The 63,221-nt window shown below is 40.7% G+C and overlaps 1 protein-coding gene and 1 pseudogene across 2 annotated transcripts; both read right to left on the reverse strand.

Annotated features, from left to right (window-relative positions):
- Positions 1 to 35,313: 35,313 nt before the first annotated feature.
- LOC118009812 lies at positions 35,314 to 37,139 on the reverse strand (annotated as a pseudogene).
- Positions 37,140 to 46,410: 9,271 nt separating this feature from the next.
- Positions 46,411 to 50,316, reverse strand: CDKN2AIP (CDKN2A interacting protein). 2 transcript variants are annotated; one of them, XM_035004280.1, is made up of 3 exons: positions 49,952 to 50,316; positions 49,382 to 49,512; positions 46,411 to 48,947 (listed from the first exon to the last, which is right to left on the reverse strand). In XM_035004280.1, the coding sequence occupies exons 1-3, from the start codon at positions 50,221 to 50,223 to the stop codon at positions 47,602 to 47,604; spliced, it is 1,749 nt and encodes a 582-aa protein (XP_034860171.1). In that variant the 5' UTR covers positions 50,224 to 50,316; the 3' UTR covers positions 46,411 to 47,601. The 2 variants fall into 2 exon arrangements, with proteins under 2 accessions (XP_034860171.1, XP_034860172.1); XM_035004281.1 differs by having other exon boundaries at positions 48,786 to 48,947; positions 49,413 to 49,512.
- Positions 50,317 to 63,221: the final 12,905 nt, after the last annotated feature.

The following is a 63,221-nucleotide window of genomic DNA, read 5'->3' on the forward strand; positions in this document are numbered from 1 at the left end:
CCGCCGCCTCGGCACAGTCCGCGGGCCCCGGCCCTGCTGCGGCGGCTTTCGGGCTCACGGAGCGCCGGGGGGGGGGGGGGGGGGGGGCTGGTCGCCGAGGTAGGCGGTGCTTCCGCGGGCCCCCTGCATTTTCTTTCTCTTTAGTCGGCTCGCCTTTTAAATCTCCCTCCTGGCTTTTAGCATGTTTCCGCCCTTCCTCATATGCGGGAGGTCTCCCGCCTCCGAAGTACCTGGCAGGTTTTGTCCACCTTCCGGCTCTTCAGGAATCCTCCGTTTGGTTTAGTCTGCCTCTGCGCCAGAAACGTGTTTGTCCAACACACAACCTTGAAAAAGAATTTTATCCCCTCCGGGTGTCAGAACGTTTAAGCATTAAACGCCGGCGCGGGCTTAGAGGCAGGAGGGGCACACCACCCGCTTTTCATCTCTTTTTACCCTAAGACTGCAAACGGCTGGGGGGCGGGGGGCGGGAAGAAGGGAAATGAGGATAAAAGCCTAATCAGTAAACAGGCCCAGGTCCTTATCGATGTGATCGACTTTCAGGGCTTAATTTTTGTGTAGTGTTAAATGAAACGCTCAGCAGAGATGCTAATTTTAATGCCCGACCGACTCTCGGGATGTAATAACATTTGTTTTTGAAAGAAATGGCTGTAAATAGAACGAGTACGCGGGGAATTTTGGTGGAATGCCCATGAAAACAAGTCCTCTTCTGAGTAGTACCTTTGAGTTAAAAAGGAAACGTGAGTGGATTTCTCCTTCTATCCGGTTCGTTCGCAGGGGTGCTGCCCCTGTATGGTGACCTCTTTAGAGCACCTTTGAAAACAGTAGTAGAAGTAACCATTGACGTCCAGCGAGAAGTCTAGACTTTGATCTACGGGAAATTTTAAATTGCAAGCCGAAACAAAGCCCTCCAGAAAATTCGACATCTTGGTAACAACAAAAATAGTGCACGGGACTCGGAGATTGTGTGGTGTTGTTATCCTGTGACACTTAACGTGGTTTTGACTGCTTGAATATTAAATCAACCCGGGCAGTACGGTGTGGTGTGTTTCGGAGAACCGTCTAGGGATTTCATTGTCATTCTTTAAATCCTTCAGATTAAACAGCCAGGTTTTGTCAAAAACCAGTCACTGTTAAAAATGCAATTTTATTGCTTTTTACCTGAACCCTACTGTTCTTGTTTACTAATGGGTTTGATTCAGGTAGTCTTTATTGGAGGCCCAAAATAATGTAAGATGCCTTTTTTACTGATTTAGGTTAGGCCCTGAATGTACCTATGGATTTTATTCCACCCGAGAAGTAACCTGCAGGCACATAGGACACGTGGTTAGAACCTAGCAGTAAGAAGGCAGAGAGATGGGGCGCCTGAGTGGCTCAGTCGGTTAAGGGGCTGCCTTCAGCTCGGGTCATGATCCCAGGGTCCTGGGATCGAGCCCCGCATCGGGCTCCCTGCTCGGCGGAGAGCCTGCTTCTCCTTCTCCCTCTGTCTGCCGCTCTGCCTACTTGTGCTCTCTCTCTATCTCTGTTAAATAAATAAATAAATAAAAATCTTTAAAAAAAAAAAAAAGAAGGCAGAGAGATGCAGAATACTTAAGACTACCGCCTCAAGGAACCTAGAGCAAGAAGAGAGGAAAGGAGGCTGAGTATGAAAATGGAGATCTTTTATACATTATTTTCTCCTTTTTGCTATATTTATAAAAATTAAAGGCTTATTCCTGCCATATTTATGAAAGCACGTTGTGGAGGTGGGAAGAGTACTTACATGGAAAAAAAAAATCACCATATTCCTTAAACTCAACTCGACCGTTGGTTATTTATCATGTTCTTTTCTTCTCAGGAACCACCTAACTGGACATTTGGGGGCTTTTCAAGACTTTTTTGCCGTGCTGAGCCAAATGCGAAATTTTAAAGCCCCCAATTCTCTGCAATGTAGAAATTTATTGGTGATTTACTCTGATAAAGCAAAAAGGCATCTTACCTACTTTTTAAAATATTTTCTACCATAAAGTAATCCTAAAAAAGATAGGTAACCCCAAAATTAGTAGGAGTGTCTGGAATTACCTGTAATTTCAAAATCCGTTTCTTTTAAGAGGTCCCTGGTGGGAAGTGTTTATGCCTCTAAACCTGTGTCTTGTAGCCCTTATTTATATTGTGAGAGGGGAGGGCAAAGCTTCAAACTTTCATTGAAAACAAACTAACAGATAGTTCTGAAGGATTTCTAAAGATACTCCTGAGAAAATTCAGCTATTGCTTAAGTCAGGCCAATTAAATTTGAAATGCTTTTTTTCTTCTTAATGTTTTGTAAAACTTTTTAATTACAGAAAATTTCAAACATGCACAAGAGTAGAGGTAATAGGGACGCCTGGGTGGCTCGGTCGGTTAAGTGTCTGCCTTTGGCTCAGGTCATGATCCCAGAGTCCTGGGATTGAGTCCCGCATCGGGCTCCCTGCTAAGCGGGGAGCCTGCTTCTCCCTCTACCTGCTTCTCCCCCTGCTTGTGTGCTCTCTCTCTCTCTGGCAAATAAATAAAATCTTAAAAAAAAAAAAAAAGAGTAGAGGTAATAATACAGTAATCCTAATGCACTATTCACCCAGCTTGAACATATATCAATATATGTCCAACATTATTTCATCTGTGGCCTTCCACACTTCTCTTCCCTTGCTGGATTGTTATATTTTATCTGTAAATACTTTAAATATGGAGGGATAAGAGATAATTAAAAAAAAAACATACCCACAATTCCATTATCCCATCAAAAAGATTATCTATCATTTAATATTCAGACAATTAAAATTTCCAAATTTCCTTATTGTCTCATTAATATCATTTTACACTTGGTTTAACAGAATCCAAACAAGTTCCACACCTTGCATTTAGTTCGTTAAATCTTTTCTAAACCAGTAAGAGGCAGTTAATTCCCTATTTAATTCAGTGGAGCAAATAACGATGTTTTTTAAGGAGGATATTTGGATAGTTAAAAAGCATTGTTAAAAGTATAAGGAAATTCTAGGAAGGCACTTTAAACAAAAATCCTCATATTAAAATGTCACCAATTGATAGCCCACAGTAGAAATGTAATTGTACCTAATGCAAATAAGTAAATCATTACTGAGAGTTCATATTAGTTTAGAGTATAATTTGTTCTGGAAGATCCAGTGAAGCATTTTATTTTATTCTTTTTTTTAATTTTAAGATTTATTTATTTATTTATTTGACAGAGAGAGACACAGCGAGAGAGGGAACACAAGCAGGGGGAGTGGGAGAGGGAGAAGCAGGCTTCCCGCCAAACAGGGAGCCCAATGCGGGACTCGATCCCAGGATCCTGGGATCATGACCTGAGCCGAAGGCAGACGCTTAATGACTGAGCCACCCAGGCATTTTAAATTGTAGTGAAAAAAACCTAAAACTTTAAGTCCGTTCATTAGTACGATAGGCAACTAAAGCAAGCAGTCCGTCTCCACTGAGGTCAGTTTTCAAGTATTTTTAATTGCTTTATTGCATAGGTAGTATACACTAATTGTATTTAAAAAACAGAAAATAGAGCAAAAAAGAGGATACATAAAAATCACTACAAACTGGAGATAGCTCTTCTCAGTATCTAAGTATACCCTCAAGATACAATTCCACTTTTTTGCTTTGAGGAAATACTTTGGCTAGAACTAAAGGATAAAGTTAAGAAAATACTAGATTCTTGAGGTGGAACATTAGAAATATGAGCAGTGTTGGTCTGTACATTTAGTTCATGAGGTAGCACAGATTTAAAATTGGGTGTATACAGTCAGTCCCACTATGGGTTATAGTATTGTTCAGCATTTAGAATGACTACTGTCAGCAAGATGATCACAGCAAAAAATGAAGGGATTGTGAATGACTGGGACTGTAGTAAAGAGAAAATTCAGTATCATGAACTATCATTCCCACAGCCAAGAAGAAAAAGCAAACACATATTATCTACTTCGGTTATCTCAGAAAAAATAACACATATGGTATGCTTTGCATATTGCTGACCAGAAAAACATTCAGTTTTCCCTAGGTGGTTACCATAGTTACATGAGCTGTTTATAGCATCAAGAGGAGGAACTAGGTCACAGTATTGAAGGAGTTTGAATTATGCAATTATGTTTCCTAAAAACAGGAAGGGGTTTCAATTTTAGGGAAGATTTATACTTTATGTCCAAAATTGAAATTCTGGTCTAATTTTGCCAGTGAAATTTAAAATTTTGTCCAAAATTAAATAGCTGATACTGTAGGTATAAATTGTTCAGTCTATACAAATGCTGTAATAGTGTGTGCTGTAATCCGTAAGTGTGATAAGAGATGCCAATGTATTCCTTGAAGATACCCATTTATCTTAGTGAGCTACCTTATCTTAAAATGTTTTTGCAGGTAATCCGTAAACCCAACAGTAGCCTAGAATCTCTGAGTAGCCAAATCATATGTAAACTGAAGCTTTGACTTCTTACCTTTGAAATCTTGAGAATAAAGCTTGGTGGAATGCCTGTCAGATGCTACTCTTAATTTGTCATAGAGATTTTCCTATTAATTTCATCAAATGGATAGAGAAAAGTGGTAGGGAGGGGATGTTTTGAAAGTTGTTAGGGGAGAACCTGGCTGGCTCAGTCGGTAGAGCAAGCAACTCTTGATCTCAATCCCCATGTTGGGCTTGGAGCCTACTTTAAAGAAAAAAAGAAAGAAAGAAAAAACTTGACAGCTGTGGTAGCATAGATTAATCCTACATATGTGTATGTATATAAATATGTGTTTACATACATGGACGTATATACATCTTATATACATATATGTATATATGTGTATATATATATACACACACATATATTTTACATATATATATATATTTGTTTTGTTTTAAACTAAGAACCTCACAAAATGATGATTTTATTCAGGAGCCATGTCTGTTGTATCAGAGCCCTGCACAGTGCTCAATAAATAAAAGTTGGATGCAGGAAAAGAAAATGAAAAATTGCATTTCAAGGTTGCAGGAATTGCAGGTGGTTATTTTTAATCTCATGATCATCAGTCTAAACTCACAGACCTTTTTAGCTAAAAGTAATCACAGATCAATGATTTCCCCAAAGGAAGAGAGAATAGGCAACAGGCAGCGTCACAGGTAAGGAGAAACTGGGTAAGCCTCTGCCACCGATAGTAATTTATCATAACTATCACGGCTGTAGGGTGGGGAAGGGGTTGGGAGTCCCTATTAATAGAGCACCCCTAGGCCAACATGTTTTTACAGATGATGATTTGGAGACCCAGAGAAGTTAATTAATTTGCCCAGGGTCACATAGTAACTTATGAAATAAGTGTACACCTAGAAATTTAAGAGTAAAACAATTATTTGTGAGTTTTATTATCGAGCTGATAATCATTAGAAAGGACATAGGGAGAAAAGTAAAGAACTTGTGATATTATAAAATTACTTTTTCCGAGAAGCCTTGCAGCAAATTTAACAAAATTATCTCTAAAAGAAAATTAGAATTTCCTGAACAATAATATTCAAAATAATCATAAAATCAAAAGTGCTAGAAACCCTCTCTTCTTTAGACTGTTATTGTCAATGCAAATGACTTATGCCTTTAGTTCTGGGTGAAGTTAAGTATGATCTTTTATAAATAATACTAATACTACTGGCCAGGAGCCTTTTGCTAAATCTTTTGTTCCTTTTAAATTATTCTAACTCGTTTTTTTTTTAGGAGGATGGGATATATTTTACTTAACAGGTTTTGAGTTTTATTAATTTAAATATTTTTTTATTGTTATTTCTGTGTGTCTCTTCCTTTTTTTTTTTTTTTAAAGATTTTATTTATTTATTTGACAGAGACACAGAGAGAGAGGGAACACAAGCAGGGGGAGTGGGAGAGGGAGAAGCAGGCTCCCCGCAGAGCAGGGTGCCCAATGCGGGACTCAATCCCAGGACTCTGGGATCATGACCTGAGCTGAAGGCAGTCGCTTAACCGACTGAGCCACCCAGGCGCCCCTGTGTGTCTCTTTCTTAACTGAAGTATGCATACAATGTTATATTAGCTTCAGGTGTGCAACAGAGTCTTTCCACAGTAGTATTAGGCACAATAGGCAAACCTTACCATAAGTGTAGTCCCCATCTGTCACCATACAAAGTGATTACATTATTATTGACTATATTCCCTATGTTGTACTTTTCATCCCTGTGATTTATTTCTAATTGATTATTTAATGAGGCTTTATTGGAGCTATTATTACATTAATCACTCTTGTCATGGTTAATTTAATCCACCATTTTGGTAAATATTGATTTCTCTTCTGAGGGTGACAGATTTTTAAAAATTACTTAGCCAGTTTTATTTCCATAAACTGAGGTTCTCTGACTTTTTTTTTTTTTTTAGTGTTTTTTGGGGGTAAGCACTTTGTTTTATTTTTTACTGAAGTGTAATATTATATTAGTTTCAGATGTACAACACTGATTCAACAATCCTATATGTTACTCAGTGCTCACCATGATAGTCAGAATCTGTCACCCAACAATGTTATTACAATATTTTTTACTATATTCTCTATGCTGTACTTTTCACTTCTGTGAGTTATTTATTTTATAACTGGCAGTTTGTATCTCTTAATCCCCTTTATCTATTTTCCTGATCACCCCACTCCCTGACTCTTTTACATATAAAAGAGTATATAAACCGGTGTATCTTGCTTTATACAATTTATGTGTTTCTGAAAAATTGTGCTTAAACCTTACTTTGCTGTAAGTAATTTTAAGCATGCCATTCTATAAAATAAGAGATCCAAGTTTTGAAAATATTTAAGATAAATAATTCATCTGATTTTCTTTCATTTACTAGAATGCCCTCAAGTGCTTTGTTCTCCTTGAGAAAACATTGGTTGTGTTCTTCATTATCTAATTGCAGCCTAAGTGTAGTTTCTTTTGCTTTTTCAACTGTGGTGAACATTCCAGATACCTTAGCATGATATCCTTTGGTCACAGAAATGTCATCTTCAGGGAGAAGACTTTGAAGAAAGTGATAGTAGAAATGTTTTCTTCTGGTATCTGGCAAAAGTAAGTACTAAAATTAGAGGGCTAAAAAGTCAAAGATATAAAAGGGGGAAACATTTGTATGGAAAATATTAGAGGCTGAATAGCTTTTTATTACGGGAAAGTGGAAGAATCAGAGAAAGGAATGATTATTTAAGCCATTAATGGTAGTTGTACAACATTAGAATTAAAATTTAGGGACCGTGACATATAAGTTATATCTATGGAAACTAGTTGTGATACTTTTATGCATAACAAAAAGACAGTTGTAATACAGGGTTGGGCTGATAGTATCTCTAACTTAATCTTTGAAAATTGGTATGTTGATTCAAAAATAATTTCAAAAGAGCCAAGTGACTTCCTTATATGATATTATCTTAGAATATCCCTGACTTTTTGTATTCAGGTAAAATATCTCTGGAAGAATAATCCAGCAATATTTACTGATAGTAGTTACCTCTAATTTAGGGCCTAGAGATCTAGATGTGGAAGGACACTTAGTTTTCACAAATACCATTTTGTACATTTAATTGACATTTTTTTATTTGAGTATAATTGACACAATGTTACATTAGTTTTAGGTGTACAACATAGTGATTCAGACAAGTTTATGCATTATGCTGTGTATTTAATTTTTTGATACATGTATTACTTTAATAAAATCTAAACTTTATTTTAAATATAAAAGAAAAAAAACTTCTGTACATTCTGGAATAACAAAATGCATATGTACAATACCTACTAGGAAAGGAGCATATAATCTAAAAGTTCACTTTTGTGGGGGAAGGGGCAGAGGGAGAGGGAAAGAGAGAATCTTAAGCAGGCTCCACGCTGGGACTGTCTTGCAACTCTGATATCATGACCTGAGCCAAAATCAAGAGTTGGATGCTTCACCGATTGAGCCACCCAGGTAGCCCCAAGATTTAGTTCACTTTTATGAGAATGTTTCTACTACTGCTCTTAATACTGTCTGTACTTGGCATACCAGCCTTGTAATTGCATATATATTATTATATAAATTAAAACCAAAATGCCATTGGTAAATTTGAAGCTTTTGAAGACTTCCCACTTGAGGAACTAATCTGGGCAATTTTGCATCAGAAACACATTTTTTGTGAAGGTTTTTTAGCAGTTTAAGAGAAGTTCCATGTAACCTTTTTTTCATTCAGTATAGCCCTCAACTTGTTAAAAGAGCTTTTTAAATTTTTGTACAATCTCATTTGAGTACTTATGTTAAGATGGAATAAATTTTTTTATCATTTTTATGAATTGAATGTTTGAAAATTCATATTCAGATCAATGTTATATATTAATGCCATCTATAACTTCTGCCTACAATCTCAGATGGGACCTATGAAATATATCTACCCAAGAAGGAGTTCTTCCCTGAAGACTTTTATTTAGCTATGGTCTTCTCTACAGGATTGAAATTTAACAGAAGTATCTAATGAAGAGGAATCTGAACATAGCAGATGAGAAAGGAAAGGATTGGGAGAAGAGTCCAGATGTCATAGAGCAAAGGGAGGATGATGTATAGGAAGTAGCTTTTATTTGCTCTGTTGCATAACTCAAAGAACTCCAAGAAATTGATTCCATCCCACTGGACATATCTTTGAATTTGGGATAGAAATTAATTTTTTTCTAATAAAATAGATATTAGTAGATATATAACACACAGGAAAACATTGAGCGTAGTGACCTGAGTGGTTAAAATACCTTATATAAGAGATCTTCTTCAGAAAGTTGTTCTTCAGTGTATGGCATGTTGCTGTCTAGAAAAGAATTGGAATGATGGCACTGCTGTAATGAGTAATGGCCTATGGGGAGAGGGAAAGGGAAGCAAGAAAGGAGCAATTAACAGGGAAGTGTGGTCATATGGAAAGAATGAGATAGATTCAGGAAATTTCTAGGAGGTAATATCACCTGATTTTAGTGACTGTATTTAGGGGATGGGAGAGAAGAGAAGTCATCTAGAATGTTGGCTTGGGCCATTAGTGGGTCATGGCAATGCTGTATGAAATAGAAACTGCAGGAGGCAAACCAGGTGTGTGGAGGAAAGATTTAAATCACACAAGGTTATAACTGTAGTTTTTACATCTTTGGGCTATATTGATCTTAGGCCTCCTCTGTCAAACCACATAAACTATTGCTTCCTGTAAGTAGCTTGCTTGTTTGTAAAGAACAGCCAGCTATAGAAATTGGAGGCTGGGAATGTGTTGGGAAGAGTAGAAAAACTAGAGGAAATGAATTAGAGATACAGTGGTCTTAAAAATGTCTTCCCACATGCCAGGACTTAGCTTTGTATTATTTCTGTTAGTAAGCCAGGAATTGAAATAGATGATAGCAAGGACATATACAGACCCCTGTGAGGAAAAAGTTAATGCTGCAGGTATTTGCTTATTCCTTGCATGTCTCCAAGGGAACTATGATTGACCCTTGGCCAACCCTGGGAATTTGGCCCTTGGAGTGTTTTTATGTTAATGATGATGACTTTGTTACATACACCTGAAGAAATTGCTTTGCACAAACATGTGCACCTGGTTTCATTGTTGGGGTCCTGAGTTTCAGTTGCCATGAATGATTGCATAGCAGAATATATATATATTAACAGACCTCCATAAAAGCCTTGGACCCTGAAACTCAGATGGGTTTCCATGGGCAGAGGCATTCCACAGATGCCTATATTTTGCTGCTAGAGAGAGAAAGAAGTCTGCCTCTCTGGACTTCCCCAATGGACCTTTTTCCCATTGCTTTCGCTCCCTACCATTTGCTGTAATAAATTTTAGTCATGTGTTGTGTATAACATGCTCTTGAGTCTTGTAAGTCCTGGGAGCACCAAATATACAAAATGCTGAAGAAATTTAAAACCCAATTTGTCCATCCAAGTCTTGGTAGGATTTACTGGAAAAAAAAAAATTAACAGATGTAAGTATGTATCTGCGTGTGTAGATTTAAACTAAATCAAGTCTTTGGCTCATGCCCAGGAGACATTTATAGTCTCTATAGGGATATAGGACAGAGATAGAGTGTTGGGAAAATGCTTACAGGCATATGTATAAATAAAAGCAAATTAGAAATAAATAGAAGCAAGGCAAATTAAAAGATTAAAATTGGTTAGAGTCAGTCAAAATTTAAATATGGTGCATATTTCAGAAGAAATATATGACTGGCTTGTCAAATAACTTTTGTCTTTTCGCCCGTAAAAGAAAAACTTTTTTTTCTGGGTTTTATCTGTTAAGGACTGAGTCCAACTCAAGTTTGACTGAATTATTTGTGTGGAATCAAAATTTGTAGTAAATTACAATGTAATTATATTATGTAGTGATTGTTTGAGTTCTGCAGTTATTTCAGCGATGAGTTAATATTCTTATGTAGTATCATTCCAAAGACTCACACCAATTCCCGTTTTAATGAATAAGCAATATCTGGTAGTTTCTTCAACTATTTAAAGTGCTTACATCCAGGGCGCCTGGGTGGCTCAGTTGGTTAAAGTGCTTACATCCAAAAATTAAGAATGAACTTTGAGAGCTCTGCTTCTGGTAATGGCCAAATAGCTCCTATCAGATCACATATATTTAAAACAAAACAAAAAAAAAAAAAGGCACTGGGGAGCAAGCAAAAGAAGGCAAATTCTTAAGGGAAGTCAACACTTGGAAGAATGAGGTGGCACTTCAGGAGTTTCCTATTTTTATGGCTTTTAGCCTGCAGCATCCAGTCATGGAGGATGACCTAAACTTAGAAACTTGCAGGCATATTGGCTTGATGAACCAGAGAATGGAGTCCAGGGCAGCCACAGTGTGGTATAAGGCCTAAAATTGACATACTGCCTTGACATCTGGTAAAATTAGGAGTGTCTTGACTAACCTGAGTCCAAGTTCCCTTCCCCACCCTGCTCCTGTGGATAGGGTCCCCTAGCCAAATAGCCCTCCTTGTCTTGGGGACCACATATATTTCCTCCTTGTCCCTGCAAACTTATGGAATTATTCAAACAAACCAATCACATCCTCCCATGGGAAACAGGGGCTACCACATCCCCTTTATATTACAAAACCTGCCTCCCAAAGTGCCTGGTTATTTACTCCTAAGCTTAACTTCCACATGGCCCTACGTGGGGTTTGGTATCCTCCACTCAGACTGTGAGTATATGTGACTGGTAAACTGCTGTTGATCTTATCTGTCCAGTGCTGGGTGCCATGTGCTAGGTCATTCCCATACACATAGGGTGGGAATTCTTCCTTTCCCTTACCAATGAGATGAAGAGGCGATTAAACAATATTGGAAAATGGGGGAGAGAGATCCCAGAAAGGAGAGAACAAGAGAGAGGAGGCTTAAAGTCTACAGAAACTCCCCAAATCTCTAGCTAACTCTTAGACTACACACGTGCAGGGTAGACTCCAAGCAGCCCAGATAAGGTTAAAAGAACTGCACTGAGTTAGAGTTTGAATTTAGCCAAGGTAACTGCCTGCTGAAACAACAATTTAGAGAAACGTAACAGAACCAAACATCCCTAAAGTTCATCATTCACTATGTCATCATTCACTTAGATACAGGATAGTATCTAAGATTACTAGACATGTGGAGAAATAAGAAAATGTGATCCAAAAGTCAGCCCATGGATATCAGCTTCAAAATGAACCAGAAGAATTGGAAATATTTTAAAGCAGCTGTTAGAGGACTATGTTTCAAGGACTTAAGAGAAAATACACTCAAAATGAATGAAAATATAGGAAATCTCAGAAGAGGAAAGAAATTCAAGAAGAACCAAAAGGTAATTCTATAACTGAAAAAGTATATCTGAAATAAAATTTTCACTCAATAACCTTAAGATCATAGTATTTACAATCTAACTCACAGTTAAGTACTTTTAAAATTGTTTTGTTTATCCTTCCAGTTTCTTTCATCCGTGTACTTTTATTTTTACATAATTGAGCTAATAAGGTATATACTCCTTTGCACTGTTTATAATGGCTAAGTAATATTTCATCATATAAAAATAATTACTTTATTATTTTTGCTTATTCAGGTTGTTTTTAGTTTTTCTCTCAAGATTGAGATGATCATCTGTGTGCTTAATTATTTTTATGTATTTTGAATTATTTTCTTAATAGAGGCCCCTTTAAGCAGAATTAGTGCATAAAAGCTCTTGCTGCATATTGATAATCAAGCAGATACTGTCTTTCCCTTCCTTTCTTCCTTCCTTCTTCTGAATCATTCAGCAATATCCACAGTGGTAGGTGCTTTCCTTCTGTGCTTTGGAATCTTGGATTTTTCTCAAATCCCTCTTTCAGCTACAAAGTCCTTTGCACAAGACTGCCAGCTAACACAATGGGACATCTAGGTATTTTAATGGCAGCCCCACCTAGAGAAAGAGAGAAGCTCGAGATTCACATTCTATCCATCCTGCTTCCTAAACTCTTATCTCTTCCCAAGGATCTTTACTTTAACAGCAGAGATACGCATCAAAATTTAGAGGAACTAAATGTTACCAAGGCTCTACTTTGTGCAAATTATTTTGCATATTTCACCTTATTTAACCCTTACAGCAATTACATTAAGTTGGCCTTATCATCTTTGTTATATAGATGTAGAAATCGACGTACAGCATTTAAAGATTTTTTTTTTTTATTTGACAGAGAGTACAAGCAGGGGGAGCAGCAGAGGGAGAGGGAGAAGCAGGCTCTCCGCCAAACAGGGAGCCTGAAAGCAGGGAGCCCAATGCAGGGATGGATCCCAGGACCCCGGGGATCATGACCTGAGTCTAAGGCAGATGCTTAAACGACTGAGCCACCCAGACGCCTGAGGTACAGCACTTAAATAACTTGCCCAAGTTCATACATCAAATAGTAGACCCAAGATTTCAATCCAAGCTAGTCTAACTTCAGAGTTCTTTCTACTATACCACTCACTATTCCTTCCTATTTAAAGGAAAACTGTGAGCAAATGCCTAGTGGATTAAGTTCTTAAATAATTTTGTAGGGGAGTAAAAACTTTCCTCTATACTCTTAGGTTCATGTCTGGAGCCTGAGAATTAGATTTAAAAAGATTCACAGGAAAAAAGGCATAGAAATTTTATTTGATGTTAATATTTCAATTTTTTTATGTGCATGGTGGCCTTCATATAAAGTGAAGATCCAAAGAAATAGTTAAACTCAGGGGGCTTATATACCACCTTAATCAAGGTAATGAATTGTGGAGAAGTGACAAAACAAAGTAAAAGGGGTTTGGTGAATTGTGGGAAAGTAAATATATAGGGGAAACTACTGGAAGATAGGATTATTTAGTATGGTTTTGTTTATGCAGACTCATCTCAGTGCTATTTCCCTCTCCTGTGATAAAGGTTTTTCCCTTTCTGGTACAAGAGAAGGAGACACTTTCACAAAGGAAAATGTATGCCTTGCTTTTGGGCAGAACGGGGGAGAGTAAAGGGTTTTTCTTGTGTCTGCTGTTTCTCCATTGCCATCAGTTCAAAATAATCCTTATGCCAAAGTGGCATATTTGGGGGTGGCATATTCTGATCCTCCTCAATTTACCACTGCGATTTAACATGATTATATAAATAACTGAATCCAGCCTCCCTTTATTCTTTATTTTCCTCTATTACATTTTTTCTTATGTTTAAGCCACTTATTCTTTCAGTTTTTCCTTTAGCCTTGGCTCCATCCCTGTGAAATTGAAATTTTAATTAGGTAGCATGAAATGATTTTCTAAGAAGATCGCTGTTATTTAATAAAAAGCATTGCTGATTTAGGTACAGTTTTTAAATTAAGAAAATTGAGCCAAATTGCATTCATTTCTGCCATAACAATAACCATAGTCTGCTACAAAAGAACTTTTGAATATTACCAAAACACGTAATATGTTCTTATTCGTGTAGTAAATTGCTCAGGCGAATGTCATCCTGAGTCACCAAGATCATTGTTCAGGAAAGCAAGAGAGTAATCAAATTTCCAAAGCCCATGAAAACGAATCATGCTCACAAGTGAGACAATAGACTCATATATGATTATGTATAAACTTGTGGAGAAAATGTTTATCATTCAAGTGGAGAATCAAAAGGGGGAGGAATGCTGGATTATGGTACATTTATTTGGTCAGGACCTAGAAATTTTCACTGAACAGAATACTAAAAGGCACAAATGTTAAACGACAAAGCCATAGAGCAAATGAGTCCTAAAGTTAGAAAGAGGGTTTTGAGGCCGTCTTGGATGCCCTCCATCAGAATTATCTCCAGCAATTATTAGAAATGCATGCCTCCAGATCTCAGCCCAGTCCTACTAAATCAGAAATCTACAGACATGAGGCCCTGGAATCTGCTTTTTAAACAAGCTCCTCATGATTCTTTTACTCACTAAAGTACAGAACCATAGACTTAGTGTCTGGTTCCCTGCCCAGGTGCCAGTCACTTGAAGAAGTATAGTCATCTTGTAGCCCAACATTTTTTATTTTTGTTTGTGGCTAAATGTTGGCAAATATTTTCCTTCGGGGTTTGCATTCTTGAAATGATCAGACATTTATAAATCCTTCTAAAAGATACAATTTAAAATGTTTTATTAAGGAGGGCTTTCCATCAAATTATATGACAAAGTTACAGACATGTATCTGATACCACCATAAACAAATTCAGCAAAAAATATCTTCTTGGGGCGCCTGGTGGCTCAGTCGGTTGGGCGTCTGCCTTTGGCTCAGGTCATGATCCCAGGGTCCTAGGATCAAGCCCCACATCAGGCTCCCTGCTCATTGGGGAGACTGCTTCTCCCACTCCCTCTGCTGCTCGCCCCCTGCTAGTGCTCTCTCTCTGTCAAATGAATAAATAAAACCTTAAAATATATATCTTCCTAATAAAATGATAAGAAATCAAAGCCCTTTACTTATCTCTTAGGGAAACATTTGAAATATTTGTAGACAAAATGAGTTACCTCACAATAATATAAAAAGTAGGGTAATAGATGAAGTTATAGACAAAATATGATTGGCAATGAGCTGGTAGTTATTAAGCTGAGTGATGATTATACGGGAGTTCACTGTATTATTTTGTTTACTTCTATATATGTGTGATATATTCCATAATAAAAAACTGAGAGAAAAAAAGCTGCTTGCCCTAATGCTTTCGAATGGCTGCCTTACTATAAAATCTCTGGGGTTTGTTGCTGATTATTCTCTTGATTTTGCTAGTGGGAATTTTAGATATAACATTAAGCATATACCAACTGTACATTAATTATAATTGTAAAGCTCAGTTAAACTTAATTTAAGAGACCCAGGGAATGTTTCCTATTGATTAAGATTTTTTTTAATTAAAAATTTCCACAGTGTTCATTAATGGATGAATGGATAAAGAAAATGTGGTATGTACATACGAAGGAATATTATTTGGTCTTAAAAAGGAAGGAAAGTCTGACACATGCTACAACATGGGTAAACCTTGAAGACATTAGGCGAAGTGAAATAAGCCAGTTATAAAAGGACACATATTGTATGATTCCACTTATATGGGCTGCCTAGAGTAGTCAAATTCATAGAGACAGAAAATAGAGACATAGCATGCTGGGGACTGGTGGTAGAAGGGATGAGGAGAACAAAATTCTGCAGATAAATGGTAGTGATAGGTGCCCAACAATCTGAATACACTTAATGCCACTGAATGATATGCTTCAAAATGGTAAATTTTATGTTATGTGTATTTTATTTATCACAATAAAAAATACTGAGTGCCTACAGTGCCAGTCACTGATAAACAAGACAGTAAGGTGACTGGTCTCATAAAGCTTCCATTCTAGTGAAGGAAAGACACAATGACTAAGCAAAAGATAAATAATTGAGATAATTATGAAGGAAATGAAGAGGGTGATTTTGTGATAGAGAACAACTGGGGGTAAGGAATACTCACTCTAGGTAGTGATATTTGAGATAAGACCTAAAGGATGAGAATGAACCTTTAAAGGCATTTTAGGAAAAAGATGCAGCAAGTATGAAGGTCCTGAAGAGGGGAAGGATTTGATGTGTTTGAGGAAGAGAAAAGAGGCCATGGTAATTGAAGAAGTAGAAAGAAGCCAGATTGTGAATGGTCTGGAATCTTTTGAGTTTGTGCAAGGAAGAGATGATGGGTTAGATCGAGGGTTGGCAAACCTTTCTGTCAAGGACCAGATGATAAATAATGCAGGCTTTGCAGGCCTAGAGGGAAAAAATATATAAATACATTCCTACAGTGGCATTAGTAGGAGAAAAGTCTATCATGATGCCTATAATTTTAAGAAAGGAGTGGTCAAGTGCTGCCTGGGTGGATCAGTCCGTTGGGCTCTGACTCCTGATTTTGGCTCAGGTCATGATCCCAGGGTTGTGAGATGGAGCCCCAATCAGGCTCACACTGGGTGTGGAACCTGCTTGGGATTCTCTCTCTCCCTCTCCTCTCCTCCCTCCTGCTGCAACGCCTGGAGATCATGATCCTGGGGTCCTGGGATCGAGTCCTATATCAGGCTCCCTGCTACAGGGAGCCTGCTTCTCCCTCTGCCTGGCGCTCACCCTGCTTATGCTCTCTCTCTGACAAATAAATCAATGAAATCTTTAAAAAAAAAATTAAAAAAAGAAATGATCATAGCCTTACCTGAACTATCATCCATTCAAAAGTGGGACTAATAACAGAAAGATGGGCCTAAAGTGAGACGAGAAAAACACAATGCTTATTTTAAAAAGGCCAACCTGGATATTTGAGAGAGAATGTTATTGACCTAACCTATAGGCAAAATTGGAAGTAGGCAACTTTGCTTTTGATACCTATTAGCACCGTTCCATTCTTCACTAAATGTAAACTCCTAGGTGTTTGGCACATAGGATGCTGAATACATATTTATTGAGTAAGATGTTTATCTGCATTTTCCTTCTTTTTACTTATTCCCTAAGAAATCAGTGCCCTAATGCTGCCCCCTGGTGGCTCAAGCATCCTGTCATTGGACATTTCACCTAAACCTAAACCTTCCTGGGCAATGCTACTGGCTGGAAGCCAGCTTCTATGTTTGACTTGTGGTTTTCCTCCATCACAGGAGATGTTAAGGATGTTACAGGATAAGAGTAGTATAGGTAGAATAAGCAAATTTTTCCTTCCTTTAAATTTCATACTCAATTTTTTTTAACCTCATCCAAGTTAGCCTACGACTCTTATTAAAAATCTCTACTGGGGGGTACCTGGGTGGCTCAGTCGTTAAGCGTCTGCCTTCGGCTCAGGTCATGATCCCAGGGTCCTGGGATCGAGCCCCGCATCGGGCTCCCTGCTCCGAGGGGAGCTTGCTTCTCCCTCTCCCACTCCCCCTGCTGGTGTTCCCTCTGTCGCTGTCTCTCTCTCTGTCAAATAAATAAATAAAATCTTTTTTAAAAAAATCTCTACTATGTGAGAGGGTAATAAAGTATGGTATGTGTTATATAATATGGCTACATACAAGAGTCGTCCCCCCATTTTAAAACTAAAAATTACTTTTTAGCCAAACATTCTTTTAAAATATAGTTCAATTTAGCTTTCCTTTTTTAAGATAAATCATTCTTTCTTTTTCATAAACGTTTAAAAGTCACAAGGCAAACAGAATAAAATAACTGGCTAAGTCAAAATTGGGATTTAATTTTTTAAAGGTAGTCTCAGTAGATTGACTTTAACTTAAGGTTATAAATCGATTTTAATTGATGTTACTTAGCATGAAAATGTATTGACAATGTTGAGTAGTAAAGCTATTAAAACCAGAACTCAAAGCAATATTAATAAAAATAGATTCCAGAACACAATTTTATATAAGACTTTGTAAAATCATTCCCTTATTGAGTGAAATGATCATATAAGCCCAGTAGTTACAAAATGATTGTGGACACGTATTGGTTTCTTAATCTCTTATAGGCCTATTTATGCATTAAAAAATATTTTTTCAACTAAAAATAGACTAAAATTTGCTTCTTTAGAAGAATCCTGTACTTATGTTTGTTTGTACAAATACTTGATCCCGGAGTGAAATTGAAATAGGTACCCACAGATTTCATTTTCAGTTGGAACAGGACCATTTCTGTCCTTGTCCTTGATGCTTGTTAAGGTACAAAAAGCTTGCTCATATAAGAAAGAAGTTGAACATTGCTTGCCTATAAGAGGCAGTATACTTTTCTTTCTCAGAAATCCAGAACTTCTCTAGGGAAAGGTCAAGAATCTCATCCAGAGGGTCCTCCTCAGGTGACAGTTTACAAAGAAGTTTTTCTTGTCTCTCAAAGTCAAGTCCTCAAGCTGAGCAGAAGATTGAGAGAAAGGATCCCTCACCTAGGTGGGTGCTCAGTGGCATTGAAAAGAAGAGAAGACACTGTTCCATTTGTCCTGCAGTGGGTTCTTCGAGGTGGCTTTCAATCAAACTGGAGACTTACTGATATCTTTCCTCACTCTTAAGGCCAAACAGCAGTGGAAACATTTCAAGGTTTTCCTTATCAATGTGATTTTTCCAAAAATTCGGTTTCTTTTTAAACCCAAGAATCTTGCTACTTGAAGTCAACACATTCTCTCCAGGGCCTGGTGGATACTTGTCCAACTAGTTCATGTGATGAAGTGTTTGCTGACATTCTTTATCTTCAAAGTACTCAGAAAAGCTGCCTTACTGTGTTCTCAGAAGTACTCCTGCAAGTCACCTTTGAGCTCAAACAACCAGGTCGAGAACTCTCCTCCTGCTAAGTCCCCGGATTTCTCTCCATACCAGATTTATGTGCTTTTGTCTGCGTTGTCAGTTTTGAGAACATACTCAAGTGAACTGGGCTTTGTTTAAAGGCAGTTTACTGTTTTTGCAAAATCACTCAAAACCTTGGGCATTTCATCTCCGTGTGTTTGTTATTTCAGCATCTCTCTGTGAAGAAAGAGTACCTTTCAAACAGCTGTGATTTGTAGCTAAGTTCTATTCCATTTTTTGGGAGCCACGGCTGTGTTTTTGAGTCGGGTGACAACACACAAAGAGGCCAACTGGGATTGCCAAAACCCATTGGTAAGTAACTTTCACTGTTACTTTTTTTTTTTAATATTTTATTTATTTATTTGATAGAGACACAGCGAGAGAGGGAACACAAGCAGGGGGAGTGGGAGAGGGAGAAGCAGGCCTCCCGCAGAGCAGGGAGCCCGATGCGGGGCTCGATCCCGGGACCCTGGGACCATTACCTGAGCTGAAGGCAGACACTCAACGACTGAGCCACCCAGGCGCCCCTCACTGTTACTTTTTTGTGTGTTCTCCATTTTACTAGTGTGGTGAAATGACTCAGAAAGTTGTAATAAGCCTTATTTAGAATTGTCCTTTGGGGTAAACCTAGAATGTTCTTCAGTGCCATATATCTTCCCCCAAAAATTGCTACATTGGGCCATCACACAAAAAGCAAACAAATACAAAACAGAAGGGCATAATAAAAAGAATAAAATAAATAAAAACTAAACAAGAAAATCACAAGCAAAAAAGAAATTAATAATTCACTTCTACCCTGCACAATGTACGTTTTGCCGTTTACATCAGCAAAGCAGCAGGGGTGGGCGGCTGAGTTGCAGGGCATCAAAAAATTCCTTGTTTAGAAGGACATTCCATGGCGGTATTCAAAGTGGTAGGCTTATTGGCTGCCGTCAGTCGGTGGCATGCTGGGGAGCTGATTGATGTCAGCAGCCTACCGTCGTCCCCTCACCTCCCTGCCCTGCAATAGTGCCTACTGATTATCGAATTATCAATGGACTCCCTTATCCGGTGTCAGAAACAGAGAATGGGTTCAACGAAATGAGAACCGTCCTCCCGGGCCCTGCCATAAGGGGCTGAAAGACCTCTAGCGAAATTAATAGGACAGCCGATCATGATAAGTGCTAACATTGCACAGCCTGCAAAGTTCAAACAAATGTGTTTCAGTCACAGGCTCTTGTACAACCCCTAGTGACATCTTATAGAACGCAGGGCTCCCTGGCATTCCAGTTGAGAAATCACTCAAAGACAGTGCAGTTGGGTGGGAACTGCTTTATTGATGGGAGCCAACGAAGGGCTCTCTGGAGGTGTCTTAGGAATTGGGACCTGCAGAATATGAGCTAGCAGGCTTTGCATCAATCCGCATACCCCAATACCAGTCAATCCTAGAGACTCCAGTTTCTTTCAAAGTTTGATTTTATTCATTCCCTTTGTTGTTTGGTGATACTAGAAGACATTTAAGTGTGGGCTGAAATGAATTCAAAACCGTTTCGGATATATACAAGACTGTGTTCCTCTTTGTATATTGTTGACCTGCTATCCGAAGACATAGAAAAGCTCCAGCGTTTGGGAAAGACGGAAGATGTTACTGTACTTGTTTTTTTTTTTTTTTTTTGCTTTCTTTTGTTGGGGGGGGGGGGGGGGGGGCCGGTGCTGCATCACAGAATTGTATTGGAGTACAGCAACCTAGCAGGGAAGCCAGAGGCTGTGATCAGCCTGGATAGGGATATGAGAATGCTCCAGAATTGCTAATAGACCGGAAATTCTTCGTGTATGCAGTAGAAGAAAAAAATTAGGACAGAGTTCGTATTTTGTTGTCTCTGGCAAAAACCATCCAAGAGTTACTGATGAAAGAGTTAGTTTTAGGATAAAAAAAGAAAATCCTAAATATAGCCATATCCGTAGCTCTATACCAGCGTAATTAGTAAATATGCATGGATAGATGGATGGGTGACATTAACCATATTGTTTCTAGTCAAGGCAAGCAATGGCTAACACCATTCCAAGTTAATTAATGCATGGGGATATTCCTGTCTTAGAAAAAGATTATTCATTTTCCTGTCTTTTAGTTTGGGAGAAGGTCACCAGACAAGGTTTAATAAATGTCTTCCCTTTAAAGCAGGGCCATTCCTGGTCTCACCTGCATTCTTGTCTGGTAATACCTCAACTCCTGCTTTCTTGGGTAGTTTATTTTTTGTCATCATTTTAATAGTACTTGCTATGTACAAAGCAATGTAAGTACTCTACACAGTACCCCACTGACTATTTTTTGCTTTTATTGATATATTTTTGCTTATCCCTTTATTTTCAAACTTTCCGCATAATTTTGTTTTAGTCATGTCTCCTAAATGCTGCACAGAGTTATATTTTGCTTTGTGATTCAGTATGAAAACGGTTTTCTTTAAAAGGGTAAATTTATTCATTTACGTTTTTTGATAAGATATATTTGGTGTTGGTTCTTTCCTATTTATTTTGTGCTTTCTTTTTCTATCTCTTTCAAGATGATGCATATGATCTATTTTCTATGTTTTGTATGTATGTGTTTCTTCTAATAGGTAGCAAGATTTGGGTTTTTTTCCCAGAGTTAACCCTTATAACTTTATAGAATGCTCTTAATCTCTTACTTCTTTAGACAGTGTTTATTAGTTCCTTACTATTATATATACATTTGTATTAGTCAAGGTTCTCCAGAGAAGCAGAACAAATAGGATATAGAGGAAGAGAACCAATAGGAATATATATATATAATTTATTGTAAGGAATTGGCTCACATGGTTTTGGAGGCTGAGAAGCCCCAGATCTGCAGTCAGCAAACCGGAAAGCCAGGAGAGCTCCTGGTACAGTTCTAATTCTTAGTCTGAAGATCTGAGAACCAGGAGAGTCAGTGGTATATGCCCCAATCCAAGTCTGATTCTAAAGGCAAAAGACTGATGTCCTAGCTCCAGGACAGTCAGGCAAAAACAGCAAATTCTCTCTTCCTCTAACTTTTTGTTCTATTCAGGTTTTCAATAGATTGGATGAAGCCCACCCACAGTGGGGAGAACCATCTGTTTTCTCAGTCTACCAATTCAGATATTATTCTCATCCAGAAACACCCTCACAGAGACAACCAAGACAGTGTTTTTTGGGGTTTTTTTGGGGGGGTGCCTAGGAAGGGGCAGAGGGAGAGGGAGAGGGAGAGAATCTTCAGCAGGCTCCACGCCCAGCGCAGAGCCCAACTCAGGGCTCAATCTCACAACCTTGAGATCATGACCTGAGCCAAAATCAAGAGTTAGATGCTCAGTTGATTGAGCCACCCTAGCACCCCATCCAGAACAATGTTTAAACAAGTATTTGGTCACCCCATGGCCCAGGAAATTAACACATAAAATTAACCATCACACTACTTTATGTCCTATTCCCAAATTTAGCTGATTGTTGAGTATGTATACATTCCCAAATTTCACTGAGTATCTTTCTCACTGTTTACCTTTGAACACTTGGGGGGTGGGGGAAACATTATTTGATTTGCCAACTTTGTCAACCTTTGATCCCATCTATTAAAGATGAGGAAATTTGTATACTTATTACCACCTACCTTCTTACTCAGCTTCTGCCCCAACTTTTATTAATTATATCATTTCTATGTTATCAAACAATACAATATTTACTTTCTTTTCTATCACTTTAATCTTCAAGTTTACTTTAATCTTTATTATACTGTTAGAGTCAATGATCACTGCCAACCCTATGCCCTAGTTTTCCTGGTTATCTCTTCCTGGTTAAATTTTCCCCTAGTGTATTACTTATGAAGGGCTCCTAGGGACAATATTCCTTGAGTTCTTGAATGTTAAAAATTGTCTTTTTCTTTTATGTCAGAATTTGTTTCCTTCTTATTTTATTTTATTTTTAGAGAGGGAGAGAGGGTGAGAGAGGGGATGGAGGGGCAGAAGGAGAGGAAGAGGGAGAATCTTAAATAGGCACCATGTCCAGAGCGGAGTCCAGTGCAGGGCCCGATCTCACAACCCTGAGATAATGACCTGAGCCAAAATCAAGGGTCGGATGCTTAACCAACTTTGGCCACCCTAGTCCCCCAAGGTCACCTTTCCTTCTTAATGTCTTCTAGTGCCGACTGCTGCTGTGAAGAAGTCTGAGGTCCCTCTGAGTTTTGTTTTTTGTTTTTTTTTTTTAATTTATTTGACAGAGAGACACAGCGAGAGAGGGAGCACAAGCAGGGAGAGTGGGAGAGGGAGAAGCAGGCTTCCCGCGGAGCAGGGAGCCCGATGCGGGGCTCGATCCCAGGACCCTGGGATCATGACCTGAGCCGAAGGCAGTCGCTTAACCAACTGAGCCACCCAGGCGCGCCCCCTCTGAGTTTTTTTTTATAAACTTTTGGTTGGACACCCAGAGGATTCTTTTTTAAACCTTTCAAGTCCAGTAAGGTTACTAGGATATATCCAAATATTTAGTATTAGGGATCAGTTTTTCCTGGAACATAGTGTACTCTTTTGACATGTCAATTCCAGCTTTCTTTATCTCAAAAATATTTTCTTGAATTGTTACTATTTGTCCTGTTCAACTATTTGAACTTTCATTTTGGGGCATGCAGTTATGCTTACAGTGAATCTCCTTTCTCTGTTCTTCCCATCCATCATTCTCTCTCTAACCTTTTCTAACACTTTGTTTTCATTTCCTTCCACCCACTTTTATGCTCTCTAATCTCTGTGCTCTTGGGCCAGCAGCTGTGTCTGTTCTCCCTGTGCTTCTCTCAGTTTTGCTTTAAAAGGGTAAATTTATTCATTTATATTTTTTGATAAGATATATTTGGTGTTGGTTCTGTCCTATTTATTTTGTGCTTTCTATTTTTCTATCTCTTTCAAGATGATGTGTATGATCTATTTTCTATGTTTTGTGTGTGTGTGTTTCTTTTTTTTTTTTTTTAAGATTTTATTTATTTGACAGAGAGAGCACAAGCAGGGGGAGCAGCAGTGAGAGAGGGAGAAGCAGGCTCCCCGATGAGCAGGGAGCCCGATGCGGAACTCGATCCCAGGACCCTGGGATCATGACCTAAGCCAAAAGCAGACGCTTAACTGGCTGAGCCACCCAGGTGCCCTGAATGTGTTTCTCTTAATAGGTAGCAAGATTTGGGGCTTTTTTCCCCAGAGTTTACCCTTATAACTTTATAGTATGCTCTTAATCTCTTACTGCTTTAGACAGCATTTATTAGTTCTCTACTATTATATATACACTTGTATTAGTCAAGGTTCTCCAGAGAAGCAGAACAAATAGGATATAGAGGGAGAGAACCAATAAAAATATATATATTGGTATATTGCTTTCATTCTGATATGCTGGCTGTACTTTCTTCTTCTACTTGTTCCCTGAGTTCTGCTAGCTTATGTCTTATGTATTCCTGTTCCTCATTCTTTCTTCCCTGAGTTATTGCATCTCTGCTTTGAGCTCTTGCTTCAAAGGACTGATTGCTTTTTAAAGTTGTTGCTTTTTTTTTAAAGATTTATTCATGAGAGACAGAGAGAGAGAGGCAGAGGGAGAAGCAGGCTCCCAAGGAGCAGAGAGCCTGTTGCGGGACTCGATCCCAGGACCCTGAGATCATGACCTGAGCCGAAGGCAGACGCTTAACCATCTGAGCCACCCAGGCGCCCTAAAGTTGTTGCTTTTAATTCATGAAGTAACACAATTCAGCCATTCTATGGAAACATTTTTCTTTTGTGGTTGTTGACTACCACTTTTTTTTTACGTTTATCCTCTTCACCTTTTTAATTTTTTTTCTTGACATGTGCTTTATAGATCCTGTATGGTTTCTTTCTTTCTTTTTTTTTTTTTTTACTTACTCATCTCTGAAACAGGCAAATTAGTCCTGGACCAGCTACTCGTAGGACATTATGTTGGCGAGGAACCCAAACCATGTTGCTGCCCGGCTGGGATTTTTCTTATGACCTACAGTTTTGTTTGTAGGTTTGGGTGGGTTTTTTTTCATAATGCCAAATCTCTTTTCTCCCGTTGCTACAGATAGACTGCTTCCTCCATGAGAACTTATATCATCAGTGCACATACCCTGTTCCCACTATTGCAAACAAAGGATTTAAGTTTTGTGCTTCATGGTGCCTCCCTCACTTTGATAAGTATAGTTTGCTGGCTTTACGACCCTGCAGTTGCATTTTCTCTCTATATGCTTCCATGCTCATAGCTGATTGATCCCCACTGCTTTTCACAGTCCCTCTACTATTTTGTGATCTGGCATTTCTTTCTTTTTTTTTTTTTTTTAAGATTTTATTTATTTATTTGACAGAGAGAGACACAGCGAGAGAGGGAACACAAGCAGGGGGAGTGGGAGAGGGAGAAGCAGGCTCCCCGCAGAGCAGGGAGCCCGATGCGGGACTCGATCCCAGGACCCTGGGATCATGACCTGAGCTGAAGGCAGTCGCTTAACCAACTGAGCCACCCAGGCGCCCTGTGATCTGGCATTTCTGCTGTCTCTTAATTTCTCTCTCCCTCTCTCTCAGACACACACATTTTTATTTTTTGCTCATTTTCTCTTATGCTTTTGGATTATTTCCTGGAAAATAAGAGCAACATGCCAACTCTTATACCACCAACTTCAAACTCTGGAAATTGGTCCGTATTATAACAAAATCTTATAAACACATGATGTATAACTCATATTTGTTCCCAAATTATACACATTAATTTAAGTGCCAATTTCATTTAAATTTTTACCTTGGAAGGCTTTATTCTTATTCCATCTGTCCTACTCTTGGGCCATACTGTTCCATAGCTCTTCTTTGTGAATTCTTTCCCAATTAACAAATTCACAGTTGTGGGCTTTTCTTTTTCATTGCTTTACAGTATTTTCATTTTTAAATACAAAACATTATTATTTATGGTGCTGGATTTCTTAACTTATTTGTAGAAGTGTCTTAGATTGACATTTGTTGGCTCATAATGTGACCCATAGTGTCTAATACACCTGCTGTATACCTTAGGGTTCCTCAGGCTGCTAGGTTTTAGGTACAAAAATCACCTCTGAGGAAGATTAAATATTTTGGATGCCATGGGTGAGTATGCCTGATGTTAGGATGAGTGCTAAAGAAATGAGTAACCCTGTGCTTAGTTAGGATGTGCTACAGGTCATGTGCCTCATTAACATTCAAGAGTTGCCTGCTAAGTATTCTCACCAGCTCCTGAAGATAGGGTGTTGTGTCCAATACAAAGACTTTCTCATGGAAGGTGGAAAACACTAGAGAGCTAGGCTGCTCTCAGACTCTCTTGAGATGGACTTTACCTGAAAGAGTGTAATCCTATGGGGGGCTGGCGCTCTTCTCTCCTGAGGAAGCAGCACTTTCCATTAGTGGGATATCCTTTGGTTGTGAGTTCCATCACAAGTACTTTTTACTGATAAAACAGAAGATTGAATAATTTGTTCTTTTTACAGATGATATCAGATTTAAGAGCAGGAACTGTGTCCGTGGTTGCCACCTCTTAACTGTTGGGATGGAATGAAACACTGGAGATTATTTTAGGGAGAACAGCTTCTTTGGGAAGACAGTGACGTCCAAAAAATGAGGGTAGCAACAAAGAGCTGCTTCAGTTGACTGCGATGGTAGCTTGAAATCCAGGAGAAAGGAAACCACAGTAACCAGAGTGAGGGAAATCCACTGTGGGATTTTGCTCTTGCACCACCCTATTCTGATCAGTTTTAGCGGGGAGTTTCTGAGGTGAATCCCTTGCCTATTTTTCCTTCTAGGGCATGATTGCTTGGGTACTTTCAGAGAAAAAAGACTCTGAGAATGAGGAGAGAGTGTGCTTCAGGACCTGGGTAGCTGGGTAGATTTAATGACTAGCTTCTTGTAGAGTGGAGCACGGGAAGAACTTGTTGGAGGTCCCAACAACTAATTATTCACATAAGTCCCTCTACAGGACCTCTATTTTGGCCTGCACATCTCTCCCTTTTTGTAGTTAAAACATCCCTCTGGAAAATAAGGGCCATATGCACCCCAATGTTCAGAGCAGCAATGTCCACAATAGCCAAACTGTGGAAAGAGCTGAGATGCCCTTCAACAGACGAATGGATAAAGAAGATGTGTCCATATAGACAATGGAATATTACTCAGCCATCAGAAAGGATGAATACCCAACTTTTACATCAACATGGATGGGCCTGGAGGAGATTATACTAAGTGAAATAAGTCAAGCAGAGAAAGTCAATTATCATATGGTTTCACTTACTTGTGGAACATAAGGAATAGCATGGAGGACATTAGGAGAAGGAAGGGAAAAATGAAGGGGGTGGGAATTGGAGGGGAAGACGAACCATGAGAGACTATGGACTCCGGGAAACAAACTGAGGGTTCTAGAGGGGAGGAGGGGTGGGGCTGGGTTAGCCTGGTGATGGGTATTAAGGAGGGCATGTATTGCATGGAGCACTGGGTGTTACGCAAACAATGAATCATGGAACACTACATCAGAAACTAATGATGTAATGTATGGTGACTAACATAACATAATAAAATTAAATTAAATTTTAAAAATCCCTCTGGAGAATGATGCCTGAGGCAAAGAGAACTTGGGGGAACTGTCCTCCCCTGCCACCACCACTGCCCCACCCTTGTGTGCTCCCACACCCAGCCGTATGGTCTCAAGGGGATGTCAATCAAGGTGCGTGGCCCAGGATAGCCTCTCCAGCTGGTCCATGAGCTATAGCCCTGGGGATGCATAAGTAATTGACTTTGCTCTAGTCCTACAGCACTGAATTCAAGTATGTTTTTGGCTCAATGCATGTTACCTTGGGAAAGCTAAGAGCAATAGATAAAGTTTTCCAGGCCTAAAGTACTATATATTGAACTCTAGAAATCACAGTATGCAGAACATAACTCTACCATGGGGTGTGTTTGGTTTGGATATGACAGCCTTCAACATATTAGACAGGCTCTCTCTCAGACGTCTAGCTTCTGCCGCATAAATACGGGCCCGAGGGATGAAGTTGAGTTTTCAGAAGGTCTGATGTGACCCTTGCCAACTCAAAACATTATCTTTTGAGGGTCTGGATCCAGAAGTTTCGACTTCTCTTTGTCTTTGGAGAATATTGTTGATCTTTCTGCAGAGTATCCTGACTGTGCTAACTTCATTCTATATCCTTTAAAAAAGTGATTTATCCAGGTGGTATCTGTGTCTGGGCCTTCATGGAGCCAAGTTTACTGTTGACATCGGTCAATAAATTATTCCTGAACCCCCACCCCATGAGACAGACATGTAACCTAAGCTTAGCAACTTGGATTCTCTTTCTTGAGAACCTGAAGCTTAAGTTAAATTACAGAACATAGAATGGTTGGAACTGAATTGTTTTGATGACAGTACCTTGATGAAATTGTCTGTCTCTGGGTCATCTGGCTGACTCAGCTGGTGGAACGTGTGACTCTTGATCTCATGGTTGTGAGTTCAAGGGCCCTCCCTCCCCCGCCAGGGGTAGAGTTTACTTTAAAAAAAAAAAAGGATGGGTGCCTGGGTGGCTCAGTTGGTTAAACGTCTGCCTTCGGCTCAGGTCATGATCCTGGAGTCCCTGGATCGAGTCCCGCATCGGGCTCCCTGCTCGGCAGGGAGTCTGCTTCTCCCTCTGACCTTCCTCCCTCTCATGCTCTCTGTCTCTCATTCTCTCTCTCTCAAATAAATAAATAAATAAAATCTTTAAAAAAAAAAAAAGGAGAAAAATTGTCTGTCTCCACTGCTTAGATTCTTTTTTTTCCCCAGCATAGTGTGTTTTTTTTAAAGTTTTTATTTTAATTCCAGTTAGTTAACATACAGTGTTATATCAGTTTCAGGTGTACAATATAGTGATTTAACACTGCCATGCATCACCCTGTGCTCATTATGACAAGTGCGCTCCTTAATTCCCATCACCTATTTCACCCATCCGCCACCCACCTTCTCTCTGGTAACCATCAGTTTGTTCTCTATAATTCAGAGACTGTTTCTTTTCTTTTCTTTTTTTAAGTAGACTCCACACCCAATGTGGGGGCTCGAACTCATGACCCTGAGATCAAGAGTCCCATACTCTACCAATTGAGCCAGCAAGGAACCCAAAAGACTGTTTCTTGATTTCTCTCTCTCTTTCTTTTTTTCCCTTTGCTTATTTATTTTGTTTCTTAAATTCCACATATGAGTGAAATCATATGGTATTTTGTCTTTCTCTGACGGACTTATTTCGCATAGGAGAATACCCTCTAGCTCCATCCGTGTCATTGCAAAAGAGATTTCATTCTCTTTATGACTGAATAATATTCCATTGTACCATATACATTTATACCACATCTTCTTTATCCATTCATCTACTACTGATGGACACTTGGGCTGCTTCTGTATCTTGGCTATGGTAAATGATCCTGCTATAAACATAGGGGTGCATGTATCCTTTGAATTAGTGTCTATGTATTTTTTGGGTAAACCCAGTAGTGCAATCATAAGGTAGTTCTATTTTTAACTTTTTAAAAAAACATTTATTTATCCTAGAGAGAGGATGCATGTGTGAGAGCACATAAGTGAGGGGAGGAACAGAAGGAGATAATCCCCAAGCAGACTCCCCGCTGATTCAGGGCTGATCCCACAACCCTGAGATCATCACCTGAGCTAAAACCAAGAGTCGGACCCTCAACCAGCTGAGCCACCCTGGCGCCCCTCTATTTTTAACTTTTTGATGAAGCTCCATACTGTTTTCCACAGTGGCTGCACCGGTGTGTACTCCCACCAACAGTGCGCAAGGGTTCCTTTTTCTCCACATCCTCATCAACACCTGTTGTTTCTTGTGCTAGTGATTTTGGCCATTCTGACATGTGGGAGGTGCTATTTCATTGTAGTTTTGATTTGCATTTCCCTGATGATAAGTGATGATGAGCATCTTTTCATGTGTCTGTTGGCCATCGGTATGTCTTCTTTGGAGAAATGTCTGTTCATGTCTTCTGCCCATTTTTTAATTGGATGTTTTGGGTTTGGGGTATTAAGGTTTTTTTTGTTTTTATTTATTTATTTATTTATTTGAGACAGAGAGAATGAGAGAGACAGAGAGCACATGAGAGGGGGGAGGGTCAGAGGGAGGAGCAGACTCCCTGCCGAGCAGGGAGCCCAATGTGGGACTCGATCCAGGGACTCCAGGATCATGACCTGAGCCGAAGGCAGTCGCTTAACCAACTGAGCCACCCAGGCACCCCTTAAGTTTTTTTTTTTTTAATATTTTATTTATTTATTTGAGAGAGAGAATGAGAGAGAGAGAAAGCACAAGAGAGGGGAACAGGAGAGGGAGAAGCTGACTCCCTGCCGAGCAGGGAGCCCGATGCGGGACTCGATCCCGGGACTCCAGGATCATGACCTGAGCCGAAGGCAGTCACTTAACCAACTGAGCCACCCAGGCGCCCTGGGGTATTAAGTTTTATAAGTTCTTTATATATTTTGGATTCTAACCCTTTATCAGATATGTCATTTGCAAATATCTTCTCTCATTCCATAGGTTGCCTTTTAGTTTTGTTGATTGTTTCCTTTGCTGTGCAGAGCCTTTTGTCTTGACAAAGACCCAATAGTTTATTTTCACTTTCATTTCCCTTGCCTCAGGAGGCGTATCTATAAAGAAGTTGTTATGGCTGATGTCAAAACACTGCCTGTGTTCTCTTCTAGGACTTTTATGATTTCAGGTCTCACATTTAGATCTTTAATCCATTTTGAGTTTATCTTTGTGTATGGTGTAAGAAAGTGGTCCAGTTTCATTCATTTGCATGTAGCTGTCCAATTTTCCCTACACCATTTGTTGAAGAGACCGTCCTTTTCCCATTGCATATTCTTTCCTGCTTTATCAAAGATTAATTGGCCACATAATTGTGTGTTTATTTCTGGATTTTCTATTCTGTTCTATTGATCTATGCGTCTATTTTTGTGCCAGCACCATACTGTTTTGATGACTACAGCTTTGTAATATAACTTAAAGTCCAGAATTGTGATGCCTCCAGGTTTGCTTTTCCTTTTCAAGATTGCTTTGGCTATTCAGGGTCCTTTGTGGTTCCATACACATCTTAGGATTGTTTGTTTTAGTTCTGTAAAAAATGCTGTTGATATTTTGATAGGGATTGAATTAAATGTGTAGGGATTGCCTTGGGTAGTATAGACATTTAACAATATTTTTTCTTCCAATCCATGAGCATGGAATGTCTTTCCATTACTTTGTGTCATCTTCAATTTCTTTCATCAGTGTTTTATAGTTTTCAGAGTACAGGTCTTTGACATCTTTGGTTAGGTTTATTCCTAAGTATCTTATTATTTTGGGTACAATTATAAATGGGATTGTTAATTTTTCTTTCTGCTGCTTCATTATTGGTGTATAGAAATGCAGATTTCTGTACATTGATTTTGTATCCTTTGACTTTACTGAATTTGTTTATCAGTTCTAGCAGTTTTTTGGTGGAGTCTTAGATTTTCTATATATAGTATCCTGTCATCTGCGAACAGTGAAAATTTTACTTCTTCCTTACCTATTTGGATGTCTTTTATTTCTTTTTGTTGTGACTGCTGTGGCTGGGACTTCCAGTACTATGTTGAATAAATGTGGTGAGAGTGGGCATCCTTGTCTTGTTCCCGACCTTAGGGGGAAAGTTCTCAGTTTTCCCCCATTAAGGATGATGTTAGCGGTGGGTTTTTCAATATGGCCTTTATTATGTTGAGGTATGTTCCCACTAAACCTACTTTGTTGAGGGTTTTTATCATGAATGGATGTTGCACTTTTTCTGCATCTATTGAAATGATTGTATGGTTCTTATCCTTTCTCTTACTGAAGCAATATATCACATTGATTTGTGAATATTGAACCACATTTGCATCCCAGGAATAAATTCCACTTAATTGTGGTGAATGATTCTTGGGGTTTTTTGTTTTGTTTTTTTTTGTTTTTATTTTTATTTTTTTGGTGGGCAGCAAAGCAAAGTTTATTGAACAACAGTAAAGTTGTTGAGCTGTAGTACAAAGCTCCCAAAGAGGGAGGGGACCCAAAAGGGTTGCCCATAGTGAATGATTTTTGTAATGTATCATTGAATTTGGTTTGCTAGTATTTTGTTGAGAATTTTTGTATCTATGTTCATCAGGGATATTAGCCTGTAGTTCTCTTTTTTAGTGATGTCTTTAGTTTTGGTAGCAGGGTAATGTTGGCTTCATAGAATGAATTTGGAAGTTTTCCTTCCTTTTCTATTTTTTGGAATAGTTTAGGAAGAATAGGTATTAATTCTTTAAGTGTTTGGTAGAATTTGCCTATAAAGCCATCTGGTCCTGGACTTTTGTTTGTTCAGAGTTTTTTGATTACTGACTCAATTTCTTTGCTGGTTATCAGTATGTTCAGATTTTTTATTTCTTCCTGTTTCGGTTTTGATAGTTTATATGTTTCTAGGAATTTGTCAATTGCTTCTAGGTCCCATTTGTTGGCATATAGTTTTTCATAATATTCTTTTTAAAAATATTTTACTTTTAGGGGCGCCTGGGTGGCTCAGTCATTAGGCATCTGCCTTCGGCTCGGGTCGTGATCCCAGGGTCCTGGGTCGAGCCTTGCATCAGGCTCCCTGCTCAGCGGGAAGCCTGCTTCTCTCTCTCCCACTCCCCCTGCTTGTGTTCCCTCTCTCGCTGTGTCTCTCTCTGTCGAATGAATAAATAAAATCTTTAAAAAATAATAAAATATTTTACTTTTAAGTAATCTCTACACCCAACATGGGGCTCAAATGCACAACCCTAAGATCGAGAGTTGCACACTCCACTGACTGAGCTAGCCAGGCAACCGCATAATATTCTCTTATGATTGTATTTCTGTGGTGTTGGTTGTTATTTCTCCTCTCTCATTTGAAATTTTATTTGATTCCTCTTTTTTCCTTGATAAATCTGGCTAGAGGTTTATCAATTTTAGTGATTTTTTTCAAAGAACCAGGTCCTGGTTTCATTGATCTGTTCTATTGTTTGTTTGTTTTTTAGTTTGTATATCATTTATATCTGCTCTAATCTTTATTATTTCCTTCCTTTTGCTGGTTTTAGGTTTTGTTTGTTGTTCTTTTTCTAACTCCTTTAGGTGTAAGTTTAGGTTGTTTAAGATATTTCTTACTTCTTGAGGAAGGCCTGTATTGTTATATACTTCTCTCTCAGGACCGACTTTGCTACATCCCAGAGGTTTTGGACCATTGTGTTTTCATTTTAATTTGTTTCCATGTACTTATTTCTTATTTCTTTTTTTTTTCACGAGGCAAAAACGTTTATTCACTTTTGTGTTGCACAAGTGTAAGAACCACATAATCTGGATTGACTTTAGGTAACAATCATTTAAAAGATAGAAAGCCTCGGGACGCCCAGGTGGCTCAGATGGTTAAGCATCTGCCTTCGGCTCAGGTCATGATCCCAGGGTCCTGGGATCAAGCCCCACATCGGGCTCTGTGCTCAGCAGGGAGCCTGCTTCTCCCTCTGCCTGCCTATCTGCCTACTTGTGATCTCTCTCTCTCTCTCTCTGTCAAATAAATAAATAAAATCTTTAAAAAAAAAAGATAGAAAGCCTCATTACAGAAATTTTTAAATCGACTATTTGACAACTTATACAATAAATGAAGAAAACTGATGATAGAACAGGCCAGTGATCAGCCAACACAATACAACAGGTTAACAAATGCAGCCAAAGGGTCAGTGCGTATCATCTACCACCTTCCATGTAACATCTTGGCTGGGTTTTTTTTTGGGGTGGGGGGAGGCAGGGAGAAGGCGGGGGAACACAAAGGCAGGTTGATTCAAACTAGCCCTATTAAGTATATTTTTATACTTCATTCTAAAATTATGATGTGAATAGAGCATGTATTTATACAGCTCATGCAACTAGAATTTTCTCCTGAAGGTCAGGAATCCAACAAGGTGATGCTCAGATTGGGGCAGATGCTGGAAGTAACTGCACTGAACTCTATCTGCTTCAATCATGAACCGCACTAACTGGGCAATTATTTCAAAATATGAACCACAGATATAAAAGGACCTACACAGAAAAAAAATTATTTTTTCTAATTTAAAAAACATGTCGTAAATATAAATGGATTCGGTCAACAGTATCGACTTAAAAATTCAACCAAATTGGAATACATGCTCAACTTCTCAGGGAGCCTACTTCAGTCCTGGTGGTGCCACTTACCTGGAGCAAGATCCTCAGTGGGGCATTTCATGCAAGGATGATTGGAAAATTAATTTACAATATCATCTCAGATCCTATAGCTAAGGGTCTAAGGATCTTCAGTAAGAGCTTGAAACTGGGGAAAACACGATTTGAGAAATAAGAGGATGCTGCCCCTTGCACGCCCCCAGGTGACCATCAGTCAGCCTGCATCACACTCAAGGTCCAGTGATTTAAGTTAGAAGCTCCTTTCCCCTCGCTTTCATTCCATGACACTTGACGACGTGGCCTGCAAAATACAAACCACAGCCTGTCCTCTTTGTGGCACCAACTGGCTAATACTTTAAAGTTGATTAAAGATGGGCGCCTGGGTGGCTCAGATGGTTGGGCGTCTGCCTTCGGCTCAGGTCGTGATCTCAGGGTCCTGGGATCGAGTCCCGCATCGGGCTCCCTGCTCCTTGGGAGCCTGCTTCTCGCTCTGCCTCTCTCTCTCTGTCTCTCATGAATAAATAAATAAATAAATCTTTAAAAAAAAAAGTTGATTAAAGAGCACATCCATTCATTCTAGAAAATAAAGAATAGAAATAATGTGCTTCATCTGCACAGGTTTGATGGACTTTGGTCACCTAGTAAATTCCAGACTGGCTCCCATTAGTGGTCAGTAGAAGGCTTTGCATTTGGGCTAGAAACCAAATTAGGTTAAATCAGGCCTTTGTTGTGACAGTACGTTTGTTTATTTGAACTATGTTTATTTGTGGATAAAGTGCCAGTTTTAGGGCGCCTGGGTGGCTCAGATGGTTAAGCGTCTGCCTTCGGCTCAGGTCATGATCCCAGAGTCCTGGGATCGAGCCCCGCATCGGGCTCCCTGCTCCGCGGGAAGTCTGCTTCTCCCTCTGCCTCTCTCTCTCTTTCTCTGTCTGTCATGAATAAATAAATAAAATCTTTAAAAAAATAAAAAAATAAAAAAAATAAAGTGCCAGTTTTATATACAAATCAGTAAGTAAACTTTAAAATCCACTTTGAAGCAAGCAAACTTTAAAATCCGAAGGCCTTGGAGTAACTGACTGATTAATCTTGCTGGATCAGACTCAGCCTAGGGTCCCCACACTTTGAGCCTTGACTGCCACTAAGAGCCACGGTGAACTCTTGGACAGCCATCCTCCCTGCAAAAGCCAAACACGGCCAAGATCTTTCCTAAGAATCCGAGTAGCTTTTGTCTCTGCTTCTTTCTAGGTGAGACAACTAGCATCACTAATCAACAGGCTTGCTTATGAGGTGCTACACAGTTTTAACAATATTATTAATGAACAGTATGGATATTTCATAGTGTATCTGGTTTGATACACTTCAAGTAGCTGATTTTTTTTTTATGAGAAGGAGGGGAAAAATCAGCAAAATAAGAGCACATCTTCATTCACTTATAAGTCAGTATCCACGGTAAAAGAATTCTTTGTTGGACTTGACATCACTCCTATCCTCTGATACTTGCCTCCTCTCTTCTCAAAGAAGTTAGTCTTCCCTTCCAGTGGAATATTCTCCATAAGGTCAAATGGATTTTCTACTCTGGAAACCTTGCTAAAACCTAGTTCCTACCTAAGTCAGTCTGCCATGAATTCAATATACTGCTTTATTAACATGCAGTTCATCCCAATGAGCTTCATGGGCAAGGCCTCTGGGAGGAACTCCTGGTCTATCCTAACGGCATTGATAGTTATTTCCTTCACTCTCTGCTCTGAAGGTTTATGGGCCAGGTGTTTGAACATCAGGCAGGCAAAGTTATGGTGTAAACCCTCATCTCTGCTAATAAGCTCATTGGAAAACCATGAGGCCAGGCATCAGGCTGCATTTGAGCCAGAATATCGACGCAGAAGAACCAAAAAAGGAGATTCCTTCCGTGGCAGCAAAGTCCACATCCCATTCCCCGTAGGTAGCCTCTTTGTCCCCAATCCAACGCAAGGCCCAATCTGCCTTCTTCCTTCCACAAGGCATTGTCTCAATGGTGTTGAAGAGAAATTCTGTCTCTTTGGAATCTTTAATATAAGTGTCAGTGAGGAGACTACACATCTCAGAATGGATGTTTTCCATGGCAATTTGGAAGCCATAGAAACAGCAGGCTTCTGTCATCTGAACTTCTTGGCCACACCGCTCCACCAAGTTTTCATTTACTATGCCAACACTCACCGCAAAGAAAACCAGAATGTGAACGTGGGGTATAAAATCTCTCTCCTCAGGCGTCAGCGATTCCCAGTGTTGAATGTCCTTGGAAAGATTCACCTCTTCAGCTGTCCAAAAGGAAGCCTCAGCTTTCTTACACATCTGCCAAAGATCATGGTACTTCATAGGGAAGATGACAAAGCGAAGAGGGTTTTCTGTCAGTAGGGGCTCGTCCTCCACGCTAGGGGCAAGTATCTTAGTTTTTGGCTCTGGGGCCTCCCAGAAGATCGTCCTGGTGGTCTTGCTGACCAGCACGCCAGACCACTGAGGGCAGGGGGCGGGAGGGTGTTCTTGTCCTCCAGGCTGAGACCCTTGAGGAGTGGGAACTGGAGCTGCTGCTGCAGCTGGGGGTCCAAGATGGTGGCCAGTGGGAGGCAGAGGGAGAGCATGGCCCAGCAGGGCATGCTTGCAGGTCCTGGGACTATTTATTTTTCCTTTTATATCCTGGTTGACCCATTCACTGTGTAGTAGCATGTTATTTAACCTTCATGTATTTGTGGTTTTTCCAGATTTTTTTTGGTGGCTGACTACTAGTTTCATAGCCTCTGGTCTGAAAAGATGCATGGTATGACTTTGATGTTTCTGAATTTGTTGAGACTTGTTTTGTGGCCCAATATGTGATCTATTCTGGAGAATGTTCCATGTGCACTTCAAAAGAATGTATATTTTGATGTTTTAGGATGCAGTGTTCTGAATATATGTTAAATCATCTGTCCCAGTGTGTCACTCAGCGTCATTGTTTCCTGGCTGATGTTCTATTAAGATGATCTGTCCATTGATATAAGTGGGAAAAAAAAATAAAGTCCCCTATCGATTAGTTCCTTTATGTTTGTTATTGTTTTATGTATTTGGGTGCTCCCATTTTGGGTGCATAAATATTTACAATTGTTATATCTTCTTGTTGCATTATCCCCTTGATTATTATATAGGGTCCTTCTCTGTCTCTTGTTAGTTTTTGTTTTAAAGTCTATTTTGTCCAAAATAAGTATTACTACTCCGGCTTTCTTGACATCCATTGCATGATAGATGTTTCTCCATCCCCCCCCCTTTTTTTCTTTTAGATTTTATTTATTTATTTGTCAGAGAGCAAGCGCAAGCAGGGGGAGCAGCAGACGGAAGGAGAAGCAGGCTCCCTGCTGAGCAAGGAGCCCAATGTAGGACTCGATCTCTGAGATCATGACCTAAGCCAAAGGCAGATGCTTAACCGACTGAGCCACCCAGGCACCCCTCCATCCCCTCACTTTCAATCAACAGTTATCTTTAGGTCTAAAATGAGTCTCTTGTAGGTATCTGCTGCCTACATTCTTGATGGTTTAACTTGTCCTTTGTTTCAATGAGTGACCTTTCAATAATTTTCGTTTTGCCATTTTAGAGTTAACTTCTGTATCTTGAAACAAAAGAATGCTAACCGATATAGGCACTCAAGAAATGGTAAGATGGGACAACTTTTGTGTTAAGCCAGTTGACAAATGACAACAGGAGCCCTTAAGTGGGGACTTGAGTCATCAAAACTGATGAGTTAATTTGAGGGCCCATCTGATAAGTGCATTTTGTACCCTAAACTCAAGGAAAAGTAAGAATCAAATCAATCCACAAAATACAAATATTTTTTACCACTAAATCACTGAGGCAATTACAAAGAATATGCTTCTGGAACAAAAGGCAATTCCAAAAGAGGCGGCCTAAAAATGCTTTGGAAGGTGGTAGACTAATGAAATACAGATATTCTTTCCAAATAAAGATACTTTTTCTTCGAAGCACACAAAATTTGTGTTTTGTAAATTTGCTGTTAAAAAAAAAAAAACAACACAGGGGCACCTGGGTGGCTCATTTGATTAAGCGACTGCCTTCGGCTCAGGTCATGATCCTAGAGTCCCGGGATCGAGTCCTACATCGGGCTCCCTGCTCTGCAGGGAGTCTGCTCCTCCCTCTGGCCCTCCCCCCTCTCATGTGCTCTCTGTCTCTCTCATTCTCTCTGTCTCAAATAAATAAATAAAATCTTTTAAAAAAAAACCACATAACTGATTTTAGAAGTATACATATCTGGAGCAAAACCTGTGCTACCATGTTCCTCATGAACACTTCCCTTTCACCTCTTTAGGATACTTGCAATGAAATATTAGATATTTGAAGTCAGCCAGTGTGATTTTTCAAATGCCTAGGATGTATTTAACCATTATGGCTATAAAGAATGTCCAATCATGTGTTTTAATAATTATATATGCCCTTTGGCTAGTTGTTCAGCTATAAATGTTACGATGTATCTGGGGCACCTGGCTGGAGTCAGTAAAGTTTGCGACTCTTGACCTCAGAGTTGTGAGTTCGAGGTTCCACGTTAGGTGTAGAGATTACTTGAAAATAAAATCTTAAAAAAAAATTAAGATGGGGAACACCTGGGTAGCTCAATTGGTTAAGCATCTGACTTTTGATTTCCATTCAGGTCATGATCCCAGGATTCATGATCCCAGAATCCTGGGATCAAGCTCCACGTTGGGCTCCCCACTCAGCAGGGAATCCGCTTGTCTCCCTCTTCCTCTGCCCCTCCCCCTGCTCTCTCTCTCTCTCTCTCTCACTGCCTCTCTCTCTAAAATAAATAAGTAAATCTTTTTAAAAAATAAGATGTATCTTGCTCAACAATGAGAAGTTGACATTTGACATTAGTGAGATCAGTCAGGCAGTAAGTAAAGGAAGTTAAGGCAAGGAGCACTTAGTTTATAGCTCTTACCACACCCTCCAGCCTCATTATGACAAAGATGCAATTCTACTAGCCCCCAAAGAAGTCTTGAAAAACTCAACAATTTGTTTGCTATTGTAGCTATTACTGTACTTCTATTATTTGACCCTTAAGAGAAAGTTCTTATTTAAGGATACTTGGAGGAGAAAGAGGCTCCCTTAGTAGACTGTAAGGATTAAATGGCAGAGAAACTACTTGTGATCAGACATCATTTAAAATGGGTATATCCATCTTAATTACATCAATTTATTGAGCTGCACTGTGGAGCTCATTTTTAAGCTATACCACTTTCCATTCTGCATCTTGCTCAGCAGCAAGGCAGTCAACACTTATCATTTATGAAGTTAGAAGGCCAACATTCTTAAGATAAGTGGTGGTGGTGAATTCGAATCTCTATATGGTAGGCAGAATACGGACCCCCAGGTACCATGTCCTAATCCCTGGAACCTGTGAATATGTTACATTACATGGCAAAGGAGAATGAAGGTTGCAAATGGAATTAATAAAGTTGAACAGATGATCAACTCATCAGATGATCTTAAAATAGGGAGATTATCTATGTGAACCTAATGTAATCACAGTGGTCCCTCTAAGTGGGAAAGGGAGGCAGAAAGAGTGGAAGAGTAGGTGGAGATGTCAGGGGCAGAAAAAAAGATGTGACAGCAGAAGCAGGGTCAAGGTGATGCCATTTGAGGACTCAACCCATCATTTCCAGCTTTGTAGATGGAGAAAGAGGGTAAGGAGCAAGGAATATAAGCAGCCCATGGAAGCTGGAAAAGGCAAACAGACAGATTCTTCCTCAAGGTCCCCAGAAGGGAACACAGAACTGCCAACAACTTGATTTGAGCCCCTGGAGAACTGCATTAGACTTCTAACCTACAGATTTGTATTGTTTAAGCCACCATAATTGTGGTAACTTTTTATAGCAGCAGTAGAAAATCAGTATGTTGTTAATATTTTAGTTTGTCAGTTGTAGGTCAAGACTCAGTGGGAAAGCTTTGCTTTGATATATGATGGCATAGATTCCCTTAAAATAAGGGATAGAATTTTAAATTCTAAAAAGCCACTGAAGTCTACACAAGTTCATAGGTCCAGTGGATGGGAACAGAGTTGATTGAGCTGATCTTGTATTATTTTCTATATACCAGTCTTTCCCCTCCTGCTTTAAACTAACAGAGATCAAAAGGGGTCAGCGGGGCGCCTGGGTGGCTCAGTCGTTAAGCGTCTGCCTTCGGCTCAGGTCATGATCCCGGGGTCCTGGGATCAGCCCCGCATCGGGCTCCCTGTTCCTCGAGAAGCCTGCTTCTCCCTCTCCCACTCCCCCTGCTTGTGTTCCCTCTCTCGCTGTGTTTCTGTCAAATAAATAAATTAATTAAAAAAAAAAAAAAAAAGAGGAGGTCAGCAATTTTCTCTTTCACTATTCTCCCTGAACCAACATCACACTGAAATTTATGGGATGTCCAACTTCTGAAGTACGTACTATCTTCCGTGGTTTTAGAAAGTAAAACTCTTAAAACTTTCCATTTATGTTAGCTCACCTCAGCAAAGCTAATGACCAAGAGAGAATTAATGGAGCAAAGAAACAGACCAAACGGAAACTGAGAGAGGGATGGGGGGTTACATCGAATGTGCAGAAGCAAACCTGATAATTAAGGCACATTGTCTATAGGAGAGAACACAGAGCAGACTCTCAGGGTTATTCCATACCTGAGCTGACATAATTCTTCATCTGCCTAATTCCTGAATTGCCCCCAAGCTTTGTGAATAGAGAAAAAAAAAAAATCCTTAACATAACCCAAGTAGCCTTGCTTCACCTGATATGATTTGATTTTAGGCTATTGTCTTAAAATAATTCTTCCTAGAGAAGAATGTGTTGGGCAAAGTAACTCATGACCAAGTATGTATAAATAGTGCCCCCAGCATGGTCAAGTACTTTAACATATGCTACTCCCAAGAACAGTTTGTTAGAATTTATATGTTACCCGTGCTTCATAGAACCACTAGTATTTCAAATTATTTTTTAAAGTAATATTTTTTTATTAAAGATTTTTTTTTTTTAATTTGAAAGAGAAAGAGAACAGGAGCAGGTGGGGGGAGCAGAGGGAGAGGGAGAAGCAGACTCACCGCTGAGCAGGGACTCCTGAGGTAGGGCTCCATCCCAAGGAGCCCCAGATCATGACCTGAGCCAAAGGCAGACACTTAACTAACTGAGCCACCCAAGCACCCCTTAAAGTAAGATTTTAAAAATAAGTTTATTTATATAGCAATTTCATGGATTCCAAAAAGGGTCACCTTGTCCCACAACTCCAAGGGATATCATTCATTGTATTAAATGACATCCATTGTATTCCATTGAATGATGCCCCTGGTGTTGTAAAACTAAGTGGCTCTGGATTTAAGGTCCTGATGCCTTCAGTATTTCTTAATCAAGCCCTCTTCGGATCTCTTGGACCCTTCTAAGTAGTGATGCATTCTTGGATTACAGATGGGATAAACAAGGCAGGCTCACTAAATGAAAACTGTTACTCCCACCTCTACATTACTGCCAGTCGATGTTCATGCTATAGGCTAGAGATCAGGACCCACAAGTCTCAGAAGCCTGCTTCCTTCTTTACCCTTCTCCTCCTCAAAATCTACCAAGGCTGGAATGAGTGGCTTTTTACTTCCTTGCTATCCCTGGTATGGACTGCCCTAAAGTCATATTATCCTCTCCTTCCCTGTAGGAGGAATTCTGCTATAACAGCAGAATGACTGCTAGAGAATGTGAATTACGGGGGGAAAGGAACAAATATTTTCAAAATAGTATCTTTATCTTGCCTATAGCATATTTATCTTGATTGCATTGAATATTTTGAAATGAAAAACAAGGACAGAAGGTGCACATACTTTACCCCATTGGTTTCCCAACTGCAGGTTATGGAGAGTATTTGAGAACTCCCTCATTAAATATGGCCCACTATCAGTGCACACAGGTAAGATCAACTAGAAATGCTTCCATGGACATCTATCAATTTTTATTTCATGAGAACCGGTTTTTTTTTTAGTGTACAGAAAAACCTTAATAATATACAAATGGTGAAGAGTAATGAGACAGGATTCATAAGGTAATTTGTTTCAACCACTGATTGCATCATTGATTATACCATTGCTTCTGTGAATTGTCCCTTTGAGTTCTACAAATAGAATGTCTAGAAAATATTTTCCAATGACTATTTCAGATACATACTTGAGCAGTTTCCTTTAAAGTTTACTTCTTTAGAAGCTTCCTAATTTAAATAGTCAGATAAAATTTCTCAAGTTTTCCTCAAAGTCTGATTACACTTATTATTTTCTGGAACACAGGAAACAAAGATCATAGGACAGCTTGTCTCACTGGTGTTCACATTCACTGCCCCAAATTAGAACCAAGTCATTGCTTAGTCTTCTGTGAGAAACTGGCTTGAGTCCCTGAAGCATACACTAGTTCTGTGATTTGAGGGAAACAATTCAAAATGGTCATCAGTTTTTCGTTTGTAACACAGGATCAACAATACCAACCTACCTCATGGGGTTCAGGGAGGCTTAAATAAGACCGAGGTAGGGGCACCTGGCTGGCTCAGTCAGTAGAGCATGTGACTCTTGATCTTGGGGTTGTGAGTTCAAGCCCCACGTTGGGCATAGAGCTTATTTAAAAAAAAAAAAACACACACAAAAACCATAGGCAAACCAACAACATTGTAGGCACCAAATAAATGGTAGCTACTCCATGGGAGTGCTTGCGGTGCTGATACAGTTTTATTTTGTGAGCTAGGTTATGTTATATGGACATTCAATTAATCATTATTGGACTTTATGGATCTCCACAATTATACTTCACAATAAAAAAGAAAGAAATGGGAGCTATTTTTAGTGTTACGCTTTACCAGAGTCCCTACTAATTACAAAGTCTACATGGTAGATTGCATAAAAGCAGAGTAGTTCCACTTTATAGTAAACTGGTGACTTTCTAATACCTGTTGCAGGAGGAAGCGATCTACACTGGGCCTCATGGTTGTTAAACCCCTTCTGCTCCTGGTCCGTAGAGATGCTGCAAGAATTGAGGAAGGTAGAAGGAATTCATTGGTGGCCACCCTCCTTGAACTAAAGTAGTTCTGCTCCTATCTGTTTTATACACACAGGGCTCCCATTTTTCTGAGGATATATGGTGAAAGGAAAGTTTGAAAACCACAGATTACATATTCAAAACTAGGGTTTGATCATTTCAGTGTCCAAGCCCTGGTAAACTGATTTACATGACAACAGTCATAAGGGAAACACTAGACAATTCTTATCATTTTGGCATGTCTGTACATTCCTTTTCAAGTGATATATATTCCGCTTCTATAGAATAGTTTTATAGTTCAATGTATTTACTGTTTATGTTGCGATAATTTGGTTGCTTCCTAACGACTGCTAAGGTAGATTCAGATTCTACTCATGAAAATTCCAAAATCACAAAACGTATTTGATTGCTTCCTGTTAAAGTACTGGCATATGAAATCCTACTTTCCAAATAAATATCCTGTATGTAACCATTCCTTTTTGGTATTACATTTTTTCCCCTTTCCAAGTTAGTCCATTTAGTTTGGGACTTTTTCTACCAACTACTCATTTTTTTGCTCTATAAACAGCAAAGGGACAGATAAAGAAATCTTGACAAATTAATGTTCATTTGCAGGTAATAATCCTCCTTCAGTCTTTTTTTTTTTTTTTTTTTTTTAGAAACAGAAAAGTAGAGAGAGGTTAAAACTGGGAATACAGAAAGCAAAGTAAAAATGAATGGTTCTAGCTGGGTAACAACCAAGGTGCATTTAAGAAAGCCAGGGAAATGTGAAATTTGTACCAATATCTTTCTTGTGGAGTAGTGGGAAAATTAATGGGCTTGACAACCCCTGCACTTCTCTTTTTTTGTTTAAATGGTAAAAAGCTACAAAGAGCATTTCTATTCACTAACTACATTAAATATATTTTTTTAAAGTCACGGCTGAAATGGATACCCAGAGATGTGCCGGTGAAGTGAGTCAATGTAAGACTTGAGCACAATTTTTTAGGAAAAAGCCTACAAATTGCCCTTAAACTACAACACAATTGTAGGACTGACCTGGTTCCCAGTTGATGCTGACTTTGGTTACCTTCTCACTGCCATTACTCAGGGATCTAAACAGCAAGGAGAAATGTGTACCAAAAAAAAAGCTGCACTTAGTAGGAAAAACGATGGCCCTTTCATACATAAATTGGAGCAGGCTTTTTATATGTATTTTATACAGACATGTATATATAGACATGTATATACATGTGTATATGTATATAATGCATATAAAAAGCCTTGGGGGGGCGCCTGGATGGGGAATTACACTTATCCTTATGACAATCACCCTAGCCAATGGAAGCAGTGGCAGGCCCCAAAAATTTGGGTTAAAAATTCATGACACCATTCTTCAAAGTCAACTAACTTTACCTTTAAAAAATCCTGACTTTAGCACCATCAAGAAAAATCAGTTTTAGAACATCATCTCACCTCAATATAAGGATGAAATTCAGTATTTCCCATCTTTTTTTTTTTTTTTTAAAGATTTTATTTATTTGAGAGAGAGAGAGAGCACATGAGAGGGGGGAGGGTCAGAGGGAGAAGCAGACTCCCTGCCGAGCAGGGAGCCCGATGCGGGACTCGATCCTGGGACTCCAGGATCATGACCCGAGCCGAAGGCAGTTGCTTAACCAACTGAGCCACCCAGGCGCCCCCAGTATTTCCCATCTTGATAATTTATTCACTCAGTGCAAGTGAGCAAGAGCCTGAGCAGGGGGTAGGGTCAAAGGGAGAGGGAGAAGCAGACTCCAGAAGCAGGCTCCTTGCTCAGGGAGCCCAATGTAGGGCTCAATCCTAGGGCCTTGGGATTATGACCTAAGCCAAATGCAGACACTTAACCCACCGAGCCATCCAGGCACCCCTTTAGGGCTTTCTTTAAAAACAAAGTTCAGGAGTGCCTGGGTGGCTCAGTTGGTTAAGCGTCTGCCTTCAGCTCAGGTCCTATCTTCGGTTCTGGGATCCAGCCCCACATTGGGCTCCCTACTCCTCCGGGAGCCTGCTACTCCCCTCACCTCTCCCCCTGCTTGTGCTCCAATAAATAAAATCTTAAAAAATAATAAAAAAACCAAATTTCAGTTGCACCCATAAGGGCTAATTCCCCAGTTGAGGATATTCCAAGACATGCAAGTGTAAGGAGAAGGATTAAGAAACAGAAGAGTTCCTGGGGCGCCTGGGTGGCTCAATTGTTAAGCGTCTGCCTTCGGCTCCGGTCATGATCCCAGAGTCCTAGGATCGAGCCCCACATGGGGCTCCCTGCTCCCAGGGGAAGCCTGCTTCTCCCTCTCCCACTCCCCCTGCTTGTGTTCCCTCTCTCGCTGTGTCTGTCAAATAAATAAATAAAATCTTAAAAAAAGAAAAGAAACAAGAGTTCCTGATGTGACTCATTCCAAGGAAATGAGGCTTTGGAAAGATGTTCTGTCACTTGATAAAACGTAGAAAACTAGAGTCTGGGGGATTTTTAGAAATGTTAGTATTTAGAGAAATGAGAAAGGTAACACAGTAGGAGCTTATGCTCTGCAATCAGATGTGGGTGTGAACGCACTCTTTGACCAAATTACTTTGTTTCAACTGAAGAATTGGCCAAATGAGAATAGTTACTCATAAAGTTGTGAGGAAATGAGCATACATACATAAGCAATTAATGAACTACAGTATATTGCACTGTACTGGACAGTTTAAGTGTATTATCTCCTTTAATCCTCATTGCTCTTTGAGACAGCCATTAGTCCTATATTACAGATGGAAGTCAATATTCTGTATTACAGATGAAGGTTAAATTCCCAAAGGGAGCCAAGATTCTATCTCAAGAATAACAGATTCCTACCAAAGCTTGTTTTCTTCTGCACTATACTATCCTGAACGATTGTAAAATATGCATTTCTCTCATATCAGGGATTCTTTATTTTTATTGAGTATTTTATAAGCTTTTAGTAAGGCCATAGCAAATAAATGTTTATAAATTAAACAATGTTTTTACACTAAGCAACTTCCTCCATGTCTACCATATCAAAAGGTTACTGTAATTTAAAATATACTAACTTGAAACAAGCCAATTTAGGAAATTAGCAAACCACCTAATTAGATACGTTACAGAAATTTATCCTTTATAGTATTTGGCTCACTTTCCTGGGAATCATTGTCCCACAAAATAACACATTCCAAGACTTAGGATAATTAGAAGTGCTTTCGTAACATTCATGTTACTGCTTCTCACAACATATAAAGGCAACCCATTCACAGAATATGGACTTTGGTATCTAACTGAAACATCCTCAAAACTGAATCATTAAAGATTATCTGGTAAAACGAAAGCTGACCCTTTCAAGTATGTATCCTTGTCTAGTTCTAGAATGTAAAATAGAAGTATCCTCTGCATACTTCAAATTGTGCTCCTTATGTTCAATTTTCCTGTTCCAATACAACTAGCATATAAAAGGTCATTTCTTCATTTTTCTCTATACATCATTGCCACCACTGCTCAATGTGCAGCAGCTAGACAGAAGAAAGGCCATCAAGGTAACATTTTGGGCCGGAGTTTGGAGAAAAATGAAACAGAATATACAATAGAGTAATAGTCGGAATCACGTAACAGACACAGGATTCCATTTCATTACTAACAAATGTAATTCAACTGAACAAGCTCATTTGAGCTGCACGTGGTTCTCCATTGTTCCCAGTATTCGTCTAGATTTGTAAATTAAAAAAACCATCTAGTTCAACTAGTTCTAGATTTGCAAACTCTAACTTCTCTACCCATAAAAAGTTGTCTATCAGCTATGAAAAATCACCTGATTGTAATTTATAACTACCAGTAGTGGGAAGCCCATTTGCAGGAATTGGTTCTTAGAGGGGGGGAAAAAAAAACACGACTTCTTGAAAAGGTAAAATAGCTTAAAGCATTTAATATCTAAACAAATCAATCTATTAATAGTAGTCACAAAATATGCTTAATATAGAAACCCACATTTATGTCTTTAAGAAAAAGTGTAAATTGTATTTTACCTCAAACATAAATTAACCCACTTAAAGAATCTGCAGCGGTCAAAATCATGGTGAATTTTAAACAACTTCAGAATAAAATAACCTTAAGTACTTTATACTGCTTTATATCTAAAAAATGCTTACAACTTCTCATAAAAATAGTCTGAGGCAACTATTTTTTCTTTTATTCTTTAGCAGACATGTTCAACATTATGGGCCACATTTTTAAAACCTTACGCTTCACAGACTTTCAGACATTCAAATACTATGGTCCCCTTTTCTTTGATGTGGAGGTTTATTCAGCTAGGCAAAAAAAAAGGCATGGTAGACAATTTAATACATTTTCACCAAATTGAAAGTAGTACAAAAGTTTTAAGATTCTACAGAACTACACATCGTACCTAATGGATCATTAAAAATAGAAGACAGTATTTTCTTCAGCAAATAAAACAGCATACTGGTATGCTGTTAATGCATACTTTTTAATATGTACTGTCGTTCATAAATTATTTACAACTTCTACTGTGTGAAGAGAACTAGAATGTAAATTTTCTGCAAAACTGGAAAAAAGCAATACAAAATTTGTGAAAGCCTGTGTTTTATATTATACAAAAGTAAGCCAGTTTTTCTCTTCAAATACCAGACATGATATGCAGTGGTATTTTGGACATATTATAATAACTCTTGAGGATGTTTTAATGCTGGCGGTAAGTTTACAGGCCTTGACTCTTCATCAAGGAGTACCAGATCTTCTATTTCACTGCCTCTGTATTTCCTTTTACATATCTTTACCACTACCTTCTTCTTGAGAAATAACTTCAGTGCTTCTCTTGATGCAACAGCTTTTGCATTTTCTTTGCTTTTTCCACAGCCAGTGCCCAAATACACAGACTTGCATCTCAATTCACAAACGATACTTTCTTGAGAGCTTTTATTTTGAGGCAGATCTGCTAGTTCTTTTAGCGGAACAAAAAACACATCCAGCGTTGCCTTCAGAGCTTCAATAGCTGCGTTTAGGAGCTCGCCATGATTCACACTGGGACTAAAGCCACCAACAGCTACCAACTTCCATGCCACCGTCTTATACAGTCTGTTGAAAAAAGGTTGCTTCTGTTTCACGTCTTCATTGGTTAACTTGCAACAAGAAAATCTGACAGAACTCTCACTTGACTGTGAAGTACTTTTAGAAGGCAACTGTGATGCGCTAGTCTGAGAACTACTCTTAGAAGCCAGCTGGGACACACTGGCTAAGGAAGTGCTTTTGGAAACTAGAGATCCACTGGTTTGGGAGCTGCTCTTGGAAGCTAACAGTGACGCAGCTACCTGCGAAGTGCTTTTGGAAGTCAGCATCGATGTACCTGTTGATGTGCTGCTCTTGGGAGTTAGTAAGGATGTGCCTGATGAGGAGCTATTTTTAGAAACAGATGGTGAAACACTTGCCTCTGAACTAGTTTTGGAAGTTAACCCACCTGACGCTGTCTCTGAACCAGGTTTAGAAGACAACAGTGGCAACTCTCCTTCTGAGCTTCCAGAGGAGCCCAACAAAGGCACCTCAATCTCTGCGATGCTTTGAGAAGCTGAGACTGAAGAGCCTTCCAGAGCACTCTTTTTAGGTGATCCACTTTGTTGTCTGGAATCAGCAGATTGGGTCACATGACTATTCACACTGGATTTCAACAACGAAGAAACAATCGATGCTGAACCGTGCTTCTCTGGAGCTTCTGATTCAGAAGCTTTTCCAGACCCTGCCGCTGTTACCTGAGAGGAAATGCTGCTGCTTTGGCTGGAGAGAGACCGATCTCCATCACCTGTAGAGCTATTCTGACTCGAGGCGCCAGAGCTTCGAGTGGAGTTCCCACTACTCTCTGATTTCGTAGATGGCCCTGTACATGCTGAGCTGTTTTCCTGCTGAGCTGATGCACGTTCTGTTTTGGCAGAAATTTTTGCATGATCTTGCTCAGCTGCAGAATTGTTTTTTCCTTCGATGATTCGTTTTTTTGCTGGCTCTTCTACCCCTTCTAAAAAGAAGGAAAACAGACACGTGACTAAGTCTAGCTCATACAAAGCAGCTGAAAATTTACAAGACAGATACTTGTTAAAATAAAGACACAAGGCAAAAATATTTCAGGGCTAGTAATTTCTTTAAAAAGTGCGGAATAACTTCATTAATTTCTTAAAACAGTGTTGAATGACATCATTTAATTTCTAATATTAAAAAGATCAACGGCATAAACAACATTTGACACTTGAAAATCTAAAGCAGTCAAAGGAAACTATCAAAATCAGGGCCTAAAACACACAGACACATAATTTAGGTTTAATATTCCAACTTGATTAATAACATTGTAAAAATCCTAGCTTGTTAAAAAAATTAGTAATCAACAGTAATTCCTAATGATATCAAACTTATGTTCTAAACTCCTATGTATGTTCACATCTATGATCTGCTAACCATTGCTACTCGATATCCCTCTTTTCTTCACCTTGGCAACCAGTTCGTCTCTTGTTGTATGGATTGGAGCATCTGTCACTTTGATGCCTTCAGCCATACTAAGTATTTTATCCATAACTTTTTGTGGGTACCTGAAAAAGAAAGAGACGCTTTTAAAAAGTGCCTTCTCTGAGCTCCTAGTTCGGGTGTGCAAAAACAGGCCACAGGAACTGCATTTCCTGGTCGTAATCAAGAAAGTCTGCCAACCGCCAGGAACTTTCTGTTTCCTGGAACCCCAGAAACAAATGCGCCAGGGCCTGGGAGGCGGGGTCCCTCCTCACCAATCCTTAAATTCGGCGTCCACCACGAGCGCGTTGTCAACCAACAACCCCACCAGCCGCCCCCGCCCCCCCGGGGCGGGCTGTGAATCTCGTCGGCTTTTGGCAGAGACCCCCTGCTCACCCTTAGAGGGCAGCCAGTCCCGCAGATTCCCGCGCTTCACAACTTCCCCCTCCCGCGGAGGCTCCGGGCCCCCGTCCGGGGGCGGAAGACAAAACGGGGAGAGCTGCTCAGGGACGCTTCCTCACTCACCGGCACCCGAGGAAGACGTGGTTCGCCCAGGCCATGGAGAAGGAGATGAGCTGCTGCAGCTGCCGACTGCGGCTCCCGCTCTCGGCGTCGGCAGCTTCCTCCGCGTTAGCCGCGGCATCGCCTCCAGTCGGGGCCAGGTCGCCGGCGTTGCGGAGCAGAAACTCTCGGCGGTGGCGCCAGTGTTTGTCAGTCTCGCCGTCGCAGCGCAGCGCCTCCACCCAGGCGGCCACCCGCGGGTTCTGGCTCAGGTACTCCGACACCTCCTGCGCCATGTTGGGCCTGCAAGTCGCGGAGGCCGCGAGCAGACGCTGCACCGGGAAAGAGGCGGGGTGCGCGGGGGCGAGCGGCCCTGTCACTGCGGCCTGCACCGGCGGCCCTCCACAGAACGCCCCTCGGGAGGCCCAAACGCCAAACAACAGCGCCCGGAGCAGCTGAACCGCCCACTTCCGCCCGCCGCCGGCTCCTTCCCTTTTATAACCTCGCCGCCGCCGAGCGCCCGCGCGTCCTTCCGGCGCGAGCCGGCTCTCCCAGGACGCTTTGCGGCGCCCGAGCGGCCGCGGCGCAGCGGCCCGGCCCGGCGGCGGAGGGGCGCCCGCAGGGCGGAGGGGGAGGCGGGGGGCGGTCGCTCGCGCCTCCCGCCCGGGAGGGCGGGCCGCAAGGGGGTTCGCCCGGGGCGCCCCGGTCTCCGGCGCCAGCCTCGGCGTTCCGGCTCGGCTTTGTGACGCCGCGCGCGCTCCCGCCGCCCCCCTCCCTCCTCCCTCCCTCCGCCGGCCCGCCGCGGCGCGGGGCGTGGAGGCCCGGAAGGCCGGGGCGGCGGAGGGCAGCCGGGCCGGGGCGGGCCGAGGGCTCGCGTGCCGCCGCGTCCTCGCGGACCCCCAAGGCGCGGGTCGAATGCGAGGTGTGCGCGCTTTGGCCCGCAGAGACGCTTGCTTTGAGCGGGGCCCAAGTAAACAAAAGCTCGCCTCCATCTTTTGATCCTGTCAGAAAACAGCTTCCGGCGCTGTTTTGAATGTAGACGAGCGGAGCCTTCAGAGGCCGTCCCACACGCGGGGCGTTTAGGAATGTTAGAGAGTTAACATGTTAAATCGTAATAATGATCGTGAGGTCAGACGATTGGTCCAGTTCGCTGTGGCCCGTGGAGTCGTCTTTGAAACTCGCCCTTGCGCCGCAGGGTTGGGTTTGGTTCCCCGCGCGCAACCCTGGCGATGCCGGCTTCCTCTCGCCTGGGGTTTTGGTCAAAAACAACTGCGCCGAGGACGATCGTAGTGTTCCCTTAGAGTAACAAACAGTAACCCCCACCTGGGCAAATAGCCAGGAGGCAGCATGGGAAAGTGCCCCAAACCTTAACCCCTTAGAGCTTTTTTTTCCGTTGCCTTTTTTTTTTTTTTTAAAGATTTTATTTATTTATTTGACAGAGAGAGACACAGCGAGAGAGGGAACACAAGCAGGGGGAGTGGGAGAGGGAGAAGCAGGCTCCCCGCCGAGCAGGGAGCCTGATGCGGGACTCGATCCCAGGACACTGGGATCATGACCTGAGCCGAAGGCAGACGCTTAACGACTGAGCCACCCAGGTGCCCCTACATTTTTCTTTCTTTTTTTTTTTTTTAAGATTTTATTTATTTATTTGACAGAGACACAGCGAGAGAGGGAACACAAGCAGGGGGAGTGGGAGAGCGAGAAGCAGGCTTCCTGCCGAGCAGGGAGCCCGACGCGGGGCTCGATCCCAGGACCCCGGGATCACGACCTGAGCCGAAGGCAGTCGCTTAACCAACTGAGCCACCCAGGTGCCCGCCTTTTTTTTTTTTTTTTCCTACTTTACATTGTCCACACTTAGGACGGCCGGCTTATCGTTATGCTTCCAATTTCAGGTATATGTGTTTTCAAGATCAATACCTTTTAGTAAGTTAAAATAAGTGCCGTGCAATAATGATAAATTACGAAGTAAAAAAGAAATTTTCCTTCCATTAAATGTTTGCGGACTTTGATTCAAAAATGCTTGAATCAGAATAATCAAGCCAAAAAAGTAACTTAAATTGGATAAGATTTTTTTAAACGTAATTTATATACATGCTGGAATAATCAACGTCCAACTGGTACATGAAAACTGCCCGCTTTTCGGTTATAGCAAGTGAAACTTCGTAAAAACATTGGCACAGAGGAGTTTTGAAGCTTAGGATTTTGCTTCTATTTTGTTCTTCTCTCCTTTTCACTGAAAATTTCTGAAACTTGAGAGGGGTGAAAGGCCGCAGAAATCTGGCAATTTAAAAGACAAGAAATGTTACGGGTTTCGCCTTCATGAATTCTCTGGCATGAGGGAAGATGGCAAGTAAAAGAATCTGTGGTTACATACCTATGTGTGCATTTTAAGCCAAGAATTTTCTCACTTATTTTCTTGTTCCCACGTAGTCTTCTTCCTATGGGTTTCATTGCCTTGAGGGGAGAATAGTGCCTGAGTTCCAATATAATTTTTATTTTATTTTATTTTATTATGTAATGTTAATCACCATACATTACATCATTAGTTTTAGATGAAGTGTTCCATGATTCATTGTTTGTGCATAACACCCAGTGCTCCATGCAGAATGTGCCCTCCTCAATACCCAGGCTAACCCATCCCCCCACCGCCCTCCCCTCTAGAGCCCTCAGTTTGTTTCTCAGAGTCCAATTTCTCATGGTTCCTCTCCCCCTCTGATTTCTCCCCCTTCATTTTTCCCCTCCTACTATCTTCTTCTTTTTTTTTTTTTAAACATATAATGTATTATTTGTTTCAGAGGTACAGGTCTGTGATTCAACGGTCTTAAACAATTCACAGCCAATATAATTTTTTTAAAGTTAAAATAAAAGCATTATGGTCTGAAAGCTGAAGTACTTTTCAAGAGCCAGGGGCTTGAGAGAAAGAAAAGATACATGTATTTTTTTTTTTTTTTCATTCTTAAAAAGTTGACTTTACATAGAGATTCAGGGCATAGACCATGGACCACGAAGTTAAGAAGAATGGTATATATTTAAAAAAAGAGAAAAAGAGGGCGCCTGGGTGGCTCAGTCGTTAAGCGTCTGCCTTCGGCTCAGGTCATGATACCAGGGTCCTGGGATCGAGTCCCACATCGGGCTCCCTGCTCGGCGGGAAGCCCGCTTCTCCCTCTCCCACTCCCCCTGCTTGTGTTCCTGCTCTCGCTATCTCTCTCTCTGTCAAATAAATAAATAAAATCTTAAAAAAAAAAAAAAGAAAAAGAAAAAACCTTCTCACCCTGTGGAGACCAATTCCTTTTTGGGCTGTGGGAGGAATTCAGAGGAAAAAAGGTTTAAGAAGAGAATTTAGGAAAATTAGTGTGAATGAAGGAGAAGGTGGGGGGGTAGTGTTGCCTTGTTTGGACCTTTGGGAGAAGACAACCCATTTAGTGCCCTGAGCCATCTTGGGTTAGCCTTTAGAAGAGTAGAAATGAGCACAGAGAGAGCCTTTTATTGCTCTGATAACCAACTGTACTGCTCCCTTCCTTTCCCCCAACACACGCGCGCGCACACACAAACACACACCCACACACACACACACACGTCTCTCACAGGTCCTAGAGGAATCCGAAAAGTTCCATAGTGAGAGAGGAATGCTGAGGTGCCTCCCAGGCAGCATGATCCAAATGAGGCTAGAGGATTGGATGGCCCGGGCTGCAAAGGAGGTAGCAGCTAGTTCTCAACAAGTCATCAGGCCCCTGAGATCCACATAGGGCCAAGCAATAGGGGAGAGCCCTCAAACTCCCCACCGGTGACCAATGTGTGCTGCTTGTACTGGGAGATCAGACAGTTCACTCTCAGTAGATCCAACAGGGAAGAAAGCATGGAAAGAGAGAAGTACAGAGACGATGCTAGGATGACACCCAAGCCTCTCCCCCTACCACTGCCCCCACAAGAAACCTGATCAGAGGAGGACAGGGAGAAAATCCTAATAAACTGAGAAATATCCACCATCACCCCCCAAATTGTGTTTTAAGCCACAAGTGGCTGAATTCTCTTAATTTCATGAGATTAAGTTTTCCACTACAAGGAGAAGCACATCCATTAAAACTGTAGCTACATTGTGTCTCTGAAGAAATCCAGTAAAAACTCCCGTGGCAAGCTGGCCTTTGTGCAAGATGGCTGCCCCATGGAGCAACCTGAAAGATGGCTCCCGCTCTTGAGGGTGACTGAAGAAACAAACGGAGGACTGAGGAAGCATTTGGCATGAAGGGGTGCATGTGGAGTGCGGTGGTCTGTGTAAAGCAAATGCTCTAGTCAATGTCACGGCTGAGGTTATAGCTTGACCTGAGAAATATTCCACGCTGAAGAGAAAACTTTTACACCAAACAATCCATGAGGTCACAAGTTAGACAAACCACAGTGAAAAGATGAGGTGTCCTGCAAGTCAAAGAAGAGAATGTTTTAAGAAGACAGTGGTCCCCAGTAGCTGGGGGAGAAATCAAGGAAGAGGAATACTGCTATTAACGGATGTAGAGGTTGGAACCATTGGTGAGCTTAGCAAAACCATTTGGTGGAGCAATGGAGACAGACTCAACACTGGAGTGAATTCAAGAGTAGGAAAAGGAGACGTTTGACTGTGAAGGAGAGAAGAGAGGGGAAGATGGAAAGGGTCATGGCGTCCAGACAGCTTTTAGTAAGATGCGAGTAGCTTGAGCTTGTGCATCTGTGACTGGGAGGAACCAGTAGAGGGAGAGTTTGGGGATACTGAAGGAAAAAAGGGTAACAATTTCTGAAGGAGTGGGAGGGACATGGATTCTACACACAGGTAGAGAGATTAACCTCAGGTCGGAGGAGAGACACTTCCCCGTTTTCAAAGAAAAAAAGTGTTTGTAGGTTTGGAGGTGGGAAGCTGAGATGGAGCCCATGTGATACAGAATGCTGGAAATGGACATTCTAGATAGGGAGCAAGCTGCCTAGATGAGCAGAGTTTTTAAAGTTCTGGCCAATTTTTAAAAATTATAAATTATACAGACTCCCAGAAATGAAACTTTTAAGGGGAGATAAAAGGCATAAAATGAAGGTGAAAAATCTCTCCCCCTTCTCATTGATGCCTGGTACCACTCTAAAAATAACAGCTTTTATTTACAAAGTTATGTCATCTTCTATCTTTGTGTCTTTGGGTGGTTATTTTCGTAACTCTAAGTTACATGCTAATGTTTCTATTTCTTGATTTTTCAACTTTAAGAAGTACTTATTCCACCTTTGAATGTGAAAGGTGATGTCCATATCACTTACACTATCCCTTCCTTCTCCCAATTGTTGTTAGTTATATTTTTATTATTCTTTTGTTGGCCACCTGTCACACATTTAGGTATTATACTTAATCTTTAATTTCTTAATCTCTCAATTTTAGACAATCAGCTCTTGATTCCTATGTCATGTAAGAAAATTCTGGAAGATGGGGCGTCTGGGTGGCTCAGTCGGTTAAGCATCTGCCTTTGGCTCATGCTCTCTCTCTTTCAAATAAATAAATAAAATTTTATTTATTGGAGCCCCAATAAATAAAATCTTAAAAAAAAAATTCTAGAAGCAAGGCCATAAGGTAGATATTTGGGCATTCAAAAAGTCTGACTTGGGATGCCTGCGTGGCTCAGTCCATTGAGTGTCTGCCTCCAGCTCAGGTCATGATCCCAGGGTCCTGGGATTGAGTCACCGCATCGGGTTTCTTGCTCAGCGGGGAGCCTGCTTCTCCCACTGCCTGCCACTCCCCCTGCTTGTTCTCTCCCTCTGACAAATAAATAAATAAAATCTTTAAAAGAAAAAGCCTGGCTTTCAGAAAATGCAATTGCTAGTGGTAACTTGGCAACTGGTAGAAAATTCTCAAGTGTTCCTATTTACCTGCAGGATTTGTGCTGTGTGTTTTTACATTAATCCTTAACATTAATAAATGTCAATCAATTTGTTGGCTGCTTTGAGATTTAAATAAGATTGTGAAGTTACATCCTTCATGGGGGTTAGTTTCCAAAATCAACATGTAAATGAAAGATATGATATGATTCCACTTTATCTTTTTCTGTGGCAAAACAATTACCTCAATTTTAGAAAGACCCCTTGGGCATCTACAGATGTGGAGAAGTGGAGAATTATGGACTTTGTCTACAGGCTCACAAATTCTAGTTTGGTTAATTTTCATTGCAAGTGACAAAACAAATTATGATTTAAAATGGCTTCTGCTTAAACGCGAAGGGGATTTATTGGCTGTGTTTTTGACAGACTAGGGAGTAAACCATGGCATCCAAGTACTCGAATAATATAATCAGGAAGCCTGTTCCTCTTGATCTGTGTGCTTTGCTTTTTCTGTGTCAGCCTCAATCTTGGGCAAGTTCTTCTTATATAGTGGCCAGATGGCTCCTAGTGGCCCACAGCGTGTACATTCTCTAGCTCGGCAACCTGAGAACTTCTCTTTCTTGATAGTTCCTGCCAATGTCCTGAGGTTCTTTTGGGAATCCATTTATCCCTTAAATAAACACTCTAGCCAGGGGTATGAAATATTCTGATTGCATAGGTCTAAGTCATGTGTCCACCTTGAGAATAATAAAGCACTTGAGCAGGGTCGGTATCATGCAAGGAAAAATAACAAACTAAATAGATCAAAGAATTAACACTTAAGGAAATGGAAATAACAGCCATATGAGAAGGATTACCAAATACCAGAAAATATTTTAAAGAAAGGATGGTAGTAAGCAGTTTCAAAGGACACAAGACAATTGTCCTGTGTGAGGTCTTTTTATCAGGATGACTTCTTTCCTCCACATCTTAGACAAAGTGATAAAATCTTTTTACAGCAATTCTTACATTTCTTTGTATAGCATTATATAGAGTCTTCCTGAAAACAATTTCATCTTTAGTCTTCATGTTTTTCCTAATGCTATCAAGATGAGGTGTTGTTATATGTAATTTCCCATCTCTGTGAAACTCTTTACCTGTGCCTTATGCCAGAATGTAGGAGATTTAAATCTAGGCCTGCGATACAGATATAGATCAGAGAACAGTTCATATTTGGAAAAGTACAGTTCGAGTTCCCATAAAATAATAAACTTGATCTTGGCTCTTCAGAATCATGGAAGGTTAGAGCCGGAAGGGGACTGTAAGATTGTGTTTATTTTGTAGATGAAGAAACTGAGGGTCAGAGTGATTAAGTGATTGCCCAAGATCAAACAATTGGTTAAGGGAAGAGCAAGAATGAGAAACCAAGGAACATAGTATATTGACTTCTGGTCTAGAACTCTGGTCTGTCACATTTTGCTCCTTCGTGAAGTTTAATTAATCAGCAATTTTGATGAACTCACAAGGTGTAGAGGCTGCAAAAGTGAGCTACAACTAGTTAAATCAGGGCACTAAGATTATGACAACAATAAACCACTTAGTTATTGGGCAATTTGATATTGAGGAGCAAGAAGGATATGAACTTTGTGCTTCTTTGTACCCAGGGCTCCATTACGTGAATGCATGAGTGCCTTGAAACTACAAACAGCAGGAGCAGTAGAAAGAAATGTTCCAGAGAGATCTGGGAAGCCAGCAAGGGGACAGTATGTAGCTTAATTTAGTGGTTAAGAATATTGGCTTAGGGGGTGCCTGGCTGGCTCAGTCTGTAGAGCAAGTGACTCTTTTTTTAAAGATTTTATGTATTTATTTGAGAGAGAGAGAAAGATCACGAACGGGGGATCGGAGGGAGAGGGAGAAGCAGGCTCCCCACTGAGCAAGGAGCCCCACACACCCTACATGGGGCTCAATCCCAGGACCCTGGGATCATGACCTGAGCCGGAGGCAAATGCCTACTGAGCCACCCAGGCACCCCACACAAACGACTCTTGATCTCAGGGTTGTGAGTTCAAGCCCCACATTGGGTGTACAGATTATTTAAAAGTAAGATCCTAAAAAAAAAAAAAAAAAATTGATTTAGGAGTCAGACATTCCTGGGTTTGAACTCTGTCTCTATTATTTATCACATGTGGCCTTGGGCAAATTATTTAACTTCTCTTGGGGCGCCTGGCTGGCTCAGTCGGTAAGCGTGTAACACTTGATCTCAGGGTTGTGAGTTCGAGCCCCATGTTGGATGTAGGGTTTACTTAAAAAAAAAAAGTAATTTTTCTAAATCTCTGTTTCCTTAAACACAAAAAAGGGGTGTTCCCAGCACCTGTGAATTTTAAGGAATATAAATGTGATCATGTATATAAAGAGAATAGGTCAGACCTGGTACATAGTTTACACTCAATAAATGCACTTTAGAAACATGTTTCAGGTTTTATTTGGTCACGCGCAGTTGTAATAATTGGTTTCTTTATTTATACAAATAACATCTTTGCAAATGAACCGAGTTTAGGCAGGTACAAATCTCATTCCACAAACTCAAGGTGCACAAAGAAATGTAACTATTTTTTTTTTTAAAGATTTTTATTCATTTATTTGAGAGAGAGAGTGAGAGCAAGAGAGATCAAAGAGCGAGAAGCAGACTCACCACTGAGCAGGGAGCCTGATGTGGGGCTTGATTCCAGGACTCTGGGATCATGACCTGAGCTGAAGGCAGACAGACACCCAATGACTGAGCCACCCAGGCACCTCCGGAAATGTAACTATTTTTCTATGATTGAATTCATTTTGTATTTTTAGGTCCCATTTCACCAAGTAGTGGAGACAAAATTTCAGTCCATTCATGATTTGGAGTCTCCATTCCAGGGAGCTTACATAGTGTGGAGGCATAGACACTAAAGGTGGGAGGGGGCGGTCAAGGTGAGGAGTTCCCAGGCACCCCCTAAAACATTCATCTTTTTTATCAGTTTTTTGTCCTTGTAGGTCTATGTAGGCCACTGCTTCATCCTTCTCACTCCTGTCGCAGGGTCTCCTTGAGTCAGAGGACTCTCCTTGCTGTACTCACGCCCGTCTCAGGCATGGGGAACATCCCATGGCTTAGGGCACCATGTTCTCTGTGAGGCTGTCTCAGGCCCACTGGCCCAGACGCAACCGGCAGACATTCTAGTCTACTCATCCATGCGTGCTGGGAGGAGGGGTGCTCTGGGTGTCTTCCAGCTTCCCTGCGTTCTTGAGGCATGGGTCATCCAGCTCAAGGACCCCCAAGCCTATTGAATTTTTCATCATCTGCTCCTCCCTCTGCAGGTCAGCCTAGGGAGCAGGGGGACAGGACGTGGGAGCTTTCTCGGAAAAATGCCAACAGTCATTGTCTTGGTTCCGACCCTGCCCCTTCAAGTTCTCCTTTCCTGTGGGGAATTGTTCATCGGGATCAGAGCCTGGTTCTTTATCTAATATTCTTCTACTCTTACTGCTCTTATGTCCTATCTGGCATTCTGACCTGCAAAAGTCAAGACTTTGCCTCTTTACCTTCTGCATTCGTCCCCATCTTGCAAAAAAAGGCAGCGGCCACAGAACACCCCACAGCTCGAGTACTAGCCAGAGGGTTATAAAAGTTAGAGCCGCTTCTGGAACTCCAGAGGAAAATGGGGACAGGGAGCATCTTTAGCCATATCTACCAAAGCCCCCTCAGATTTTAATACTAGAGACTAATTTTAATTTTTAAGAAGCGGTTTCTTGGGGCGCCAGCAGGAAGCCTGCTTCTCCCTCTCCCACTCCCCCTGCTTGTATTCCCTCTCTCGCTGTGTCTCTCTCTGTCAGATAAATAAAATCTTTAAAAAAAAAAAAAAAGAAGAAGCGGTTTCTTTAACACCAACAGACGAGTAGGCTTGTAGTAAATTTGCAAGCTAAGAAGGAATATCTGAGTCGATGGAGTCATTCCTTTATTCCTTCATTTTAGCAAGTACCTATGAATTAATCCCTACCCAGGGTCACACTGATGACCAGTGTTATAAAATATTCTGGGGGAATAATAAAGCAGAGGGGCAGAAAAGAGTCCAGCCAGTGATCTAAACAGAAAGAACACACTGAAAACCTTGGATGGGCTACCAAAGGCAACATTTTAAAATTCCATCTTCTTCTCTCCTCCCCCTTCTATGCAACTGTTGGTTGAATAAGGATGAGTTTTTAAAAACCTCAATTAATTTTAAGGAAGGAAACAAAGTAAGTGTTTTTCTTCTCACCAGGGAAGGCAATTTTGATGTTAAACACCTCATTGATGGTGGTAATACTATGCAGTTAATTTTAAAGATGGGAACAAAAGAAGTGCTTTCATTCTCAGTAGGGAAGGCAGTTTTAAACACCTCATTGAGGGTAGTACTGTGGCGCTCATTTGGGACTTGATAATAGCTCTTCTTGACAAGACAATGCCGAAAACACAGGGTGAAACCTACCAGCACTTAGACGAGTTTTCACCCCCACCTACTAGCAAAGGCACATTTTCTCTATTTCCTGAAAGGGGTGTTAGTCTGCAGTGCAATCCAATTATTTTCACAATGCCAAGTCCCATGGAAATGAATTCAGGAGCTTACCCCCTTGATTTCAGTGGGGCTTGGTGTGGTAAAATTGATTCCACAGGGCTTTGGTAGAATGAAGAGAAGGGGGAATTTTTATTCACATTTATGTATTTTTTCCAAGCTGAAGCTTAAGAGGATCAGAATGCTCCTTTCATCGCTGCCCCCACGAAATTAGAACTAATAAATAGGAAGGGAAAAGAACAGAAGTTACATTACCTGCGTGGCCATGAATCTGCTCATTCTTGTTGGGGGGAGGTCGGATTGCACTTTTCAGTAAACACATTAAGTGGAATCAGACATTAGTTGGAGGCTTCAGCTTGCAATTACAAGAGGAGTTTCAAGTGCTGGGACCACTCCCCTGCCCAAAGTGGGCGTTGTCCTTGCCTCAGTGGCTCCGGGTCCTTGGATTCTGGACCTTGTGTCACTTTTGGTTGTCTTGAAAGACAGAGATCATCATGTTGTAGCTCTTGGTGCAGAGAGAGGGGATGTAATAAACTCATCTGAAAAAACACTGGAGGGGTGCCTGGCTGGCTCAGTCGGTAGAGCATGCGACTCTCGATTTCAGGGCTCGTGAGTTCGAGCTCCACATTGGACGAAGAGCTTACTTTTAAAAAAAAAAGATAAAAATTTTTTTAAAAAAAAATAGAGAATTACTTCAATTCTAAATAATTTCAACTCTCTTATGACATCAGAGATTCATGGAATTCTATTACTGGCAGGCGGGCTCCTTAGGGATGGATCATTGAGGCTGTTTCCTCATTTTTAGGAAATTTAGGGCCAATTAGGAAACTGAGTCTCAGAGAGGCCCTTGAACAGTGCCTGACACTTGATTTCCAGGCCAGCATTCCTCCCACCAGCCCAGGTTTCAAGAAGAGAAGAGGTTAGCTTCTAGCCACTTGGATTCCTCAAGTCAGACATAAAGAAACCATCACTTCCTGGTATAAGTTGATTTATGGTTAACCTCATTGTGGGGATTCGTGGTGCCCGAAAAGACAAGGAGAAAATGGAGTACCAACCCGCACACACTACAATGCAGGGAGCCTTGGTAACCACAGAGCAGTGCGTCCTTGGAGGCAACTGTGGTCAGCTCATGTGTAATTGGGTCCCTTCCCTGGGCCTGCCTGAGCAGTCCGGGCGTGGAGACCCCTCAGTGTCTTGAGATTTCAAAATGGAGCCCCCCATGAGCCCAGTGAGTAGAGTCAAGTGTTACCTGGGAGCTCTGTGGTGTAGTCTCTTCCCTATGGGGGACTTTTACATTTAGAAACCTAACTTCATTCTTATGGAGGCATTCTTGACTTGTTTCTGTCAGCGAGAAGTAGGTTTTGAATATATTAAGGGAAATTTATAGAAAGGAATCATGGTAGAGCAGTAAGATAATGTTGGCTGAGTGCTCTGGTATTGAAATCTCCAAAAACGAAAAGCACTTGGGAAATATAAAGTGTATTATTCTATTTATTTTATTCCAGAATGATATGTATGCTATATTACATTAGCTTTTACCACAGTAGACAATTTTTTCTCTGGGTCCAATGATGGGTCTCCCAATACAACTGAGAACGAGCTTCAGTAACTTCTGATGTTCATATAATTTTTCTATGAACTCTGTCACATTACTGTCTGTAAGAATCCACTCTTGGATGTTTCAGTTTCCCTCCGGGTTAGCAAGAGACTTTCATCCCTCCTTTGTGTTTGCCTAGCTCTCAGGAATCTGAGGGAGCTTGCTGATTGCTTCAGGCTTTAGTTCTTTATTAGCTTCAATCTGCTTAACACTCCTCCTTTGAAGATGTGTGAAACCCCCCGCCTGGCATGAGCATCAGGACCCAAACAGCATAAGGGGCGGGGGTGGGGGTGGGGGGCAAAGCGGGAGTGCACACCAATGGAGATCTCCCTCTGAAGTGTAGGCTCATACCAGCTCTCCTGGGCTTTCTCACCATTCTAGATTCAGCTCGAGAAGACAGGCATTGGGGAAGAGCTATGGATTCCTAGGGGATGGCACTTAAGTCTACTGACCAGGTCCTGAGCCCCTCCTGAGGAGCTGAGAAAGCCTCAAGCCTGTTCCTGGGGACTGAGAAAGCTACCCTTGTAGTACAGACTACCATTTGTCTTAGGATCTGAGAGTCCCTTCTCCCAGCACCTCCCACACCACAGCCCAGCCCCACTGGTGCCTAAAGGCTTCCAAGACAGAGGCATCTTAACTCTTTTGCTCCTCGTGGAAACCCAGGGGCAACCTTCACTCCCACCTTCAAAGCACAGCAAGGGATAGGAAGGCTTTGCCCACAATTGCCTCTGGCTTCCTAGGGGAATTCTTCTATGGACCTCGGCTACCAATACCCTTTTAGATATCCTTGAGACAATCATCCTGGGGCTACTGTGACAGTGTCCATAGGGGAGGGCTTTGATGGAAAGGGACTAATCTCTAGTATCTAATACAAGGAATAAAGAAAGCATCTCCTAAATTAGGGATTATGGGCACAGTCGGTTCCAGTAAACCAGTTTGGGTTGGATTTCTGTCACTTGCTACCAAAGGATTACTGATTAGATACCAATTCTACTGACTATATAGACTCTGTATAACCAGGATTAAAAAAAAAAGACTTTATTTATTTGAGAGAGAGGGAGCACAAGCAGGGAGAGCAGCAGAGGGAGAAGCAGGCTCCCCAAATGAGCCACCCAGGTGCCCCTAACCAGGATTTTAAAACTGGGTTTTAATCTAGAGTCAGTAAATTATGAATAAGGTTCTGAGAAACTCTCTGGGGTAATAACTTTGCAGACATATCTGTCAACATTTATGTGTGCAAGGATGAATGATGAGGATGTCATAACAGCATTTTTCTTTCTTTCTTTCTTTCTTTCTTTCTTTCTTTCTTTCTTTCTTT

Source organism: Mirounga leonina, unplaced genomic scaffold, assembly GCF_011800145.1.
Source record: "Mirounga leonina isolate KUSES-001 unplaced genomic scaffold, KU_Mleo_1.0 Mir_128, whole genome shotgun sequence".
NCBI lineage: Eukaryota > Metazoa > Chordata > Mammalia > Carnivora > Phocidae > Mirounga > Mirounga leonina.

Excerpts from the sequence above, each read along its gene's own strand:
- CDKN2AIP (XM_035004280.1), bottom strand. The coding sequence starts at position 50,223 with ATGGCGCAGGAGGTGTCGGAGTACCTGAGCCAGAACCCGCGGGTGGCC. Across the intron at positions 49,513-49,951 it reads CACGTCTTCCTCGGGTGCCG|GTACCCACAAAAAGTTATGG; the intron begins GTGAGTGAGGAA and ends TTTCTTTTTCAG. Across the intron at positions 48,948-49,381 it reads AGGGATATCGAGTAGCAATG|AAGGGGTAGAAGAGCCAGCA; the intron begins GTTAGCAGATCA and ends CCTTCTTTTTAG.